Source organism: Gossypium hirsutum, chromosome A05 (genome assembly GCF_007990345.1).
Source record: "Gossypium hirsutum isolate 1008001.06 chromosome A05, Gossypium_hirsutum_v2.1, whole genome shotgun sequence".
Classification (NCBI taxonomy): domain Eukaryota; kingdom Viridiplantae; phylum Streptophyta; class Magnoliopsida; order Malvales; family Malvaceae; genus Gossypium; species Gossypium hirsutum.
In genome coordinates, this window is record NC_053428.1 from 37381455 (window position 1) to 37453543 (window position 72089).

The 72089-nt window shown below is 34.4% G+C and overlaps 5 protein-coding genes, 1 long non-coding RNA gene and 1 pseudogene across 7 annotated transcripts; 4 read left to right on the top strand and 3 right to left on the bottom strand.

Annotated features, from left to right (window-relative positions):
* Window positions 1–7677: 7677 nt before the first annotated feature.
* LOC107957443 (acyl-CoA-binding domain-containing protein 4) lies at window positions 7678–13876 on the top strand. Of its 2 annotated transcripts, none has more exons than XM_016892960.2 (14): window positions 7678–7950; window positions 9148–9279; window positions 9490–9567; window positions 9674–9793; window positions 9925–9991; window positions 10126–10187; window positions 10355–10494; window positions 10578–10704; window positions 11562–11676; window positions 11748–11836; window positions 12380–12463; window positions 12581–12901; window positions 13179–13238; window positions 13345–13876. In XM_016892960.2, the coding sequence occupies exons 2-14, from the start codon at window positions 9163–9165 to the stop codon at window positions 13510–13512; spliced, it is 1548 nt and encodes a 515-aa protein (XP_016748449.1). In that variant the 5' UTR covers window positions 7678–7950; window positions 9148–9162; the 3' UTR covers window positions 13513–13876. The 2 variants fall into 2 exon arrangements, with proteins under 2 accessions (XP_016748449.1, XP_016748450.1); XM_016892961.2 differs by having other exon boundaries at window positions 7949–8160.
* Window positions 13877–16723: 2847 nt separating this feature from the next.
* Window positions 16724–20291, bottom strand: LOC107957444 (NAC domain-containing protein 53). Its single transcript, XM_041112340.1, has 6 exons — window positions 19900–20291; window positions 19164–19441; window positions 18880–19074; window positions 17749–18354; window positions 17545–17659; window positions 16724–17430 (listed from the first exon to the last, which is right to left on the bottom strand). The coding sequence occupies exons 1-6, from the start codon at window positions 20060–20062 to the stop codon at window positions 17012–17014; spliced, it is 1776 nt and encodes a 591-aa protein (XP_040968274.1). The 5' UTR covers window positions 20063–20291; the 3' UTR covers window positions 16724–17011.
* A 3453-nt stretch (window positions 20292–23744) lies between these two features.
* LOC107957424 (uncharacterized) lies at window positions 23745–26390 on the top strand. The gene is made up of 3 exons (XR_005926606.1): window positions 23745–24062; window positions 24131–24232; window positions 25823–26390. It is a non-coding gene; the product is annotated as an uncharacterized lncRNA (long non-coding RNA).
* Window positions 26391–27063: 673 nt separating this feature from the next.
* Window positions 27064–31145, bottom strand: LOC107957423 (eukaryotic translation initiation factor 6-2). Its single transcript, XM_016892942.2, has 8 exons — window positions 31017–31145; window positions 30425–30481; window positions 30110–30206; window positions 29952–30037; window positions 29411–29455; window positions 28046–28176; window positions 27595–27705; window positions 27064–27513 (listed from the first exon to the last, which is right to left on the bottom strand). The coding sequence occupies exons 2-8, from the start codon at window positions 30432–30434 to the stop codon at window positions 27256–27258; spliced, it is 738 nt and encodes a 245-aa protein (XP_016748431.1). The 5' UTR covers window positions 30435–30481; window positions 31017–31145; the 3' UTR covers window positions 27064–27255.
* Window positions 31146–31947: 802 nt separating this feature from the next.
* Window positions 31948–34643, top strand: LOC107960606 (uncharacterized; annotated as a pseudogene).
* A 3223-nt stretch (window positions 34644–37866) lies between these two features.
* Window positions 37867–40323, top strand: LOC107957422 (bZIP transcription factor 60). The gene is made up of 3 exons (XM_016892941.2): window positions 37867–38415; window positions 38975–39198; window positions 39862–40323. The coding sequence occupies exons 1-3, from the start codon at window positions 38048–38050 to the stop codon at window positions 40113–40115; spliced, it is 846 nt and encodes a 281-aa protein (XP_016748430.1). The 5' UTR covers window positions 37867–38047; the 3' UTR covers window positions 40116–40323.
* A 104-nt stretch (window positions 40324–40427) lies between these two features.
* On the bottom strand, window positions 40428–44056 carry LOC107957421 (NAC domain containing protein 50). Its single transcript, XM_016892940.2, has 4 exons — window positions 43643–44056; window positions 42552–42829; window positions 41611–41844; window positions 40428–41247 (listed from the first exon to the last, which is right to left on the bottom strand). The coding sequence occupies exons 1-4, from the start codon at window positions 43878–43880 to the stop codon at window positions 40609–40611; spliced, it is 1389 nt and encodes a 462-aa protein (XP_016748429.1). The 5' UTR covers window positions 43881–44056; the 3' UTR covers window positions 40428–40608.
* Window positions 44057–72089: the final 28033 nt, after the last annotated feature.

Below are 72089 nucleotides of genomic sequence, written 5' to 3' on the forward strand. Positions count from 1 at the left end.
AGAAGGTGACCAAGACTTGTAAGGATTGGCGTAAAGAAATTACCATTTACCCTCTATGCTTATTGAATGTTAACCAGGATCTTCGCTGGGGCAACACATTGCTCATTGGTTTATGGGATAAAAATGGTTTTGAAAACAAGATTCCTTTTCTCCGAGTCTTGTCAGAATTAAAATGAGATGAGGCAGAATAAATTCAATCTCGATATGTTCAGTCGAATTTAAAGGATGTCCGCCACAGTTAGATGATGCAGGCTTATGACAGAGAGGTTTATCCTAAAGAATTCCATGAGGGGAACTTGATATTGTAGAAAATCATTCCTATACGAAGGATTTCAAAGGAAGAAATATGCCAAATTGAGAGGGACTTTATGTAGTAAAGAATGCCTATTCTGGAGGAGCATTAATATCGACCGAAATGGATGGCAAAGACCTGCCCAATCCGGTGAACTCAGATTCAGTCACAGTTAATAGTTTAAAAAAAACACAAAAAAGAAAAGGAAAAAAAAAAGAGAGGCAAAGGCGAAAACCCGCAAAGGGCGCCTTGAGACCAAAGGGGTTTTGAATTAAAAACCCGAAAAGGGCAATTCAAATTTCGACCAAAGATGAGGCATATGGTAGTCTTGCTATGTTGGAATCAACGAAGAGGAAGTACGTTACGTTGTGGGGCATCGACAAAGTATCATAGATCTCCTAAACACATGTCAAGCTCAAAATGGTCCTCAAGAAGTTAGTACAGAGAAGCTCAAACTGCGATATCTGGGGCACCTAGTTTTCTATTTTACCTATTTTGGATTTGATATATTTCATTATCTTATTCTTTTCAAGATACATCCCAATAAATTTCATTCTTAATTGCATTTGCTATCATTGGTTAACTTACTTGCTTCGAGCTATATTTCTGGTCCGTTGTTATGATCTTTTTCAAGTATTTTGCATTGAAATACTGATTAGTGGACTAATAATACTTTCATAAAAGGAGTTTCACATATTACTCTGGAAGCTTCTAAATAATACAAGAACCTGAAACGGGACTATTGTTTAAAACTTATCAAGCTTAAGGGTTGGAAATATTTAAGCCCAAATTGAAATTATCTCCTTAGGTTTTCTGTCAAAGACATTGGTTGAACAAAAAGGAAATTACATTGGTTTTATAATCCCGACAAAGAACGAGCAATGGGATTATTCTCGAGAAAAAAAATGGTATTCTGTATTCATGCAGATATCAGGCATATACATCTGTTCATTACACCCAGAAAAATGTTGTAATAGATCAAATTGATTGAAGATGATGCAAATCCTATACCTCTGAGTTGCAGCTGTATGGATAGAAGAAATCAAATGACTATTCCCCTAAAGTTACAGTGGGAAGCATAAACTTTACGTCCCAGAAGGTACAGTGGAAGAGACTTTGAAACTACAGTGGGGTAGGCCAATTGAGTAAAATAGGTTGTTTCTGTGGGTTTTCGTTGGAAATGCTAGTTGAGCAAAAAGGCAGCGTACTACGATAGTGATAAAACTTTGATGAATAACGAGTGATGATACTTTAAGCTTTTAAAAAAAGAATCATTCTCATGACATTCATATCATTCATAGCACATTTGGTTAGGAGTATTTGATTCGTTTTGGTCGTAGCATTCTAATCATTTGGGTATAAACATAGATATATTGAAACCGAGTCTATAGGGCATGTTCCCTAGAGGACAGTGTAGCGACATCGGTAAAAATTACAGATCTTATCTCTATGTATCGGCTATGGAGCAGATCAGAAATGGCGAGTCTTATCTTCATGTATCAGCTATAGAGTAGATTTAAGCCATCGGCCTTATCTCTCTGAGGCAGCAAGAGAGCAGGTTGAAGATACGAGCCTTAACCCCCTAAGCAGTAGGGTAATAGGCTGAAAAATTATAGATCTTATCTTCATGTATCGACTATGGAGCAGATTTTAGCCACTAGTCTTATCTTCCTGAAGTTGCAGGAAGCAGACTGAAAGTTACAGATCTTATCTCCATGTATCGACTATGGAGCAGATCAGAAATAGCGAGTCTTATCTCCATGTATTGGCTATGGAGTAGATTTTAGCCATAAGTCTTATCTTCCTGAAGTTACAGGAAGCAGACTGAAAAGTTATGGATCTTATCTCCATGTATCGGCTATGGAGCAGATCAGAAATGGCGAGTCTTATCTCCATGTATCGGTTATGGAGCAGATTTTAGCCACAAGTCTTATCTTCCTAAAGTTGCAAGAAGCAGACTGAAAAGTTATAGATCTTATCTCCATGTATCAGCTATAGAGCAGATCAGAAATGGCGAGTCATATCTCCATGTATCGGTTATAGAGCAGATTTTAGCCACTAGTCTTATCTTCTTGAAGTTGCAGGAAGCAGACTAAAAATTACAGATCTTATCTCCATGTATCGGCTATCGAGCAGATCAGAAATGGCGAGTCTTATCTCCATGTATCGACTATGGAGCAGATTTTAGCCACCAGCCTTATCTTTCTGAGGTAGCAAGAGAGCAGGTTGAAGATACAAGTCTTATCTTCATGAAGTTGCAAGAAGCAAAATGAAAATTTACAGATCTTATCTCCATGTATCTACTATGGAGCAAATCAGAAATGGCGAGTCTTATCTCCAATTATTGGCTTTGGAGCAGATTTTAGCCACTAGTCTTATCTTTCTGAAGTTGCAGGAAGCAGACTAAAAAGTTACAGATCTTATCTCCATGTATCGGTTATGGAGTAGTTCAGAAATGGCGAGTCTTATCTCCATGTATCGGCTATGGAGCAGACTGAGAAATACAGATCTCCCTTAAACAATAGTAGAGCAGATCGAAGACAGCGAGCCTTAACTCCCTAAGCAGTAAAGTAACAAGCTGAAAATTACAGATCTTATCTCCCTAAGCAGTAGTGAAGCAGATCGAAGACAGTAAGCCTTAACCCCTTAAGCAGTAGGGTAACAGACTGAAAATTACAGATCTTATTTCCTTAAGCAGTAGTGGAGCAGATCGAAAACGGTGAGCCTTATCCCCTTAAGCAGTGGGGAAACAAGCTGAAATTATAAATCTTACCTTCCTAAGCAGTAGGGAAACAAGCTGAAAATTACAGATCTTATCTCCCTAAGCAGTAGCGGAGCAGATTGGAAACGATGAGCCTTATCTCCCTGAGTAATAGTGGAGTAGGCTGAAAATTACAAATGTTACCTCCCTAAGCAGTAGTGGAGCAGACTGAAGATTAACAGATTTTATCCTCTTTAAGTTCCAGTGGAGTAAATCGAAGCTACAAGTCTCTTCCCCTTGAAACTTTAGTCGAAGATATAAGTCCCACCTTTCTGAAGTTGCAATTGAGGCTACCTGAAGAAAGGAGGCATCAAGAAGTCGAGACTCAGCAGGTCCAGGCAAAATTGGCCCTTTTATAGTCTTTGCTCCATTCTCGTTACACGACAATGAGCAAAGAGGGGCAGCTGTAATAGGCCAATTTTCGCCTGGGCCCGAAAAAATAATAACCGAAGCCAAAGGATGCAATCGGTTGAAAACAAGCCAAAAAGGGTCAAATTAAAAGACAATCATTAAATTGTGGCTAAATCAAAAAGATGGAGAAAGCCAATGGGCTATCAAATTTTGTTGACTTGGTAAACGGCTAAAAATAGAAAGATATTATTTTTATTTTATTTTATTATTAAATTAGTTAGGCTATTTTTAGTAAACCACATGTATATAAATAGGGGTATTTTGTTCTTTGAAAGGGAACGAATGACTGATCGATTACTTTTGGTATTCCTACTTCAATTTGGAATTGGATTATTCTCTCTTTTCCTATTTTCATTGGAATTGAATTATTTGCTTTTCTCTTTCAATTACGTGGGAGTTTTGTCTATTTCATTTCAATTTCTTTGTTTTTTTTCTAAATTCGTCCAATTGCATTTAGCCCTTCCGTTTTTTTATTGTTTTGCAATTAAGTTTTCATTATTATTAATTTTGGCCCTAAAATTTGTTTTGACTACATTTTGGTCTTCCTTGAAGTTGTGTGTTTTGGAGGGTGGGAATTATTTCCCTTTTGGTCCCTCATTGTTATTCGCACGTTCAAATTGGTCCATTTCCTTTTATTTATTTTTTATTTGCCCCAGAATTTTGCTTTAAGGTTCGATTTAATCCTTTTTTTTATTTTTGCTATTTTATTATCAAATTAACAAATTTAATATATTATCGCTATTATTATTATGTTTCTATTTATATTCATTTTGTTATTCTAATACTATTATTATTTATCTAATTTTTATTTATCTATTTATATTTCTACTATTATTATATTTCTATTTTTTATTTCTATTTATATACTAATATTATTTTCATTATTATTTTTCTTATATATTTTTTTACTCTTGTTATTAACATTCTATTTATTTATTTATTTATTTTACTTTTTTTGTTATTATCTATTTTAACTTTTTATACAACGCTCATTTCAAATTTTTACACATTATTTACTTTAATATTTTCATATATTATGTATTTCAAACTTTTTTTACACATTATATATTTTGAATTGTTTATATATTGTTTTTAAAGAGTTTTATATATTATTTTATCTTGAATAGAAAATAAATTTTTTTAAAAAATTATTTTATATACTTTAGATCACTTTTATAATCACCCGTGTTTCAAAGAACCCTCTCAACATAAGGAAATATTTCGTGTTTGGGAGTTCGAAGAATCGTGCCCTATCATGCTAGGTTTCGATTTTTCGTTCAATTAAAATGTGAAATATCCTTTTGAGATTTCATCCATGTTTTTTTAAAATTAAAACGAGGCAATATTTTGTGTTTGGAGGGTTTGGGAGGTCGTGCCCAATCGTGCTGGGCTTCGATTTTCCATTCGACTAAAATACAGAACATCCTTTTGAAATTTCATCCATGTTTTCTCAAATTAAAATGAGGCAATGTTTCGTATTTGGAAATTCATAAATCGTGCCCAATCGTGCTGGGTTTCGATTTACCGTTTGGGTCGGATAGCCAAATATCCTTTTTAAAAGTTTTAAGTGCATGTGTTTTGGAAATCCTGAGATGATATTGTGTCGAGGTTTCGAAATATTGTATCCAATCGTGCTGGACGTAATATTTTATTCCTTCTAAGCGAGAGAATCTCAATATCCAATTCAAGTTATCCAAACGTTTTTAAAGATTGTATTTTAAAATCTTTTCAAATTTTCAACATTAGGACATTAATCGATCAATACGGTACCAATTTTGGGCGTTGCGAGGGTGTTAATCCTTCCTCGCGCGTAACCGACTCCCGAATCCGTCTTCTAGTTTTTCGTAGACCAAAAAATATTGTTTTAATAAACCAAAATTTTTTATTAAAATGATCGACCACAGGGTGACCCTATCACACCTAAACAAAAAGGAGTGGTGGCGACTCCATACCTTGTTTAAAAGTCGATCCCCGTTTTTCAAAATAAAAATAGTTTCGACAAAAAGATTTCAAAATCCTCCCTCAATCCTACTACTAACTGATAAACTACCTACTCACACAGACTTTTAACTCCAACCAAACTCTCACTGCCGACAGAAGTAAAAATTAATACCAATGCTCGCACAGGGATTTAAACACAAGACCTCTAATACTATTACTCCCTTACCACTCAAACCAGCAAGCTCATTCTAATATGAATTAACGAAAAATTTAATATAAGCCCAAAGAACAAAGGTAGAGCTTAGATCCAAAAATAGCCAAAATTTACTAAAGGTAAAGTTTGAATTTAGAACCTCTCAATCACTCCTAGAACACTTAACCACTGAAGCAAATACACATTTATATCAAGTACTTACAAAAACATAAATAAAAAGATCAGGGCGTTACAAGTCATTTCTGCTAAAGCTTTCATCCATTTGTACTATTAAAACTTGATTTGACTAGAGAAATAATTAGACAATAACATGTGATGTGCCATGTATATTTCATGCTGACATACAAAGACCAAGCTTTAACAATAAAAATGAATGAAATTTTTAACATAAGGATTGGGACTAATTTGTGCATTTTTAATAAATGGGTAAAAGGTAATTTGACTAGATGCCTCCATGATACTTTTACCCTTATTAGTGTCATTAAAAATTTAAGGATCTAGTCAGCATCTTTATTTAAAAAGATAAATATCAAATTTATACATGAATCTTGGTCCAATGTGCAATTTAATACATGAACTTTAATTTGGTGCACATAAAACTTTAATTTGATGCAATTATACACATAAAACTTGAATTATGGTCCATATGTATACATGAAACTTTAATTTTGATTTATTTGTGCATATTTAAAGAAATGAATACATACATTTATTTTCATATTAGATAAATATAGTGTATGCAATATATCAATGCAAGATGATGTTAATTTGATAATGTTATCAATAATTTGTGAAAATTGAATTGAACTAAAATTTCATGTATAACATTGAACATCAAATCAAAGTTCATATATAAATTTGATATTTATCCCTTATTTAAAACATTTCAATTTGATTGAAAACAACAAATTAAGGACCAAATGTAACTAAAAATATTAGAGTTAAATTAACCAAAAAAAAATGTTAATGTTAAGGAATGAATTTAACATCAACCCTTTAAATTTTGTTACTTTTTAATTGAAAATGATTTTAAATTTATTTGTATATTTCTATAACGCTTAATATATCATTTGATTTTTAAGTCTAACATTTTTTTTCTAATATATGTTATTTGCGGTTTTTTATATCTATATTTGATAAAAAGTTATACATTTTTAATATAGAAGGTAACAATATTAATTTTTTAGTGATTATTTTGAGGGTTTTAGAATTAACGAAAATTCATAATTAACAAATATAAACAATAAACTTTCATCAAATTAACCTTAAAATCTAAAAAAAAATAGCAGTTTGTAATTAACAAATTAAGAATAAAATTAAACAAATTTGCAATTAATACTAAACTTATTTTGTTAATGAAACTATGAAAATTTGAACCTAATAATATTAATAATTAACTTTTATCAAATGAACACTATCACCTCAGTTGAACATTAAAAGAACTATTTAAAAGTTTTTATTTAAATCATTAGATTGTTAAGTTTTTTTATAGATAAAAGTTAGGCTAGCAAAATTTAAGCGACGATACGGTGGATCAGAACCCACCGACAAATAGAAGAACATGTCTTAGATCCAAATCCATCTAACAATCAGTGCTGAAGATCAAAGAAGAAAATTGTTTGGATTTTGATTTGTCAAATTCATGACATTCAAAGTTGTTTCATGGAAAAATTTGAATTGTAATAGAGAAGAGAAATGAGAGATTTTGATTGGTACAGATTGTGTGAACTAAGAAGGTCGTGCAACAACGATTTTAATAGCTCGGTGACTCAAATGATATCTTTTGAATAATTCAATGATTATTTTATAACTTTTTGAAGTTAAGTAGCCAAAACGTAAATTTACTAATAGTCAAGCGATATTAGGTGTAGTCTACCTAAAAATTTAAAATAATTATAAGTATCAAAATATATAATTTTTATCAAATACAAATATTATATTGAAAAAATATAAATATCAAACTGAACAAACATTAAATTAGGATACCAAATGATATATTAACATTTTATAAATTAATTTAAATATTTTTTTAGTGCGTACGGTAGTGACAACTGGGAAGCTTTAAAGAGACGATTTGAGCTTTACGCAGACAAAAAATACACGTAGGCACAAAAACGAAAAAGAAAAAAAAAACTCTTCACCTGGGACGTAGAGATTTAGATCTTAACGGCTGGTGTTCGATTCTTCGTCTTATGGCATAATCAACACCGTCTGATCTCTTCCCACATCCCCCTTCATCCTCCGATCTCATATTCCTGATCAGCTTCTCAGATCCAATTCTCCGAAATCAACGGTTCTTAACTCATTTCCCTTTAATTTTGCACAATTCAGGTAATTTTAATTTTGTTTCTTTCGTTTTGAGCATTTTACGCTCTAGATTTTTATTCGAATTTGAATGTTAATGATTTAGATCTCCGGTAGGAATGTGGAATTTGGTGAACTCTGTTTGTTTTCTGAGAAAAATGGAAGAAATTTGAATTTTGTTTGTTTCCAAGGAAATGGGAGTGTGTTGACTTGTTTAAGTCAGACAACTTTTATCAGGTTGATTTGAGTGGAGAGATATGAATTAATCTATTTGTTGATTTTCCTGCCTTTTCTCTGCTACCAAACAGCAGGATAGAATACTGAAATATCCAATAATAGCTGAATTTTAAAACGAGTATTTAATTTAGCCTGAATCTAGAATTGGCTATTGTTTTGCGTTTTATAGAGTTCATTTACAACAATTTTGTACATGTTTTTGCCTTTGAAAACTCTAGGTTGGTCGATTTCAAATAGTTTGACAAAATTCTGTGATTTAATGGATAGAATTCAGTTGAAGAATTATGAAGAATTATATTGATCAAATTGTTTTTGAACAAGCATAACTATCATAATTCAATGTTTTCTCTATTTGATTGATGCTTGTTAATAGATAATCGTCGCTGGAGTTTTGAAATACATGATCAAGTTTGACAAATGTAGTTATCCCAACTAGAATGTTTTCATCCGATGTTAACAAGTAGATACTGTTAGCTGTAGATGCTGTTAGCTATATGTGTAAGTTGTCTATAAAATTTGTATCTTTATATGGTGGATTTCTTTGCGTGTTCTTTAAGTTCATCTTTATTGGTCCTGTTTTGAGTAACTTGCTTCATCTGTCCTTTCAGTGACTCGTTTCTTTTTCAATTAAAAATGATACAAGTAGCATTCTCTATAAGTTTCTCCATATCCAAACTTTTTACTGGATTAAATGATGGTGCGTCTGATATTTAAAATCTCTGCTGTATCTCTCAAGTCTTAAGACTGAGGTTCTGTTTAGATCTTGAATTCCAAAGGGAAAGGGAAGTAGGTTTTAAAAATTCTCTAGAATTTTGATTCCGTTGCATTTTTCTGCTGTCACACCAAACATTTGTATAAAGGATTATAGTTTATAGATTTCTATCTTGCTCCTAAACTTCCACTCCACTGGCTTTTTATAAAAACTTATTTGTGACTTGTGTACCTCTTGATTGTATATGTTTTGCAACTGAATATCTTGATTGACAGACGAACAGCTGTGTTATGGGAGCAGAAGAGATTAAAAAGGACATGGATATCATTAGTTGGCCTTCAGATTTGGCATATGAGCAGTGGGTAGCACTCCCGGTTTCTGGCGCACGACCATCAGCTCGATACAAGGTATTTTTCTTTAAATTGTGTAGCTTGCACAAGATCATTTTGGTTGTGTCATTTTATGGATTCTCTCTTGTTTGGACTTTTTGATCATGTTTGTTAATCATTAATAAGGCTGCTATAATATTAATTTTTCTTTGAAGCACTTATCCATTTCTGCTTTTTCTATATTCTGTGGTAGACTGCTTACCATGTATTTTTGTCTTATCACTGTAGCATGCTGCCGCTGTAGCTGATGAGAAACTATATATCACTGGAGGCAGTCGTAATGGTCGATACCTGTCTGATATTCAGGTTTTCTTGCATGACCTTAGTTCATACATTTTTTTTTTTTGGTACAATTAGTTCATATATTTAGCTACTTTCTTATTTGTAATGTTCTCTTTGGCTTCTTTTTCAGGCATTTGATCTTAGAAGTTTGACATGGTCTAGTCTGAAACTGGAGATTGATCCTGATGCTGATACATCAGAAGACAGTGGCTTACAGGAAGTTCTTCCAGGCATTTCTGATCACAGTATGGTAGGACATAAGATGCACCATACCTACAGATATAATTCTTTTTCGCCTAACTAAACTCCTCTCACTTATGCAGTGATTCTATACAACTTTGAACAAGCTCCTGAAATAAATATTTAGTTATTTTGTTTCAGATTAAGTGGGAAAATAAACTTCTTCTTCTTGGTGGGCATTCTAAGAAATCTTCCGATGCAATGATAGGTTTGTATTTCTGAGGGTCATTTGGTACAATTACAGCAGTAAAAGTTTATGAATCCAATATTCTGTTTAATGGTTTATGACAAATGAACTTTTGTACATTTGGAAACTAATGATAGTTAATGCACTCCTTGTAGTGCATTTTATCAATCTGGAGACGCATGTCTGTGGTGTCATGGAGACCTCAGGAAAAATTCCGGTAACTCACTTTTTACAGCTTTTATTTAATATATTTTATAATTTCCCTTTTCTTTATGCTTGCTCATTTATTTTATTCTTTCCTCTGATCTATAGTTTTCAGTTATGCGTTCCTTGAGATGTATAGAGTTCATTTCTCTTATTGGTTTGTTGTGTTATATGTTCCAGGTAGCACGTGGGGGTCATTCTGTCACACTGGTGGGTTCTAAACTAATAGTGTTTGGTGGAGAAGACAGGAGCAGGAAATTGCTGAATGATGTACATGTTCTTGATTTACAGACAATGACTTGGAGTGTAGTCGAGGCAACGTAAGCATCTTTTCTGCTTTTAAATGCTGGTTATTACTCACAAGTTTAGAAGTAGCCTGCATCACTTCCTTGTATTTTGATAGGCAGACACCTCCAGCTCCAAGATTTGATCACTCAGCTGCAGTGCACTCAGAGCGTTACCTTTTGATTTTTGGCGGTTGTTCACATTCAGTATTCTTCAATGATCTTCATGTGTTGGACTTGTACACTGTAAGTTTTGGAATCATTTTTGTCTCTGTGTTTTTTCTTGTTTTTTTTTTTTGGTATGAGTTGAATGCCATTATTTGTCATATTTTATTTCTTTAGTAACTGCTCACATTTTCCATTATAAGCAGTGTGTGCCAAAGGCTTATCAAACAAGTTTATAACTAGCATGGCCTCCTAAAATCATAAAGTGTTGCCTTGACATAGCTGAAAATAGTAAATATGAGTGCTTAATTTCATGTGTGCTCATTTGTGCTTGTTGAAGTGTACTTTGCAAGGCACAAATAACTCTTCCAAGTTCTCCATAGAGCAGGGTCTAGCCTAAACTCGCCAGATTGTCTATGTAAAATGTACAACCAATGCTAAATTTTTTTTATTTACTACCACTATTTTGACCTTATGTTGCCCCAACTCTTCTTTTTTCTTGAAATATCCACGTCCAATTCCCTTGTTTGATGCATATCCTGACATATCGGGATATGATTTTTTGTGGACTCTCCAAATGTTAGAAATCTTGGATAAATTTAAACATACACATTTTAGACCCGTACATTTGTCCGATGCTCACATATGAGTAACAGAGTATCTTTTTTTTTTCATAAAAAGAAATTGGAGATTTTCTTACCATTTCATTTCATTCAAAATAATCAATTCCCTATAAAGCATAGTGTCTTCCTTGGCGATTAGTATGAATTCTGATTTGATCATTCTTTCCTTCCTAGAAAATCAGAACTGCAGAAGTTGGAGCAGACTTCATAATGATAATAAGCTAGAGATACAGTTATTCTAATATCATGGTACTTTTATGCTTAACTAGTCTGAATGGTATAATTGATTGGAGTTGGACTTGGACTGCCATGCAGATGGAGTGGTCCCAACCACAAGTTCAGGGTGATTTGGTGAGTCCTAGGGCTGGTCATGCCGGTATTTCCATTGATGAAATGTGGTATATTGTCGGTGGTGGAGATAACAACAATGGTTCGTATGATCTTTCATGCAGTGTTATTTATGTTGGGACTTCATGTGCTAATTCACTTTTTTCTTTTCAGGTTGCCCAGAGACTCTTGCCTTAAATATGTCCAAGTTAGTTTGGTCCACTCTGACCACTTTGAAGGAGAGGCATCCACTTGCTAGTGAGGTTACTACTCTGTGCCTTAATTTACATGTTTATGTGTGATTTCTAAACTTCTACTAGGAATTTTTTTTTTTGGTATTTGGCTGCGGATTTAGTTTTTTCCTTACTAACTTTTGGTGATAGTCCATAACACAGTCTGAAAGCTGAGGAAAGTTGAATCTCCATATCTAGCATGGGTTGTTTCATGATAACCATCAACTGGCTTGTTTTAAAGAAGCTCTATCAGACTGAAATATCATCTAATATATTGTTTTCATTATCATTGGCAAAGAAGCATATCATTGCAATTTACCAGTTTTTTACATCTTATGCTTCCAATTTCTAATCTAAATGATGACTTTGTTTATGACTGAATTTCCGTGGGAAACATTAAGTTATCGTTTTCATGAACATTGTCAAATAAGCATATGCAATTTATCCAAGATTTTGTCTTATGCTTCAATTTCTAATCTAAATGATTTGACTTTGTTCATAACTGAATTTTGGTAGTAAACGTTTTAGATTTTTTCTATAAGTGATCTGATCTAATTGTCAATTAAAATGCAGGGCCTAAGTATTTGCTCAGCTATAATTGATGGAGGGAAGTATTTGGTTGCATTTGGTGGATACAATGGGAAATATAATAATGAGGTACATTTTGACACAGTAGTTTACACGAAATCATTTTATTGTATGTGCTAATGCTGAATCTATCATTATGCATCACTTTACCTTTTCCCTGATATTTTAATGGTCATCTGTTAATAGGTTTTTGTTATGAAACTCAAACCAAGAGACTTATCTCATCCGAAGATTTTCCAGTCCCCAGCAGCAGCTGCAGCAGCGGCTTCTGTTACTGCTGCATATGCCTTGGCAAAGTCTGAAAAATTGGATTTTCCACAAATAATAGATCTGAACTTTAATGGAGTTGAAAACAATGTTCCTAAAAAGGATATCAACCTTGAAATTAATGCAATTAAAGAAGAGAAGGTGGTGTTGGAGTCGTCAATTGATGAAGCCAGGGCTGAAAATTCTAGGCTGAGAGAGAAGATTGATGAATTAAAAAGCAATCATACTGAATTGTCGAAGGTATGCTCTCGAAATGACTCAAAAAGGTCTTTTCTATATTGCTCTGGCTCTTCATATTTCTTGAAATACCAATGTCCGGCACTTTGTGTTCAGTGTATATATGGACATAGGTAGGGGGTATGACTAGATACATTTAAAAAAAAAGAAGGAAAAAAATTAAACATACACGCGTCAAATGCATACCTCTGTTTGACACTTACACCTGAGCCAGAGTAACATATATTATTAAGGATCAGTTTGAAGTTTTTGTTATATTTAATGTCATTCTGTTTAACAGGAACTCCAATCTGTCCAAAGTCAGCTGATATCGGAGAGATCAAGATGCTTTAAACTTGAGGTTTGCCGATTTTCATATTTACACATCATTTGATTTCATTGTAGGTTTTCTATTATTCTTTTTCAGCCTCACAGACTCAAGATCTAACTCATGGTTATGTATTCAGGCTCAAATTGCAGAACTACAGAAGATGTTGGAATCATTAGAGTCCATAGAAAACGAAGTGCAAATACTTAGGAGACAAAAGTCCGCACTGGAGCAGGAGATGGAGGTTTCATCTACCCAGCAACAAGGTTCAGGTGGTGTTTGGCGGTGGATAGCCGGGGGCACATAGAAGTTGCATATTTTTCATACCATCATTGCTACGGTATCTCCGAAGCAATGGCTAGGTAAGTTCCAATCCCACTGATATCAGAGAGTGCAATCTACTCGAATATCACTTAGATTGTACATGCGGTTTACATTTGTTTCGTTACTTTTCTTAATAAGTGTTTGTGAGCTTTCGAGTTTGACCATTAAAATTTTCTCGAAGCTATAGAATCTGAAGTTGTTAAAATTGTACTTTCCGTTGTCGGTTGTATCAGCTCTTCTTTTAATTTTCAAGTCTTTTTATTCCGTATCCTGTAAACCAGTATACTCACGCATGTTTTCATATTTGATTGATCATATTATACCAAATCTTGACATTTTCCCCTGCATATGTAACGAATCTTTTGCCCCTTTGTGATCATAAATTTACAAAATCAATGTTGTCTTATCCGGAAACAGATTTCAATAGCCTCAATATAATTTGAAGACAATAAATCCCTTTGCATTCTTTTGGCTTGATCTTACATGGATGATTGCCAGTAAACTGGCTTATTTTGACTTGTATTGTCATCTCCGTTATTAGACCCCGGCAATTCGTTAATCCCTATTCTTTTGTGTTTGTTTATTTTGTCATTGTATTTTATATTTATATAGTTTTTGGCACAATAATAATAAATAAAAAAGATTTGGGGATCCTGTATTTTTCTTATGTCACGTTTTAATTATTATTTTCACTGTATCTCGTGCTTTAATTGTTATAGTCTTTTTCATGAAAATCGTGCCATATAATATGTAGGACTTTAACAAGTGCTTCATTTCTTGAAATCCCATTGTTGAAAGGAACTTGAAAAAAAAAAAACCCAAAATATCACTTCACTTAACGTTTTGAAATCAACGTGAATTAATAGCAGGGCTGCAACTATGAACTCTTTTGATATCTAAATTTCGCATTAGTGCAAGAAATTTATCCATTTCTGCGTGTGTTTGTATTTCATTATTTGTCTTGTTCGTTTGCTTTATTATATGCAGATTTGTGACGATAATTATTTCTTTAAAATTGTTTATCGTATTTTACATACATTTGTCACATCCTAATTTTGCTTCAAATATTTCTTTTATTATATATAAATTTTGTTTAAAATATTTTATATTACATAAAATTTGATATATTAGTAACTTATATAATTACCAATCATGTCACTGAACTAGTGATAAATTTGTGTAAGTATCAAATTAATTGACATGGGATCCAAGATTCGATTATTATGTTTATGAACCTTTTTTCCATGAAAATTTAAGGATACCGATTCCAATAATTTTCCAAATTATAACAAACTGGAAAGAACGAGTCTATTTTACCCCTATTTCATTGAAAGTTATTGTTTAATTTCTCTCTGCGGCTATTATTATAAAATGTATTCCAATCTTCTTATACTTTTTTTAACCCATAGTCCTAATGTGTTCTACTATTTTATGAAAATTTGAAAATATTAAACGAAAATTTAAATTTAAATGGTTTATTATCCACTTGTTATAGCGATATCATCATCCAAAGTTGTATCCCATAGGAATAATTTTTGAAAAAATATTTGGTACATTGTCTATAGACAAAGTTGAGATGATGACAAATATCTTATCAAATATAATAAAATATTTAAAAAATAAACATATATATTAAACATATGGCAATTTTTTGATGTTTATTTATAGAATTAAAAATGTACATTATAAGCGTATCAAATACTACCCTATATTTTTCAGCTAAATTTGAATAACAATATTAATTAAATATTCAAATTTGTTTAATATTCTCTTGAAATTTTTCAATATTCTCTTTTTCTTTTTTTACCTCATAATTTTTGAAAATTCTAAAAAAAAAATAATTAGACACCCAATATTTTTCTAAAAGAAATTCTCATTATACTCCAAAAATTTTTTAAATATTTTAATTAAACCACTGAAACTTTACTTGGATCTACAACTGTTTGTTGACATATGAATTTATTAATTTAATTCTAAGAAACAAAATATAAGATTAAGGAAGATTAAAATATATGAATAAATATCATATCTAAATATGTGATTGGCATAAATAGTCAATAGAGCGAATGTAGATTACAAATCAAACTCAAATAGGAATGTATTAACAATCCACGACAGAATTTATTATAAATAAACTAAAATGTAATTTTTTTAAAAGAAAATCTAAACCTGAGTTTACAAACCATTCAAACAGCTAATAAACTTCAAAAAAATCAAATAATATCCAAAATTTTAAACTTTAGGAAAGCTATTATGGTCATCAAGGACAGGATAACCTTTTATTTTGGGCCACAATCAGAGGACAAATTCAATATTGGACAACTCATTTATGAGCTGTCATAAAAGGACAACTTTAAAATATTATAGGTATAAAAGTCATGTATGGGTGGCGGCTTTCTTGGATATATCATTCAGCTTTCCTAAAATGAAAGTTGTTGACATTCCTTGTCCTTTGGGAACATTTATAACTTTGATATTCGCATCTTACCATAATTTATCCTATGCAGTTAATTAATGGTAGTCACCTTTAAACAACTCCATACTAACATTCCTTTTTTAGGTAATCATGTCCAACAATCTCTCATCTCTTTTAAGTAATCATGTCCACACGTTCAAACAAACAAAAGTATAAGATTATGCTTGGTTAGTTGGAAAATTGAAGAAACAAAAGTATAAGATTATACTTGCTTGGTTGTTTGGAAAAGTGAAGAAATGGAAGAAATAATAGGAAAAAAAATTTGAAGTGTGATTGATTAGAAAGAAAAGTGAAAAGGATCCATCTTAATGGATAAAATTCAATCCTTCCCACTTTCAAATTAGAATGATGAAAAAAAGGAAAAATAAGAGAAATGTGTTTTGATCCAAAACTTATGCATTCTATTTTCATTTTTTCTATTTTTCCATGAACGGAAATAAAAAATAATTTTCTTTCCATTTTTCCATCTCCTACCAAGCACGCCAAAGAAAGAAAAATCATGTTTTCCATCCCCTCAATTTTCCACCCTTCCAATTTTCTTTTCACTCTACCAAATAAAGCCTTAAACACCCTCCAAATACATGAAAAACTTCAACAAAATTGAACCTATATCGAATAACATACCCACATGCCCATACTCGACACTCGCACCAAATCCAAGTAACATAATAATGAGCATCTTAGACATATACACTGAAAAAAAAGAGTAACTAGAGAATGAAGCAACCAAGCAATTGTTGTATAATAGCTTACAAACCCAGGATTTTATTGTGCATTATGATGTACCTTGCAACTTTATAGGGTGAACCATTCTTGAAGGACTGTAATGAGAAGATAAATCTATATAGCTTATGATTTCTGTTTCGGCAATCATCATAAAAAAAGAAAAGAAAGAAAAAGGAACAAAATAAATGATGAAACATTGCCTGGTCTACCATCCTAGTCAACCTATAGTGGTAACTAATATATTACCCAACATTTGTAATCAGTTCATGTGTGGAGTGAATCATAGCCCATACCTTGTGCAAAAGCAGGTCCCAATCTTTACACTCGCAGAAATAATTAGGACCGAAAATAACATCAAGAAGAACCACCCTCTTGCCAAAACAGGCCCCGTCTTGCCGGTTAGTAGGCTAGCCATCGGCAGAAAACTGGAAGAGTTTATATCACCTTGTGGCAAGCTAAAAGAAAGAACAATGTTGAGATTCCCATTTTTGCCATATGACCAGTCCAACCGGTTGCCAGAAGAAGTTGTGTCTGTTATTCTTATCATGCCAGCCATAACATGAACAGAACTGGAAGCATGTGACGCCGAATTTAGCTTGATCGCAGCGTCTTTTGGAGGGAACTCTGAGGCAAATGCAGGAGGAGCAGGGAGGCTACCCAACATGTGACTAGCCCGTTTCATAAATGGATACTTGGTACCTATATCATAAAGAATGCACCAAAAGTGAGCTCAAACAAATACAGATACGTCGAAATATAACTTCAATAAAATGGCATTAAGAACTAGGCAATTCCATTTTCCAAATATCTTACCAAGATCAAATTCTGTAGCCTCCAGCTCTTGCTTTGAAGAGGATGCATCACTATTGCCATGTTCTTCAACATGTTCACCAGCATTAAGATCTTGTTCAGTTCCTTCATTTGTATGCTGTTATCAAGAAATGAACTAATTAGAAAAAAGCAAAAATTCTCTGCATGTATTACAGAAACGAATGACGAAAGAAAAGAACTATGCACCGTTTCAGTAAGAGGTTCTTGGCCAGAAACAGGAATCTCACTTCCCACAATTTCATCATAATCAAAGGCCAAAGACTGATCATCAGCATCATCGAATGAAAGATACTCATTGATGTCAAAAAGTTCAGATTCTGGGTAAATCGGGTTTGAAAAATCATTAGCTTCCAAGAAAAGTTCATCATTGGTTGGAAGATAACTAGTAACATCCAGGTATGGGTCTCCAAGCACGTAGTTCGCAGAAGTGATGTTTTCAATTGGTTCGAGCACATATTCATCCTTAACTGGTTTTCCATTTGTAGCTATCAGATCTTGCTCAGGTGAATCAGCGACTACAAGCTCATGATGTGGCTTTGAATCACCTTCAGTGGCATGCATGCGAATAGGCTTCTGATAATCTTCTTTGAACTCCATTGAATGTTCACCACAGTTGCTTGATTCGCCATAATAGAAACTGGAAGGGAGGAATGCATTCTCATGCATACTGTTTGGTGGCTTTTGATCGTCTTCACTGAACTCCCTTGAATGTTCCACATGGTTGCTTGATTCCCCACAATAGCCGTTCAACGGAAGGATATTGTTTTCAGATGGATTGCCAATGTCAAGATTCTGTCAAGAAGCAACAATTTTCAGAACTCTAATCATTCATCTAGCAATAAAACCAACTCATCCGTAGCAAGAGTCTCCGATCAAGGACAAATGCAATTTATAACTGTATGAAAGATGTCTGAAAGATTTCATAAGCATGCCAAGCCTTAAGAGTGGATCTGGTTGGAGGGATTTACCCCCAGCAGTGATATGACTCCAAGAGCAAACATCATTAAATGTCAAATTGGTCACAAAGAAAGCCTAGACAAAGTTAGGCTTCAAGACACCCAACCCAATCAAAACAGAAAAACACAACTCACACCAGCACAAACTAAGCAGTACTTTTCTTAAAAATCAGACTTTTCTCATTCACCAAAAGATGAACAATATTTGAGAATATAAAATAAAGGCATTAAACAAGTCATTATTATTTTCTATTAAATTGCAAGTCATCACGCCAAAAAGTCACTCAAACTTCAATACATAACATAAAACACAGAAAAAGTCAAGCTTCCAAGCACAAAACAAGCCAAAAACATTACACACCTGATCAATATCATTCACTTCAACAAAAGCATCTTCGTTGGCAGCCTCTTCATAGGCAGATGCATCTTGTTGACCAGGCACAAAAACTGCCTCATCATCCTCCCATTCTTCTTCAATAAAAGGTGCCCCATACTGCTCCCCATTCTTTGGCCCAGACCCGCTCTTCTGAAACACCCTACACAATACAAAAGCATCCTTCCAGCCCCAATAACCCAACATTAATCCCCGAACAAATATCAAAGCTCAAAACAAAAAAATACTAGAACATATATTACAATCTTTACCTGTTGAATTCCACCTTTCTCCAATGTCTCATCAGTAAGACGGTACTCGTGCATTACCCAGTTAGTCCTTTCGCCACGTGGGGCACGACCTTTATGGTAAACAAGAGTTTTCTTCATGCCAACCACTCTTTCCCTAAAGCGAATTGCACGGTCCTTTCCAGTTGTCTTCCAGTAGCCTCTCTCAGTTGCCCTATTGGTCCTCGACCCATTTCCATATTTCTTGTCCAGTGCACTGAAAAAGTACCACTCCAAGTCCCTGCTCTTCAGCTTTGACTTATCTATTAAGAAGAAAATCTTGATTTACAACTTTAAAAAAAAAAACTCACCCTAAATTCTAGTTATACATAGAAGATAAATTTAAACTAGATATAGTCGGAAAGTTTTTTTAAAAAACCCAATTTCAAGAATTGAAGAAAAAACCCTAAAAAGGCTTTAAAGCGTTTATCTTCAAAAGCTTTAAAGCAAATATGTAAAATTTAACCTAAATTAGTAAGTTCAATTTATAATTAACCAAGTACCGATATCCCAATTTATAAAACTTAAAATCAAAAGAGCTAAAACAAGCATCTTCAACAATCAAACCTGAAGACCAAAATTAATAGAAAACCCAATTTCAAAACTTAAAATTTAGGTCAAGGCTTGAAAAAAAAAAACCAAAATTCAAGAATGAAACAAAAAATTTGACCAAGCCAAACAAAAGAAAATCAAACCGAAAGGGGAAAAAAAAAGAAAATACCAGGGAGATCCCAAGGCTCGGATCTATAAATATCGATAACAGAAATGGCATCAAAGGAAGGCCTGTTCAAGATTTTCCGTTTTAGATAGTAACGAACGAGTTCTTCATCGGTGGGGTGGAACCGGAAGCCGGGAGCTAACGAGGTTGCTGAGTCACGACCCATCGAGTCACCAACAGTGAATGGAACAAACAAAAATCCAGGATTTTTGAAGAATTGGGTTTTTCTTTTGTTTTTTTGAAAGGGAACTTTTTTGGTGTTAGAAGGAAGCTGTTTTTTTCTCTTGTTTTTTTTTAATTGAAGTGAGACGAAGGCTTTACTTAGCCGTGTTAGTTTGTAGAAAGCTCAGATCTTTCAAGAAAAGGAGTAGGGAAGTATGATAAAATCACCAAATGTTTTAATTAAATATTCACTGACAGTGCAACACGTGGACTTTAAAGGGATGATAAACGTAATCCCATCCGTCAGTTGTTTTGAGACGTTTAAAAAAAAAAATCTAAAATGACAATACCATACATTGTGTTTTTTTTTTCTTTTGAGAGGATTAAAAACTTATGAAATGACAAAATAATAATAATTCATATTTTGATTAAGCCTGTTAATATGATGTGCCTTTAAATATAATATATAATAAATAATTAAAAGTTAAAGTTTAAAATTAATTAATAATAACCTATGCAACATTTATGGTATTAAATGGAAAAAAGTAAAATATATTGGTGTTAGAAGTCAATAACATTACTAGTATTAGATTATATCACACTCATGTAGGTGAATGAAAATATTTTATATTAAAAAAATATTTATAAAATTATTTTAAGAAATTATTATTGTTAAATTTGTAAGAGATTTTTATATAATTTTATTGATTTGTGTTCGATTCACAATAATTTTTTTAATTATTTTATTTTAAGATTATATTAGAGTATGAAAAGATAAAAAATTATTATAATAATATTAATTATCCTTCAAAATAAGAGTATTTTAATATAGATATATAATTGATGAAAATGTACATAATAAAATGAAAATATATAAAAAATAAAAATAAAAATAAAAGTTTAGTTGAGTGATAAATTTATTGTTTTATTAATTTAGTTATTATGAGTTTAAATTTTATTATATACATTTTTTTATTATTTTTAAAATTAAAAAATAAATTATACACAAATGAAATAATTTATTTAAAATATGAAAAATATTTTTGTTATTTTTTTAAATTTAATTAATTTTCTATTAATTTTAACACCAAATTAATATTATAATAAGAATTATTAAGTGAAAATGTAGGGTTTGAAGTTAGGTGCATGAACGTGAGTTCCAAGGAGTGTGCAGATGGGCACATAACTCTTCAAACCTCACTAAAACATTCCGTTATTTGTTTCCTTATGAGGTATTGGAATGATAAAGTTACTCGAGTGGGATACAAATGAGTGTCACCGACTCAAAACCACGTGGAACGGCTCCTGAATGTAACTGGCTAACGGCTGAAGCTTCTAGATTTTATTTTATTACCTACGTAACATCCATTACTGGTAAGGATCGTAATTAGTAAACTTATTCAAAACTCAGAATGTCTGATTAATTTGGTAATGTATTAGGAGTTAAATTATAATTTGTTTATTTAAATTATGAGTAAATTAATTTTTTATTAGTTAAAGAGTTAATTAGTTCATATTAATAATTAATTTAAGCAACAAAATAATAATATAATTACATATGATATATCATGTGTTTCCTATTTTAATATATGTAGATTAATTTTTAGGAGTAAAAATTGATAAAAAATTTAAAAGAAAAATAAATTTATTTTTTAATTTAATACACAGGTAAATTTATCTATTTTTTCAATAAATAAAACAAAATGTAATTTAACTTTTAATACAAGAATCTTTATAATACTTTTACAATTTAAGGTTCAAAATGGGAATTAACTCTTGAAAAACATTTTAAAAAATTATCAAATAATGTTCTAAAAATATAAAAACAAAAACAATTGAATCAAACCCACTCAAATATAATCTCAAAATGCTTATTTAATCTTTGATTTGGATAATCAAAATATAAACGAAAAAAGAAAAACTGTACGTTGCTGTAAAAGAAAAAGGTACTTTGGAAAATTTAAAAGAAAAAAGAAATAACTTAGATAGTAATCAAATCCCAAAATATTTACAGCGTGTTTGGTTCGCCGTATTACCCAATCCATTACGCCCCGATTACGCGCGTATTACATTACGCCCCTAATCCGGCGTTTGGTTCGCTGTATTAGCCATTACGCGCGTATTACATTACGCCCCTAATCCCCAAATTCCCGTGTTTTACAATCCGTTCCCAAATCGTTGTATTAGCCATTACGCCCGGCCTCCCTCCCCATCTCTCTGTTTTACCCTCCCTCCCTACCCGACCCTCTCCTCTTCCGTCCTAATCATTTTCTCCTCCCATTTCCCACTGATTCCGTTGATTAATCTGTCGTCATCGTTTCTTCTCGTCTCGGCATCAAATTTCCCTTCCCCATTTCCTCCCAACACTATCTGCTCCGCACACCAAAACCCTCTCTTTTTCTCTTCAATATATTCACAAAATTGGAAATTCTAGCAGCAGCAGCAGCAGCCAAAACAGTAACCAGCAGCAGCCCCTCTTTCTTCTCTTTCTTTCGATTTCACACTTCTCATAAATGGAACATTTCAATCAGAAAATGGAAAAGAGAAATCAGTTGCATGAGAAGGAAAATTACTAAGGTTGTTGGTTTGCATATTTAACTGGGTTAATCTTAGAAATCTTGAGGGAGAAAACTTGTGACATAATGCAGACTATTAGTTAGAACAGGAACTATGTTTGGTGATACCCTCTGAGAGTAGTAATTTTTGGTAATAGAGAGGATGGTTAAGCAGTACAACTTTCGATTATGACTACAGGAGGGTCTGACTAGGACATTCATTAAACATTGGCTTAGGACTAATAACTATTTGTGTGCAAGAAGGTAGAAATATTTGTTAGTAAGACTTCTTAAAAATTGGATGTAGGGTTAATAGTATTAAGAAAACTGTATTAGTTGTATGTTTGGTGCCGCCCTGGTCTGTGAATGGTGATTTGCTCTTTAGGTGGGGATTTTGATGATTACCTGATTTTGGTTTATGCCTGTTTTTGCAAGCAGCATTTTGGCATCTATGTTGAAGCTAGTAGCCAAAAGAATGGAGGCTTTATGCTTGGTAGCAGTTTTGAGTAGTATTGAAAATTTTAGAAGGGGACAAAGATAAACACATACACACACATCGTGTAGGTGCAAACCTAAGAAGAAGAATGAAGTTCCTCTAGCAAGTATCTTAGCCAAATAAGTCCACAGAAGAATGAGCCATAGCTGTGTAGCCTTATTTGGTACTTGGTCTTGCAACAAGGGCCTTCTTCTTAATCTTCCATGATAAAGATAGTTGTAGAGATATCTATCAATATCTTGAGGGTGGCAGTGAGTGTTATAAATTGATGACTATTTAGGTTGATCTGATGTATTTGAGAAGTATGTCGTAAATAAAAGTAATATGCTATGTTTACAACTGATGGGAAATTTTGAAGTTCAGTGATGTAATGAGGTCGGAAATTTCCATGTCAAGATAACCATGTAGCATTTCCAACTTTTTCTATAACGTATCAGCAACTAGGGCTGTTATTCTTTTATTTTAGTCATAACCTTGGTGTTTGTTATGGTCATTGTAATGTCATTGCAAAGGCCGATGCATAATTTGGCTCCTTTTAGAGTTTCTGATTGTACCGGATGCACATCTGCCTTTGGAACCTCGAGTCAAAATAAAATGTTATGATCTTTTCTTGCCCTAGATTATTGAAACCTGTCCGGATAACGTGATTAACACCTACTTTTTAGATGCTTTAAGCTTGAACATGCTTTATTGTTCTTTCATAAAACCGCAAATTTGTTGCTCATGTCTCAGCAATAGATATGAAAAAATTTGGGACTTGTTTATGTGTAATTTCTTTTTCCTTTGAAAACTGTAAGTATAACTCTTAAAATTGCTTCTGTACCTCTATGTTTGAATCATTGAAATTGCATTTGCTAATTTTTGAACTCATTGATATTCTCTTCAGTGGCTCTCTAAAAACATTGGTAAGAAGGTGGATAAGTCAGTTCTCTCTAATGGATCTGCAATGACAGGTACACCGTTTCTTGTTCCAGGTTACTATTAATACTCATTGGGCTAATTTTTGTTTTCATTTGTGCAGATAAGAGTACATCAGCACCATCAGGTGTTCCGACTGCTTCTCTTAAAGTCCTTCGTCCAGATACATCTCAGATGGTGATTTATGATCCAAGGCAGCATCATGGTACAAGCTTTTGCTTGAGTAAAAATATATGCCTGTGATTTTTTCAATGGTATTCTATTTTTTTTAGCAACTTCATTGGGCCACGAATGGATGGAGTATCTCATTTTGTCATCTTGTTTAATTATGGTGTTGACTTGTTCATATACATTGGTCATTAACAGTATTGAACTTGAAACTAAAGATATCCTTTGCGTAGACTTATGCAGTCATTTATGCATGAAATAGGCATATGATTCTGTAGAAAAATTAGACCTCATTGCCTCAATAATCGTGTGGTTGTTTCCAATAGTTTTTTAGTTTCCTTTGCTACTTTAGGTTGTTGTCTTTGTTTTAATTAAAGTCTTATCTATTTGCTTTGGTCATTAGCGAGATTGCAATAGAAGCTTTCAAGAAGTCCTTTTTAGAGAATTATGTGGTCATCTGTGTATGAATATTCAAGCACTGCTTTGATGTGATTAACAAATTTACTCTTCTGATTCTTTCTAGTGAACATCTGATGTAATTTGACTTGGAAATGAAATTAACCAAAACTATTGTTATTCATGTAAGTGATACGGGAAATGAGAGCAATTAAAATGCTCCGTAGGTTTTGTTTGTCTGATCGAGCTCTTCATTCTTAGGTGAGGTCATATGGCTGATTCTGGGATTTATCTTATTAGATGGTCTTTGATGCACACTGGTGAATACGAAGGATTATGAGATGTGCATGCGCCCGAGTAATTTATAAATCAAGCCTAAATCATTGATCTATAAATAGCAAAGCAGTTTTACTTAAAACTGTCATATATGTCCAGGAATATGCCTATTCATCTTTGTATAACTACCGTCGTGAATCTTGGAAATGGCAAACCAAATATGAGTATTAAGAGAAAAGAAATATAAAATGTATTAGAATGGTAAACGATAAAGAGAAAAGCTCAAGTTAGCCAAAGGGCCAGGCATTGAAAAGGAAAAGGAACCATAGAGATTCTCCAATTTTCAAAGTCAAGGGTGTTGGCTTAGAACGGGTCAAACATAAACATGTATCTCCTATGCTACTATTATGCGTTTAGAAGTGGTGACCCCTAACTAGCTTATAACTTTGTTGAAAACAGTATTGTATTAACTTCAAGAGAAATGATGCTGGGTGATCGTGTGGTGCAGTGTAGTTATATTTCCGTTTTCAATATATTAACTTCAATAGAAACGGTGCTGGTTGATCATGTGATGCGGTGCAGTTATACTCCTTGGTGTAACTTTTAAGGAATTATAGCTGTTAGGATTTTACGTTGTTTCTTTTTTCCATTCCCTTTTTTGTGTAATTTCCTCATCGAGATAGAAGAGGGAAGGTTTTGAGAGAGGCTGGGGTCGGATGTTTAAAATCTATATCTGATATGTACAACGAATTATTTTATTTTGCTGTTCTTTTGGGCTTGATAATGGTTTTAAAGGTCACCAGCTTTTAGCAGTTCTGCTCATTTACCTTCCGGCAATTGACATGACTTAGAGTGGCAAATGTTATGCTTTTACCTCTTATAACATTGAATTGTATGCTTGTTGAATCATATTGAAATGCTAGATACTTAACTGACTAAACTTGTTTGAATGTAGGAACTACAGTTCCATCAAACACCACTACTGCAATTCTTGCTGCTCCCAATTTGTCGAATCCCATGGCTACAGTTGTTGGTGCTGCTTCAAACCCATTAACCTATAATTTGTAGTTGAATTTGAATTATGATCCAAAATGCAACATATCAATGATGAAATACGGCGATGCATCTGCTTGAATTTCTCTGTCTAGTTGGCCTTTTAAGTCCCTTCTGATTTGGTATCCTTGGAAAATTATTTGTTTTGCACTCTTGGCATTTTAATATCATATTAGAATAACTAGTTTATAACTTTGGAGTAATGATTCATTGTAATTTTACCCATTTTTATATATTTCTTTAATTTTTAATTCATCACAAGGTTCATGCCATAGGGGCAAAGCTAAAATCAAAAAATAAAAAAGAACCTCATTGAGGAAGAAAATTCAGAGAATAAGGTAAGAAAACCAAAAAATATAGCAACTGAGAGAATATACAGAGCTATGTTTCTCCGACTCTTCATTTTGCTTGAAGTATCCCTTTTTTATACCCCTGTCAGAGTATTCATTTTTCTTAAAGTATTTGGTTTCAACACCCATGCCCGACGATGAAAGAACCTCTTTGAGAAAGTTATACAATAGATTTATTATATAAATTATTTTAAATTATATAAATTCATATAAGAAAATTTATTATCAATAATTTTATGAAATTATATCTTATTAAATTATATGTAATAATAATTATTTTAAATTATACAAATTCATATAAGATAATTTATTAGTTATAATTATTTTAAATTTTATTAAATCATATATTTTAATTAAAATATATTTAATATTAATCATTTCAAATTATCTTTTATAGTATCATATATTATGATTTGAGTAAATTCATATAAGAATATTAATTATTAATAATTTTATTAAATTATATATTTTAATTATAATATATTTAATATATTTAATAATAATTATGTTTAAATATGATTAAATTATTTATTTTTGATAATAAATAATCTTATTAAAATTTAAATAACAATAACAATAATCATTTACCAAAACAAATTTATGCTAAGGGTATTCTGGTCATTTTAGTTTTCTCCATTATGCTATTACACCTCTATTACATTCAACCAAACACAGTTTTACTATTACGCCTCTATTCCATTACATTCAACCAAACAGTTGATTTGCTATTACACCTCTATTCCATTACACCTCTAATCCAATACACCTCTAATCCAATACAGCGAACCAAAAGTGATGTTAAACTTTTTTCAGAAAATTACATTCCAGACGAACATGCATCGTTAGGACAAAAATACTTGAAAAAAAATGAACAGTCAGATAAAGATTTACACATTCATTAGTGTTGTAATTTTAACATGACATAAAATACGACAGAGCCAGCATTGTCTTGACGATGAGCAACAACCAACCAAACACCAACGAATTAAACATAAGTGTCTATCAACGATTTCCTCATCTCATCTACGATAGCAGTAGGTTGTGCTTCTCTCAGCTTAAAGACACTCTCAATGACAGAAAGTTCAGTTGCTGTAGTATCCGACCCGCAGAAGGCAGTCCAGTCATTTACAGTCATTCCTGCAGCTATTACTTCACTCCCACGGTTGATGGTGCCAGCCACCAATGGAACCTGAAGAAGCGTCGAAAGCTCATCCAAGTCTTCAATGGATGTGTGAGGATGAACCTGCAACAGTAAAGAAGGTAAATCGCGAAACAAAAATTGACAATGTAAGAGGTAATCATTGGTGAAGAGATTCTATCTCACCAAGCCACCTCGGTTTGAAAAAGCACAGTAGCTTCCAACAAGAATATTTCCAGCAATTGTTTGCCTGAAAACTTCTACACCAAGAACATCAGCAATTATCTCCTCAGTTTCCTGATCGAAGTTGCAGATAAAGATTATGATAAGCTCATTGTAAAATCTCAAGGAAAAGAATATTAGATCACCCATGACATGGAAAGAATCATGTAACTTATGGAAAATCGATCAACACTCTTCAAAACCCAAAAAGATCCATGATGTTTTACTGAGTATCTACTTTCGGAGATATCATTTCTAGCCAAGAATTCTAGGCAAAGTAAAGAACTACTGAACTGTAATTTAGTCCTACTCATTTGAAATGAAATAGAAAATAAAGACCCCTTATTACTGCACTTAGATACTGAAAATTTGGAATGATCTTAATCAACTACTTCAATGATATATGGGAATTTACCCGATCTAGATCTGTATGCGTCAGAGCAACATGGTCATTGCAAGCTATACAGTTCCCAAGAGCAGATAGTCTCTCCTCTATGCGCTGAACAACAACTTGATCCGGTAGACTATTTCGCAAGTGTTGAAGTTCTTCAATAAGAAAGAATAAAATAAAAATCCATCACTGATATTAGAAACCAAGATTATAAACTTTTAATTGGTGAAGTAGAACAAATATACAATATGAGCCTACAAAGACAAAGGAATGAGATTAAAAGCCAGATATAAATGCAAAACCAAACCAACTTGGACTTTGAAAATCAAATTCGAGGACAAGATATATCTAATCCAAGGTATTCAAATAAATTACACCAGATTTCAAGCCACTTGAATACCTTGAATTCGATATATCTTAGAGCAGAGATAATCTTGTTTTGCACTTGAAAATAACATCGTAACTAAAATAATAATCATAAACATCAAGCACCTAATGGCTCCATATATTGACAAGTCAAAATGTGTAAAAGTTATATTCTATATTGCTTGGACTAGGGTGTGTACCTAACAGAGAATGTTCGCTTTTTATTTTTAAGTTTTTCCATGTATTTGAAGGGTCCTTAGGAGATCATGTCCAAATATGTGCCAAACAAAGGTGTGAGGTGTCGACATAGGTGCTTCAAGAAAAATGGTCAGGGTAATATCGGTTCTAGCCACCCCTCCCCACAGCACTGATATCTTGCATATTAATTTTAACCTAGAGATTCCATGCCCCTATCTTGGTAAAGTTAACACATCAAATGGACTTCAGAAGGAGAATCTGTTAATTAGTGCAATCCACAGGATGCACAATTTCCCAAATACAGTTTTCAGATACTTTTGAATTATATGAGCCAAACCTCATTTTCGCCAACTAAATCCAGTTTGATCATAAGTTTCATTTATTGTCATTTCTCAGGCCTACACGTTAACTTCCCACTCCAATCTATGAACACTGCCTACTTCTCTCCCTACAGTTTCAGCTGCATAAGCAACACCTTGTGCAGTTCAGTGAAAGGTTTGACTGACAACGATCCTTCTTTCCCCAAGAGGATTTCAGGGAGGTGTAGGTGGCCCCATTTCCATTCTACTTGTATTAGATTAACTCCTTCCCTGTTTAAATCTCTTCTTGTAGAAACAAAGACGATCACAAAGAACTACAAAAACTCTAAAAACATAGAAAACTTAAAACAAAACAGCCTTCAGCTGCATATGGATGAAGATTTCTAAATAGCTCGGATTTGAATATAATAAGGAAGCTTCACGTAAAAGCAATGAGTTAAGAATCAAAATTACACATGCACTATTGCCAATGTTTAGATCCCACTGAGAGAACTCAAAAAATTACCTTGATCTGTGGTGGTGTGAGGGACAAGAAGCCCATTCTTATTTCCTGTCAAAACAAATCAAGCTCACATTAACCAAATCCAAAGGCATCTAACAACAATGAATAAAACTTGGACAAGACCGGTCAATTGAACCAAGAACAGTAGGATATCTGGTTTGTTGACTATATAAAAGTAGGGTAATACTCAAGCCAAGAAAGAACCAACCATTTAAAAAAACGAGACTGAACCAGTAAAAACCCAGCTTTATAAATATATTTTTCTTCTTGTTTTCAAAACTTTATTCCTAATCAATGAGATTTGAACCATTAACCTCTTGATTTTATAATAAAGATCTTACCAATTACCATTAAGCCAAATGTACTTTGTGTTAATTATAAACCATATTTAATATTTATTTACATTAAAATAGTATCTAGACATAAAAATATAAAACCAGTTAGTTAAACTGGTTGGAGTGGAAACAGAAGGTTGGACCGGTTTGCCTTCTATTCTGTTTTTCTTGACAATGTCAGATAAGATGAGTCTTAAAAAAATTCTTACCAGCACAGAGCCGTCCTATTATTCTAGTGCCGCCAAGAGAGGTCTTAATGACAGGAATGACATCCGCTAACTCAGACTCAAAAGCACTGCAAGGTGCCAATATAACCTTAATACATTAGTTTAAACAGGGAAAAAAGGGCTATAGAAGACAAGCTCACCTGTAGAAGTTTTCAGACCCTCCAATTGCAACCAAGCAATAAGCATTGGTCAGCTTGGAAAACACTCCAACTTCACATGAATTTTCAAACTGTAGCCCTGTATAAACCACAGGTATGAGACTAGTGATTGTAGAAGATATGTTTACTCCATAGTGATGGGAACCACCAAAACCATATAAGTGATAAATTTTAAAGATTTATCGATACTAATGTACAGAGATGCAAGCCATGTAATGTTATGAATAACTTAGTCATATCAACAGAAGAATAAAATATTTATACATACTGAAGGCTGAAAAAAAGAATGAAACTTACTAGTTGCCATTATAAAGCGAAAAAAATGGATCAATGATGAAACCAGAGGAAGAAACTCTGCATTGAAAAAGATAGATCAAACTAAGTTTAACCTATAAAGAAAATATCAACCAGACAAATAAAGAATCATACAATTCCCAAATTAAATAAATATATATGTAATTATTTACATATATATATTCATCCAATTCTCGTGCATAATAACATATTGCACTAAGGAACGCTTAAAGATAACTACCCTTATACTACTTGTTGTTCATCACGAATTATATTTGAATATTTCTCAAGCATTTATAGTAACCAAACTCCTAAATTTCTACTCAACTTCAACTACAAACAAAGGTCAATAGAAACCAAAGAAGAGGCCCCACAACAAGGTTCAAAAAATTGGAAATGAAATTATAAAATGCCATCACAAACAGAAAGATAACAGCATAAACAAGCTCAAGTTCACCACCTTAACCTTTCTGCTAATACAAGGAAAAACCCAGAAAATTTATGAAAATCAGAAAATCTTACATATATTATTGAACCGTAGAAACCCAGATAACAAAAGCAAGCAGAAGTCTTAACAAATGAATAAAAAGTTTACCAAATAAACGTTTGGTGCTTCCTTGGTTGGAGTTTGAGAGGCCGGCGTTCAGAGGAAGAGGAGAAACAAGTCAGGTTTTGTATGGGTTAATGAACCTTTTATGTAGCGGCTTAAAAGGTCAATCAAACGCGCTCGCCCAAACGACGTCGTGGTTTGTAACAGTGTGCTTTGACTAGGGTTAAGAGAAAAACTATTGAGAAAAATATTTTGGATTGGTTTTCTCTTGAATTTGGTTTAATTTTAGTGGGTTTAATAATTAGAGAATGTGGTGGTGTAATAGTAATTAGCTTGGAAAAATAGTTTTTATCTCTGAAGTCAGCCCGGCTCGGTCGGAATAAAATTTAAATTTAATTATAAAAATATATTTTATTATTTTTTAACAATGAAATAAGAGTATGTTTGGTTGGGTGTATTGGCATAGCCAATACACCCCTAATCGGTGGGCCCACTTAATCCCACGTTTGGTTGGGTGTATTGCCCTAATACGGGCCTATTACGTTACGTACGCAATCCTCATTTTCTCTGCTTCAACGCTGATTTCCAATCCCTTCCAAAAGAAAGGATTAGCTAATCGGTGTCTGTTTTACCCTTCCCAGCAGAAATCGTTCTCCCCACCCTCTCCCTCTCCCTCTCCCTCTCCCTCCCAACATCAACAGAAGTTGCCACCGAACCAAACCTCCACCCGCTCAGATCTTTCGCCGACTTTCATCTTGGCATCTTTCACCAACATCAACAGAAGCGGCAAGTGCTTCTTCTCTTTTTTTACTTAATTTGGATTTTTAATTTTCTTCCTCATGATTGTTTTGTTGACAAAAAACAGATTTGTGTTCTTCAACTATGGTGGGTTTTGTCTGTTGAAATTAGGGTTTTTTTGGGGATAAATTATCAATTCTCCTGCATTATCATTCTATCTTGTATATTGTAGGCTTAATTTGCATTAGACTCTTCCTATATAAAACTCAATGTGTCGGTTTCGTTTGTTGATCTTTTTGTTTTCCTTTTCCATCTTCAGCAATTTGGGCAGCCACAGTGGTTGACTATCAAAGGGCACTCACATTTTGTTAAAAGGGTGAGCATTTTTCTAGTTTCCTAAACTCTCCACATACGGTTCTATTGATGTAAGCTAATTAAAAGTATAATCCAATTCAATGAAATCAGGTTAGTGAAATGCTGGAGACTAAAGGTTGTCAATTTAAACTTGGTTGTGAAGTACAATCTGTTTTGCCTGCTGATAATGGTGAGTGCTTGCCTCGAAAATCATCCATCTTTCAATATTTACCAGGAAAATATGACTTTTTCATATCAGATTTTACAGACCCCTGAGGATAGTTGTGTATAAATGGATTGACAGGTACCACCATGGTCTGTGGAGATGGTTTTCAAGAAACTTACAATGGATGCATAATGGCTGTTGATGCTCCCACTGCCCTAAAATTATTAGGAAATCAAGCAACATTTGAAGAAACAAGAGTACTGGGTGCTTTCCAATATGCTACCAGGTACTAAAATTTGTACTCCCTCGTTGATCTGTTTGCCTTCGAACGTCTCAAAATTAATATGCAAGTATAATCTAATCTATTTTGCACGTTCTTTAGTTTATTTAAAGTGAGCTACTAAAATTCATGAAATCTAATCAATTGTTTCTGTTGGCAGTGATATTTTCCTTCACCGGGATAGTACTTTAATGCCACAAAACAAATCAGCTTGGAGTGCATTGAATTTTCTCAATAGTAGCAAAAATAATGCATTCTTAACATACTGGCTCAATGCATTACAGGTATGTCAAAAAATTAAGTTTGCTAATATTGTCTAACATCTAGGGAAGCATAGAAGATTCTTGTCAGATACCATTTATTTCATCAGAATTACTAAAATACTTGGTTGTTTATCCAGTTATAACTTGAGTAATGCTGAGTGGTTCTTATTCTTTTTACAGTATATTGGGAAAACAAGTGAGCCATTTTTTGTGACTGTCAATCCAGACCATACCCGAAGAATACCTTGCTTAAGTGGTCGACTGGCCATGCAATTCCCTCTGTTGCTGCATCAAAAGCTTCACTTGAGCTTGGTCAGATTCAGGGGAAGAGAGGAATCTGGTTCTGTGGTGAGATCCTCATGAAATTAGTTAACATTTTGGACCAAAATTTTGGGGAGAAGTAAATTATCAAGGGATGAAACTAGCTCTTTTAGTTCTCTTCCACTAGCTATAGATTTGTGAAGTATTATTGCTACTGTTATGGTGCTGTGCTTTTATATTTCTTGTGTTCTAAAACCTTCATTAGCTGTCATTATAAGATAATAAAACACGATGTCAACTGCCTCTCGTCTGAGTATCTGTTTTACAATTATTTCAGGCTATGACTTCAATCAGGATGAACTAAAGGTACCTCTACCTAGTAATTTCTGCTTATTTTCAACTCTTAACAAGCAAGATAAATTCCTTTAGTTTAGGCTGCAATAAAAGTACAAGAATCCACAAAGCATGTTTCTAAGGTGCTCTTTTTTCTCAGGCTGGTATGGATGCTGCACATGGTATCTTGGGAAAGCATTCTTCTGTTCTGCACAGTCCAAAGAATATGTCACCCTCTTTCATGGAAACAACGGCACGCCTCTTTGTTACTAAATTCTTTCAACAATATATATCTATTGGCTGCGTAACGTGAGTTCTTAAATATAATCACTCAATGTTAGTTCACTGCATGTTTTTCTACTTGAATTTGACACAATTGACCATGTGGCTATCATCAGTTTCTTAGAGGAAGGAGGCAGAATTTTCACTTTCAAAGGAAACATGGAAAAGTGTCCTCTTAAAACAGTTCTGAAAGTGCATAATCCTCAGTTTTACTGGAGGGTACACACCACACATTACTTAATTCTTAATTCAGTTGGATTACTTGTTAATATTAAACTCTATTGTCACCTTTGCTTATGAGCATTATATGTGCTTTCCCTCCAGATCATGAAAGAAGCTGATATAGGCCTTGCAGATGCATATATCCATGGAGATTTTTCTTTTCTTGATGAAACTGAAGGCCTTCTTAATCTTTTCCGGGTAAGAAAATGTTATCGAGATCTGTTCCTATACATACAATAGAAATTAGGTTTGTTATGATTTATCATAATCTTCATTGATAACTTTGCAGATTCTTGTTGCCAATAAAGAGAACTCAGCTGCCTCAGGATCGAATAAAAGAAGGTTCATTATAAGCTTGAAGAAGAATCTAGATTGCAATACTGGTAGAATCCATAAATAAAACCGGTTTATTAAGCATGGACATTTATTTGGTTGCAGGACTTGGTGGTCACCTGCTCTGTTAACAGCTAGTATATCATCTGCAAAGTATTTTGTGAAGCATCTCTTAAGACAAAATACTATTACACAAGCTCGTAGGAACATTTCTCGTGTTGTTTGTGCAGCTATGCCATCAAGAAGAAGGACGAAATCGAGAGAGTTGCCAAGGCCAATCGTTGAGGAATTGGTAGGACTTTGCATAAACCATGGCAGTGGACACTTCTGTTTTTTATTCAGTACTTTATAAGTTACCTATTTTGTGTTCCGAACATAATATGAATGTTCCGTTATTTAAGTTGAGATGTTATTGAAGAAAGCATATCCTGTTTTGGTTATATATGTTGTACTTATTTTGCCATGGTTTGAAGCTGTTGAGTTCATCTTTGCTGCAAACAAAGAGATGAGAGTGCTTGATGTGGTTGTTTTGACCACATTAAATCGCCCTGCCTGTTGCTGATAATTAGTACTTAAAAAAGAGACAATTAAAGGAAGAAATCAAATTGAGTTTTTCCAATTATTGAGCAGATGAAATTATACAAGTCTTTCAAAAATATTGTTTTGAATTTCTAACCCAGCCAATAGAAGCAAAGAAAAAAATATTAATTGGAGCAATTGTACAAACTTCTATTTGAAGTTAAATACAAAGGCCGTAACACTATTGAAATCAAGCCTTTCAACCTGCATTAACAATGGAAGAGACTGCAGTTCATCAACGTCAAATTTTATATGTTTTATGAACATGATTCTCTCTATCTACAGATAAAGAAAATTTTTTTTGGAACTTTATACTACAAAAGTCGATTTAATAATCCCCGTTCTAATACTGCTTATGTTGTTTGGCTTGTTTCAGTTGGAAATATAATTTATTAGTTATAATTATTTTAAATTTTATTAAATCATATATTTTAATTAAAATATATTTAATATTAATTATTTCAAATTTTCTTTTATAGTATCATATATTATGATTTGAGTAAATTCATATAAGAATATTAATTATTAAGAATTTTATTAAATTATATATTTTAATTATAATATATTTAATAATAATTATGTTACTTTATATTTTACAGTATCATATATTATGATTTGAGTAAATTCATATAAGAATATTAATTATTAAGAATTTTATTAAATTATATATTTTAATTATAATATATTTAATAATAATTATGTTACTTTATATTTTACAGTATCATATATTATGATTTGAGTAAATTCATATAAGAATATTAATTATTAAGAATTTTATTAAATTATATATTTTAATTATAATATATTTAATAATAATTATGTTTAAATATGATTAAATTATTTATTATTGATATTAATAATCTTATTAAAATTTAAATAACAATAACAATAATAATTTACCAAAACAAATTTCTGCTAATTATAAGAATTTTATTAAATTATATATTATTAATTAAAATATATTTAATAATAATTATGTTTAAATATGATTAAAATATTTATTACTGATAATAATAATCTTATTAAAATTTAAATAACAATAACAATAATCATTTACCAAAACAATTTTATGCTAAGGGTATTCTAGTCATTTTAGTTTTTTCCATTATGCTATTACACCTCTATTCCATTCAACCAAACACAAGATTACTATTACGCCTCTATTCCATTACATTCAACCAAACAGTGGATTAGCTATTACACCTCTAATCCAATACACCTCTAATCCCAATACACCTCTAATTCAATACACCTCTAATCCAATACAGCGAACCAAACGCACCCTAAGTTTTTTTAAGTGAATCGAGCAGGTTTTTCGAATCGAATCACAGCTCGACTATTTATCGCCTTACGTCTTTTCTGCTTTTAATTGTCCAGGCATATTTACATTTATAGTGTACTTATAGGTGTATCATATTTGTAATAATGAAATTAAATAAAAATAAAATTGATAATTGGTATGTCATACCATTAAAATAATAATTCATAAACTTTTTTTAATTATATTTATATTTGCAATTTTTTAAGTAAAACAACAATGAATTGAAAGGGTTAAACATTTATTCAAATTGAATTATAAAAATATTTTCTAGTAATTTATTTTTAATAAGATCCAAGCTCGTAATAGTTGGTGTCAGAACAAGTTTCAGTTAAAGTATAGAGTTGAGATAGTTAATAAGATAAATGGTTAGTATGTTCCACCAGAGACTCATGAGAGTGCTAAGAAATGTGGTAGTAATTCAAGGGATATGTTATTGACGATGGATGATAAAGTTGTCGCAATGATGATGTAAGTGTTGGGCCCGAAAATACCCATAGGATCGTGAATTGGGATTTTAAAATTCTTCGTTGAATTTTTTTAAATGATGAGGAAATAGAAGAAAAGTTTGTACAATTCGATTTACAGTAGTTCGATCCCAATTGCTTACCTCCACTACTTTGATATACCTCAACGAATTATTTCTCAATTCATTAGACTTGAATTAATACCTTTCAATGGGAAGTTATAACCTTTACAACCCTATCTTTTTCACAAGGCTAAAATAGAATCTCCCATTAGCTTTTGTGACTAAATTAGAACCCTCTAGCTTTGACAAGACTTAACAATAACCCTTTTACAAATTACTTAAGGTTTTATGCCTTAAAAATCGTAAGTTTCTTTTTGCAAGTACAAGAAATTATGTAAACAACAATGACCTCTCAAAAGTGTTTGTTTACAAATGCGAAGCTCTTTCAAAGAATTGAAATAAGAATGATAAATATATTTGATAACAAGCACCTAAAGAGACATACAATAGAAAATGAAGAAATAAAGAATTTGATGCTTTTCTCTTTATTACAATGCTTGGATGGTCTTATGTATTCAAGTGTTCTTGACTTGAATATATACCATTTGACTTATTTTTGGACGTTTGGAGCTGTTGGAGAGAGTTTCTAGCCATTGAAAATATTTATTTCGAGCATTTAATACAAATTGCAGCACTGTATCGCAGCTAAAAGTCTCAATACACAAATGGCTTGTCTTGAGACACTTTGCTTTATGTCTCAAGACAAGGCTCCCCTTAAGCTTACATTTACTTCAATATTGGTTGGACCTTTTGTCTTGAGACAAAGTTCCTTTGAAGCATTTTTAGCTTCAATGTTTGTCTGTCCCAAAACAAAATTAGGAACCTTAAAAAATGTGGCTTAAAATTATCAACACAAAATTTAATTAATGAAAACAATTAAATTAATATTAATTGATATTTTATAATATATCATAGCTAGCCCCATCTATTAATGAAACATGTATTTTTAGAAAGACATTTTATTTAAAATTTAAAATAATAAATGAAATATTTTTTTAGGGATAGTTATTTTATAAAGAAAATGTATTTATTTAGTTTTAGTGTAATTAATGTTTCAATTCCTTGACTTAATAAAAAAAAATCTGATTTTTAATTCTCAATAGGCCTGGCCCGCCCAAGTCCCTACAAGCCTCGGAATGGAGATAGTGAATTAGGGCTAAAGGTTTTTTCTATGGGTCTTACCCGAACCGAATCCGATCCATCTAGTCATGGAATTAATTAATATTTTCCTTATAAACAATTCAGCAAAATCGCAGCCTTCGTCTCCAAGGAAACAAAGTTCAAAAGGTGTTTGTTTGTATATTCTGATCGGTTCAATTTCATGTGTCACTCACTTTCCTTTCCCATCTTAAACATGCTCCCTCCTCTGTAAATCCTATTAGACGTCAATTTCCCCTTTCATAAATCTTTGGGTTTTCATGGAGGAAATCAATTGGGATACCCTTCTGCTCGAGGTTGACTTACCCGATTTCGGGAATATCTTAGATAATGAACCGGTAACGGAACCTCCTCCTCAACCTTGTTCAACCCAGAATCCCGATGAAGAACCGGCGGTGTCTTCGTGGATCGGGGCGATCGAGAAGGTTTTGATGGAGGATGATAATTTTGATCCTAGGGTTGAGACTCAACCTGTCTCCGATGATGATTTCTTGGCCGATTTACTGGTTGATTCACCTCCTAGTAGCGGCGGCGATGTGGCTGGCGTCGACGGTGCTGATTTGCACAAACAGAGCCAGACCCACACCGACGTCGATAAAGACGATCCCATTATTAAGAAACAGAGAAGGTATAAATTGATATTCCCAATTTATCGTCTTTATCTGTTGTTCTTTGAAACTTCATTTTGTTTCAATTTTATTAGTTGCATGTCCAATTTGAAGTAGAGGTGTAATGACTTACCTGAGGAACTCAAGCTCAATCTAGTTTTACTTTTAAAGCTTGATTGATCTTCCCAATTTATCATCTTTCTCTATTGTTCATTAAAATTGTATTTTATTTCGAACTCATTAGTTGCATGTCTATTTTGAAGTAGAGTGTAACCGCTTGCCTCAGAAACTCAAGCTTCATTCGAGCTCAATCAAGTTTTAATTTTAATGCTTGATTCAAGATGAAAGTTGAATTGCTCAAGCTTATTTGGTTAAGCTTGTTTATCCTGTAAAAAGTAAGGTTGATTTTCACGCTTGACTTCAAACTCGACTTAAGATACTTAAATTCAACTCACATGATCTCACGAGCTTGACTCAGTAATGATCCAACCTGGTTCCGAGTGTTTTTCAATTTTCATACAAACCCATGTATTTAGAGTGTAACCTGCAATTGATGTATCTGAATGTTTTCTTTTTCAGGCAGTTGAGAAACAGAGATGCAGCTGTGAGATCAAGGGAGAGGAAGAAGATGTATGTCAAGGATCTTGAGATGAAGAGTAGGTATTTAGAAGGGGAATGTAGACGACTGAGCCGTGTGCTTCAGTGCTTCATTGCTGAGAATCAAGCTCTTCGTCTTACGTTGCATAAGGGTTGTGCATTTGATGCATCCTCGGCCAAGCAGGAGTCTGCCGTGCTCTTGTTGGGTATGAAATGGTTCTATATGTCATCTGTCCTTGCTTTCACTGTCTTTGGTTTAATATTATATGGGCAAGAAAGTAGACTTCTTATCTTCACAAATGGACCATGTTACTCGTATCAAGCCTAAATGACCTATATGATGGGTGCTCGACATGCTTTTGTTCATTTTCTCCTAAGTTTTCCGTTTATATTACGATAGTATGAATGTGGGCTGCATGTCTTCTTTAGTAGGCTATTTTATTGGACTTGGGTTTGAACGTCTAAAATTATGCGTTCAACATGTGTATGTTCATTTTTTTTTCCTAAATTTTTCATGCATTTGAAATGGTCATATTACTGTATCTATGTTCCGATATGCATTAGATGTGGTTAATTCAACAATGATATTGTGTCGGAGCACCTCTTTACAAACAGATACTTGTTCATGGCCTTTGCAAGTGTGTTTCTACTTCATTTTTCCTCTTTTGTATGAACTCTTACTGAAGTATGGATTTCAAGAGGAGGGCTGTTGTGTGGCTTATTATGATTCTTATCCAATGAAGATGAACGTCTTCCTCTGGCCTCGGAGAAACTCAATGCTTTTTGTACACTGTTGCTACTTTGATAGCTTATTCTTTTAAGCCTATTGAGCAGGGTTTTTTTTATTTATCATCGTTTGCTTTTTGTAGAATCCCTGCTGTTGGGTTCCCTGCTTTGGTTCCTGGGCATCATGTGCCTCTTCACCCTGCCAATACTGCCCAAGTCAGTTCTGGAGGCAGTTCCAATGGCAAACGAGGAAACACAAGGTCCCGAAAGAGTGGCTCCAAGAGGGGCAGGGAGTAACCGGGTCGGACCATCTTTTGTGAAGAGTAGGAGATGCAAGGCGTCTAGGGGAAAGATGAAAGAAATTTCATGTTTTATGGGAATTTTAATTCCATTTTAGGTTTAATGTGATGGGGGTGTGGCTGTCGTGTTATTTAATGATCCTTGTAGTTTGAATAAAAATCACTCTTTGATCTTTGTTTTTGGCATGTAACTCTTTTAGTGTACATTTAGTTTGTTCGGAGTACTAGAAATTTAGTAGTTTTAGTTTTTGTAAATTCTTGCAGTTACATTTTAATAGAAAGTCCGGTCTAGACCCGTTTAAAGTCGAGGTTTGGTTCCTTTACGAGATATGTTCCTACTCGAGTCAAAATCATGCATAGTTTCTCTCTCTCACCAGCAATCCTCTCTATTTATTTTACAACGGAAAAAATCTGGAAACATTTTAAAATGTCCATTAACCGAGGATTAAATAAGGAGGAAAGCTACAACATTGTTCATCAACAAACCGAATGTTAATGTCATCTGAAGTTTACAATCGTGCCGGTGAACAATAATACATGCATAATTAAGGAAAGGAAATCAAGGAACCGGAAAGAACCTAGGCTCCTGTACTACACGTCTCGGTTACTCTTCTTTAGATCCTCGTTTTCCTTGCTAAGAAAATCTATTTTCGATTGTAGAATGTCGATCATAGTTTGAGCACTCATCATTTCGAGCTTCAATGTCTCCCTCTCAATGGAGGTATTGTGGATCTCCTTTTGCAAATCGTTGATAAGTTTCATGCAGCTAGGAGGCACCATGGAATTTAGAATAGTCGTCGCATTGTATTTTGGCGTAGGAGGAACATGAAGATTCTCTTTGGGTTCCATAGATTCCATTAACGAAAATTCCAGGAGTGCAGAAACTGCCATTGTTGTTGCGGATGATGGTGGTGGTGGTGTGGTGGTGGTGGTTGTTGTCGTCGACGACCAACGATCTTGAGTCATTCTAGTTGAATTCTCGGTAACATTTCTAGTTGAATTCTCGGTAACATTTGCATGGTTTGGACCAAAATCGTTATGCCGCCTTCTCTTGTGCCCAAATAGAGATAGGGGTGCTTCTCGATTAGGCATGCATAGCGGCGGGCAATCATCTGATCTCTCGATCTTGCATGGAGGTAACAAAGTACAGTCATCAGTTCTCTCATTCGGTGACTCTCTCGGAACATCAGCACTAGGCGGAGCATCCTCGTCTGGATGTTCAATGTCCTCCTGTCATAAAAGAGAGTTTAGAAGCAATTCTTCGATCAAGGCTTAAGAATACGAGGCATACTACATTCAATTAATATAACACTAGCATTAATGATTAAACCATGGAGATAACTAAATCAATAAGAGTGTCGAAACTATCTTATGTTACTCGGACTCTAGTTTGCCAGATTTCGGTGTGTGTTTGACACATCAAATAAGTGTAGAATTATACAATTATGTGTTCAGAGTTTAGGTTTTGGGTTTAGAATGCGATGTCATCAAAGTGAGGATCTAAAGAGAAGTTCAGCATTTCAAAAAATATGAGCATCCATGATAAAGTTCGATATTATAATAATGCAGTAGCAAGAAAGATAAAGCATGAACCTGCTCAGAACTGATCCTTAGGACGCCATTGCTTTCAGTTGCTGCATTCTCGGTAGCTGCCACATCATTTGTGGCTATCGAATCATTACCAGCTGCAACATCATCCTCAGTGTCTAATCCTGGAACCAAAGCGGCTGAACCATCATCCCACTCCGCCTCAATGAAAGGTGCATACCGGTTTCCATTTGGTGGTCCAATATTATTCTTATGAATTACTCTACATAGCACGTAGCCCTAATCCACCAAAAAGGGGGGGGGAGGACAATTCTTATTAGTTTCTGATAGTACCATTGCAAAGTTCGGTTGTAGAGGAAACTGTAGCACTCGTAAACATAAGGTTTCAAAATACTAATAAGTAATAACCCTACAGAATACAAGTTTGAATTCATCTTAACTCATGCTACGTAGACTCTTATGTTACTTGGGCTCAAGTGTGAGTATTGGATGCCGGTGCGTATGCTGACACTAAGGGTCCTTAGAGGGTTATATCTTCATGCCTATCTCCGGGCATACATGCAACATGCAATGTCAGACATAGTACTTGAAGAAACATCATAACACATGACAACAGGAATCACATTTACTATTCTTTTCCTAAATTTTCTCAGAAGCCAGATTGCGATTAAACAAAGACAACAGACATACAAACAATTCAAACTTTTCTCGTCATTTCTCACAACTCGTTTTCTCCCCATGCAAAAAAATGCATCTCAAGTAAGTCCGTTCTTCGGCATAATCAGATTAATGAAGCATAATCCATTACCTAAGGCACAACATTTAGTATTTCATGTTAAAATTCTATATCTTTTGCTGTCCTAAATATAGCTAAAATGAGAAGCAATCATTAACGTACGTGATAACTTAATCTGTAACATCAATACTCGAAGCCATACATAATAAATCATCATTCACTATCAATATTAATTTAAACAGTCTCATACCTGCAATGCTCCAATCCTTTCCAATTCCTCTTCAATGAGCCGGTACTCATGCATAACCCAATTGGTTCGCAATCCATCAGGAGCTTTCCCGCTATGAAAGACTAATGTCTTCTTCATTCCAATAAGCTGCGAATTATGACGGACCTCTCGGTCCTTCCCCGTGGCCTTCCAATACCCTTGGCCTGTAGCCCTATTCATTCTCCCCCCATTGCCATACTTCTTGTCCAATAAACTAAAGAAATACCATTCCTGGTCTCTGGTTTTCAATTTTGACTTGTCTGAAAAAAGCCACCAACAAGAAACTTCAGCACCATAGCTTAAAAGGAACTAAAGCTGTCATGGCCCACCGACTGCTTGGATACTCTCATTTCCCTGCATCGCGCCCACAAGCTGGTTTTAGCCTAGAGAGGCATAGTTTTGGGTGACAAAGCCTTGAGAAGCCGGTAGGCATCCAAGGGAATAACACCGTCCTGTGAGTACAATGCTGTGTGATGTGGTGCAGGAAAGTGAAATACCCGATCGGCCGGGGGTCGGAACAAAAGCAAAACCAAAAAACCTCAACAGAACAGTGTAATAATGATAGCAAAGTTCTCACAAAAATAACCAAAATAAATAAAGATAATAAAATTCACAAAGACTATATGGACTGAAAGAAGAAAGTGAATATAAAAATCCCATTTCTTGGAATAAATTGATAGCCAAAGATACTGCATTAAGCTATTAAAGAAATACAGAAAAACAAAAAACCCCAATTCTTTTTTCTTTGGCTCAGCAAAAAAACCCCATCCATAGATTCTTAAACTTTTAATAGAAAACCGTTCTAAAATCACGAGTTCGAATAATACTGCATTTAGCCAAGTAGAGAAAACTCAAAAATGGAAATGAATTGAAAACCAAATATTTCATTATAATTTCAAATTTTCAGCTCAGAATCCTCCCCCAAAGAAAAGAAATGCTTTCGAAAAAGAAAACTTTACCAATAATGGAAAATAAAATTGACGACAACAGTGGAAAATAAAATTGAAGATAACTTGTAAAATTTTAGCAGCCAATCTAAAAAATATATAGTTAGAACAAATAAAAAGCTCAACCTGAAAGGTTCCAAGGTTCATGCTTGTAAATATCAACTTCGGCAATAGCATCAAACCTGGCAGGCTTGTTCGTAACTTTTCTTTTCAAATAATAGCTAACCAATTCTTCATCAGTTGGATGGAATCGAAACCCAGGTGCTAAGGCCGTCGCTGAACTGCCAGTCTTTGCCGCCGTCGCCGTCGCCGTCGCCACCGCGGTCGGTCCTGGATCTGCAACTAAAGAAGTTTCACGACCCATAGAGAGATAGTTGTTTGGGGAAACGGAAAATACAAAAAACAGTGTGTTTTCGTGGGCGATACGAAATGAAAGGAAATGAATTGAAGAAACATATATCGAGTATTTTTGATTGATGATGAAGAAACCAGGTTCCTTCGTTTACAAGAAATTTCACACTTTATTTTATTTTAGCAGACCTGACAGCTGAGTAAAATAATTTACTATTATTTATTATTTTCTGGTAAAAAATTAAAGGTTAAATTCTTTTATCAGTCCCTGTACTTTGCAAAGTTATAGATTTAATCTTTATACTTTAATTTGATATTTTTAGTCCTGTATTTTTCATAATTTAAAATTTCAGTATTCACCAAACAATGATTGTTAAATCCATCAATTTAAGTTTTGCTATTTCAATAAGTTGATGTAGTAAATATATTATTGTATGTGTAATGTCATGTTAACTTCTTATTTTTACATATTACTTATTAAAAATTTAATTAATGGATTAACGGCGCATTTGCGACAAAACTGAAGTTTTAAAGTTCAAAAGTATAGAGCCTTAGAATGATCCAATTGAAGAAAATGGATTAGATCTACAACTCTACACATAGTTCATGACTATTAATTGAATTGCATGTATTATGATCAAAATTTCAAATTTCTAAAAGTACAAAAATTAGAATTGACGACTTCAAAAAGTAAAGGGACTAAATCCATAATTTTTGCAATGTATAGATATTAATAGAAGAGTTTAACGAAAACTAAAATTATAAAATATGAAATATAATTTAAATTTTTAACATATTAAATTTTATATAAAAAGATGAAAATAACAAACCAAAACACGCAATAAACCCTATATAATACCTTATATTTTATATAATATAAATTATTAACCTATTAAATTTATAAAATATAAAATAATTCAAATATAAGTATAATACAATAAAGATTAAAAATGCATAAAAGGATACCTTCAAAAACTAAATAATATAAGATATAGTTAAAAACTAAAAAAATTTTGAAAAATTATTAGTGGATATAATAATTTCAGAAAAGGATAAAATTTGTTAAAAGAAACTAAACATGATTTATTGAAAAAAAAAAAGAGAAATAGAGTTCGAACTTTAAAAAAAATGTTTAATTGAGTTCGAGTTTGTCAGTATTTGGATTTGGCTCGATTATATCTTTAGTTGAGTGCAATAGTAAAGTATATTACATTTTTAAAATAAGATATATGTTTAAACAATGATATTATTGAAAGAAACAACCACGAACTTTAAATATAGGCAGTAAATAAACATGAAAAAAAGAAAGAAGATGAAGATAGTTATGGAACTTCTGGAAAATTAGACAAGAATCTTAATTGAATAAAATTTCTTAGTTATTTTCTTAAAAATTAAATAACTTGGTCGTTACTTTTAAAAGTTTACTATTAATTAGGAATTTCAGTTAATTTTTTATTGCATTTAACTTGAAAGAATAGAAAGGTTTATATAAAATTATAATTCCAGAATGACAAATTAGATTTTTTCTCATCATTTTCAGCTTTTTTCTTTTTAAAAAAATTTAAATCCAACTAAAAATGCTAAAAGTGAAAGGAAAAAATCTGATTTATCATTTTACAATTAGAAAATGATAAGGATGACATGAAATCACAATTTCATACAATCATTTCTCCTTAAAAGATTAAGGTTATGAAACTTGAAGAAGCTTATGAAACTTTAAACAACATGATAGGATTTGATTGTATCAATTTTGGACAATTGCAAAAGAATCTTAATTGAAAATTTTTTAATTATTAAAACTACCTATAGTTTCTCCTCAACTCATAAATAGAAGGATAATGCACATCAGCACACTTGAACCCATATCTTGCTAGATTGACAATAATACTTATGACTGTTTTATCGCAAACTTATTACCAAGTTTTTCAAATAGTTAAGTCTCTCTCTATATATATGATAAAATATTTGGTAAATTGTCAGAGAATTTTTAGACTTCACAAATAAGATTAGGGATTGACAAATATTCAATAAAAGTATAATAAAATATTAAAAAAATAAACATATGATATTTGTTGCAGGCCCATTTACCCGATGGCCCGCTACCCAAAACCAACCCAAATAAATACCCAAAACCAACCCAAATAAAACACCCAAGGCCCACCTAAACCTAAACCACCAGCCTAAAACGAGCCCAATTCCCCCTAAAAACCCAGCTAGGGTTTCAGAAAAACGAAACCCTAGCCAAACCTAGCGCCGCATCCCCCCCTCTGCCGTCTGCCATGTCCCATCGCCACCCACCGTGCCTAGCCTCATCAACACCTGCAAAATGGCAGAGAAAGTCGGAGCACACAATAGATAATACAAAGAACAACTAAAATACAATGTAAATGGGATATAAAAGCAAAACAATATCTCTGTAAATCTGGGGGGGACACTACACTTTCAAATCGAAAAAAGAAAAAAACAAATCAAAAGGTTGACTCCGATTGATTCTTCTCTGTTCTTGTTTCTTATTTACTTTATTCTTCATCTATTGTTTATTTTTTTTTCTGTTTATATTTTTTGCATTCGTTCAACAAAGAAAAAGAAGTTAAAAGGGAGAGGATAAATACCTTACCACTTCGACGGGCTGGTGTCGGAACCCCACCCTCGCCGTCGTTGGATTCAAACCGAAAGGGGCATCTCATCCCTCTTCCTTTTGGTCCTGTGGCTGAGAAGGCTTAGCCTTCGGGGACGCTTCAAAAAGAGAAGGCAAATGGGCCGTTCTCGCGTAACTCCGGCCACTGGCCTTGGAGGCGGAGACGGTGGCCTGGGTTTAAGGGCTGTGGCAGGGAGAGAGAACCAGAGGGTGTCTCTGTTTTTTTAAAAAATGATGTAGGTTTTAGTTTTTTTTTCTTTCCTTTTATTTTTATAAGACCCGAAAACCCGTCCTTAATGGGTCTAAGATCCGCGCGTTCAGGCTCGGAGGGACTATTTGCACATCCGGTCCCTCCGCTCATGCAATATGGCGCGATCTGGTCCCATTCAAATTTTTAAATTTGGCTATTTGCTTTTTATGCGTTTCGATTTAGTCCAGTGCGGAGCACATGCGCATAAGGTTGGGGAAAATTGCTCAATCGATCCCCCTTCTTCTGCGCGCATCGCAAATCGATCTTGTGGCCTTATCTTATTTTGATTTCTCCCCTGGTATTTTGTTTTGTTTTCAGTTTAATCCTATCATTTTATTTATTATTGAGTTTATTATTATTATTATTATTATCATTATTATTGCATTTTATTTATTTATTTGTACCATTTTTTATATATATATACATACATTAACATACGTTTTTACATATATGTATATACTTATGTTCTTTATGCTTTATAATTTTTATATATATATACATAGATATGCGTATTTGTTTTTTATGTATATATAGATATATATACCTTCATATAATTTATAATTTAAATATATAGATGCACATACATAAATATTTCATTTTTGTAATTCATATTGTTATCATTGTTATATTTGATATTTATTTATTCATTTATTGAAGCGTTTATTATTTTTATGGAATGCTTTAGATTTTTTATTCGTCTATTATTTCATGTATCTTTGATTTGTTTATTACGTATTTTACTTGGTGCTCATTTTAGTTGTGCTTGTATTATCTCATTTACATTGTCATCATTATCATTATTTTGCTTTTATTTTTTACTCAAATTTATCAAAAATGAAAATTTTAAAAATAAGTAATATTCGGTATTTTGGATCTTCGAGAGAATCGAGCGCTAACGTACTGGATTCCGACTTTCTTCGTTGAATTTAAATAATCGGGATTACTCTTTTTTAAAATGATAAAAAGCTCGTTATCGAGAATTCAATATGTTGTGTCCTAACGCATTGGATGTGACATGTTGTTTCCTCGAGACGAGGATTTTTCGAAATAAATACCATATTCAATGTTTAATATTTTGGAAAAATTGTGCCCTAACGTATTGGGTTGCGATTTCTTCATTTGATTTAAACAACTGAATATTCTTTTAAACTTTATTACACGAATCTTTTCAAACTTAAGTTTTAAATGATCTCGGAAATAAAAAAGATCGTGTCTTAACTCACTGGACATGATCCCCTTTTTAATCCAAGATAATTAAATATCTTAAATAAGTAAATTTTGACATTCATTCGCATATCGGGAATTCGAGACATTGTGTCCTAACTTACTGGATATGATGCTTTCTTTCTCGATTAACGTGGAACGTGCCCCTCTTTTCCCAAAATTTTCAACACTTTAATACAAGGATCGTATTTTTAAAATTCTTTTAAATTCTCAATTTTCGACATTAAGACATTAAGTAATCAACTAGGTACCAATTTTGGGCGTATCGAGGGTGCTAATCCTTCCTCGTGCGTAACCGACTCCCGAACCCGTTTTCTAAATTTCGTGGACCAAAACCGTTGTTTTAATAAAATCAAACCGTTTATTATAACAACCATTTTCGAGGTAATCCAATCACACCTCATAAAAAAGGGATTGGTGGCGACTCCCATTTTTGTTTTCATTTTCCAAAACCCAAGTCGACCCCGTTTTTCATCAAAAAAAGGTGTCAACAGCTTGGCGACTCCACTGGGGACGAAACACGAGAGTCAAGCCATGAGTTGATTACTTTTTGTCCTTTTGTCAAAAAATCAAAAACTTAGTTTAAATATACGATCCTTTCATTGTATTTTTATCTTCGTCATTGTGATTCATAATTGCTGTGTTTAAGTTCAGATTTATTTTTGCACATTGCATTGCATGACCGTTGGTCACACCCTTTTTAAGTGGGAGTGAGAAGCTACGCCTTCGTGAGGTTTTCACCTCCGCATGGGATAGTGAATCGCTTTCGGGATACATCCGTACCTATGTCTTCGTGAGATTTTCATCTCCGCATGGCCATAGGGAAATGTATTCCCCTGAACCGAACTTGGTCCGTATGAGCCTATAATGGGTGAGGATCGAGGAATCTGCTGGTTCAGGTACCCTACTTTAGAGCCAAACCACATGTAATGAGCCATAGGAACAGACCTAAGTAGAGCTACTCCAATTTTTAGTGCTTACCTAAATGAGTGTTGTATTTATTTGTCGCTTATTTTAAATCTTATTCTGTGTTTAATGCTAATTTACTTTGTTTGTGATTGCATGGCATCTTCATTCTAAAAGAGGTGTCGATTTACATTCAGTTTCTCAGTAGAAAGCTTATCATAGAAAAGGGGTTTGTTGATAAAGTAGAGGATAATGCGGCTGTGCGAATATGGGCTGAAACGACACAACGGGAGAAAGGCGATAGTCTTACCGAAGGGTACGTGTCAGAATTGTGGGATTTTACCCGTATCAGTGTAATCCAGAATGACCTTCGAGAAATGAAAGAAGTTTGGGATCAATGGGATGTCGAGGCCAAGCAGCTGTTCTATTGTAACTACGGTGACCTACCTTATCTGCTTAGTGTCAAAGTGGACAAGTATTTATTCCGAGCCCTTGCTCAGTTTTGGAATCCTGCCTACAGTTGTTTCACTTTTGGGAAGGTAGATTTGATGCCTACTGTGGAGGAGTATACGACCTTGCTTCGGTGCCCAAAGATTCAAGTCGACAAGGCTTATTCCAGAGCTGCTTGTGTCCCTCCGTTGTTAAAGAAATTAATGAACATCACTGGGATGAGCGAGCAGTGGGTCGCTGCCCGGATCCAACAGAAGGGCGACAGTAAATGTGTTCCTTGGAAAAGTTTGCGAGATTTGGTGCTTGTACATCCAGACTTAAAGAAAAGGGTCGATGTCTTCGCTTTAGGTATCTATGGACTAGTGGTTTTCCCCAAGGCTTTAGGACACATAGACGAGGTTGTATCTGATTTGTTTGATCGGCTTAGTAAAGGGGTGACACCGGTTCCGGCAATACTCGCTGAAACTTTTAGATCCCTGAATGCGTGTCGAAAAGCAGGGGAGGGAAGGTTTATTGGATGCGCGCAGCTCTTATTGGCATGGTTCCATAGCCACTTCTGGAAGGTCGAAAAGGTCTCCTATCGGGTATTCTCTGATAACTACTCCCCTCTAGGAGAATTGGTGGCCACGCCAAGACGGGATGATATTTCAGAAGGAAAATGGATAGAGATACTCCAGAATCTCCAGGATGAAGATATTGAATGGAGGGCTCCTTGGTTAATTCCTGATGAGATATTGTACCGATGTGGAGATTTTGACTGGGTTCCGCTGCTCGGGATATGGGGAGCTATCGGATATGCTCCTCTACTCGTATCAAGACAGTATAGATCACGACAATTCATACCAGCAACGCAAGGGTTGGCTTATAGTGATTTTTCCTATAGGGAGGACAATTACAAGAAGAAGGTTCGAGAAATATCTAGTGCCTGGAACCAGACTCGTCGAATGAAGATCTTAGCCGTGGGTCCGACAATTACCCCCGAGTATGGTCAGTGGCGTGATCAAAGGATCAACGACAACATCCCGGCGTCAAATTCAGAAACTGCTCGATCTTTAGAAGAACGCTTACAAGTTTTGCCTTCTGAGATGGAAATCATCAAACAAGAATTTGAAAAAAGGAGTTTAGAATTGGGGAAGAAGATAGAACAACTAGAGGAAGAAAAAATACAGTTAGGACTGGATGTGGACATTCAAAGATTAGAGGCCGATAAATTGAGAAAAGGAAAGAACAAAGCAGAAGAAGATTTAGACAGCCTGAAGACAGATTACAAGAAGTTGCGCAGGTCGGTAAGAACTGCTGGCTTGGGTAAAACGCCAGAACAGTGGCGACAAGAAATTCAGGAGGAAAAGACGAGAGCTAATCAATGGGAAAAGAAATTTCAGGATACTCGGGCTCGAGAAGTCGCCTTGGGAAAGAGTCTACTAGTTTGCCAAGATGAGAAGACGGAGTTGAAGGTCCGGATAACTGAACTAGAAAGATCGCTTCACCAATACTGTAATCGTAATGCTACGGTTGAATTAAGGGCGAGCTTAGACAAAATTGAAGACTTAAAAAGACAAATAGGGGAGCTAGAGAATGCATTGCAGAATAGTGAAAACCGGATAGAGCTTCTGGAAGAAAATAATGAGCAGTGGCAAAGACAATTCCGTCGGTCTCAAGAGCAGATTAGAAAAAGAGATTATATTATGGGAGAGGCGGTGGCTCAAGTGCGCGAAGTAGCTGATCATCTGCAGACTCTAGCGGTTCAGGCTGATCTATTAAGTTTGAAGTATGAGTCAGAGTCGGACAGGGGCCGAGAATTAGCTTGGCTTCTTAGAAAGGTTAAGGCTTTGAGTGTGAGGGCAAAGCCGTATATGTAGTCTATTTTATGTAAAGAAGCTCTTTATCTAGTAAAGTTTTCTAATGAAGTTGAATTAGAATCAGTGCCTCTTTTTCTTTGCATTCTTTTCATGCATTGCATCACATCATATGCATTAGTAAAAAAACCTAATCGAATAAAATCATTTCAGTTAACCTGGAAAACCAACAAAGTTACGGCACCCGAGCTAAGGCAAAAATTATGGACCAAAGGTTGGAGAAGCTAGAGCGACTTCAAAAAGAAATGCAAGACCAGTTGCAGGCGCAAATGAAAGAGCAAATAGAAAAGATTCAGCGTGACATGGTGCAAAAGATAGAGGAGTCCCAAAATGATCTGGTGGCTAAGATGACGCAATTATTGAAGGGAGTAGATAAGGGTAAAGGTCCTGTGATTGTTAGTGAAGAAGAAAACAATGGTGAACCACTTTATCCTCCAGGTTTCACGCCTCCGCATGCGCAAGTACAGACTGAGCTGCATTCGCGGAGACCCTCTGTGTCGGTTAGACCCCAGCAGTTCCAAGGCGATGCTTCAATCCCAATGAATTTTCAACCCGGAGCGGGCTTTAATCCCGGTGATAGCCCGAATAATATTGCGGTCCCAGATCTTGACGAGATGGTTGAAAAGGACAAGGCGAAGGAGGAATTTCCAAAACAATTTGAGGAGAAATGGAAATGGATAGAAGAGAAGTTTAGGGCAATAGAAAGCATCGAAAGCTATGGAACAGATGCAAAGGATCTGAGCTTGGTTCCGGACTTGGTGCTCCCTTACAAATTTAAGATGCCGGAATTCGAGAAATACAACGGGACTAGTTGCCCCGGATCCCATATTACTATGTTTTGTAGAAGAATGACGGGGCATATTAATAATGATCAATTATTAATACATTGCTTTCAGGAAAGTCTTACGGGAGCGGCGTCAAAGTGGTACAATCAGCTGAGCCGAGCTAAAATTGCTACTTGGAGGGATTTAGCACAGGCTTTCTTGAGACAATACAATCATGTCTCAGAAATGATGCCTGACAGGATAACTCTGCAAAATTTAGAGAAGAAATCAAACGAAAGCTTCAGACAATATGCGCAGAGGTGGCGAGAGGTGGCGGTTCAGGTGCAACCACCGCTTTTGGAAAAGGAGATGACGACGCTTTTTATTAATACTTTGAAAGCCCCGTTCATCACTCACATGTTAGGAAGCGCTTCAAGAAATTTCTCAGATATAATCATGAATGGTGAAATGATTGAGCATGCCATTAAAAGTGGAAAAATAGATGGAGGAGAAAATAATAGGAGGGCACCCCCGAGGAAAAGAGAAAATGAAGTGAATAATGTGAATACTTACGGTAGGTCAATTACCGTGAATCAGCCAAAGAAAGTGGTTGCTAATCAACAGGGATCATCAAGACAAGAGTCGGGAGCTAGGCAAACTACTGAAAAACCCCAATTCACGCCAATCCCGATGTCATACAAGGAGTTGTATCAGACTTTATTCGATGCACATGTTGTTGCTCCTCGTTACTTGAGTCCTCTACAACCCCCGTATCCAAAATGGTATGATACGAACGCGCAATGTGATTATCATGCGGGAATTTCTGGGCACTCGATAGAAAATTGTACGGCCTTCAAGAAGGTAGTAGAAGGACTTATCAATTTAGGTGTTGTCAAACTTGACGACTCACCTAACGCAAAGAATCCGTTACCTAATCACGCAGATAAGGGGGTGAATATAGTTAGTGAAGGTACGGGAGAAGAAGTCAAGACTGACATTGCTGAAGTAAAAACTCCATTGAAACGGGTCTGGAAAGAAATGGCGAAAAGAGGGTTGGTTATTTCAGATTCTGAGAAAGGGCATGAGATGGGAAATTATTGTGAATTTCACCATGAAATAGGGCATGAAATCCAAGAATGTGAAGGATTCAAGGCCTTGGTTCAAAGCATGATGGATAACAAGGAGATGAGGTTTTATGAAGATGTGAAAGAAATGAGGAGCATATGCGCGACAGAGTTGGGAACAAAGGCTCCAAAAATAAATCATCCTGTGGTCATTATCTCACGCCCTAAGGGTAATGAGGGTAGGGCTCAGGTAACACCAAAAATTGTAATCCAGAAACCATCAAATTTCTCGTATAAAGATAACAAAATGGTGCCGTGGAATTACGGGTGTAATGTGACCATTTTGGGAAAAGAAGCAGAAAGAAATCAGGAAATAGGTTCTTACGCGCGCAATGGAAAAGGATATGACGCTCAAGCAGAGTCGCCCAGGGAAGAGGATTGGAAGAAAGAGCAGAGGAAAGGGAAAGCAGTAGAAGTTGAGCCATTGGTAAATGAACCAATAAAAGAAGAGGAGGCAAAGGAGTTTTTGAAGTTTTTGAAACACAGCGAATACAGTGTTGTGGAGCAACTGCACAAACAGCCAGCCCGTATTTCGGTATTAGCTTTACTCTTAAACTCAGAAGTACATCGGAATGCACTCTTAAAGGTGCTAAACGAAACATATGTGGCTGACGATATTTCGGTAAACAAGTTGGATCGGTTGATCAACAATATTGGTGCTGACAATTTTATCTTCTTCAATGATGATGAAATACCATCCGGAGGAAGAGGTTCTACTAAAGCCCTGCACGTTACTGTCCGATGCAAAGGGTACACACTCCCGGGGGCCTTGGTTGATAATGGATCTGCACTAAATGTATTGCCTTTGTCTACTCTTAGTCGATTACCAATAGACAGTTCGCACATGAAAGCATGCCAGAGCATAGTAAGGGCATTTGATGGAACGAAAAAGGAAGTTATGGGGAGAATTGAGGTGCCATTAAGGATTGGCCCAGTCACTTATGAGGTGGATTTCTTGGTAATGGATATTAAACCCTCCTACAACTGTCTATTGGGGAGACCGTGGATACACTCAGCAGGGGCAGTACCTTCATCATTACATCAGAAGGTGAAGTTGGTATCGGAGGATCGTTTGGTAACAATAGATGCAGAGGAGGATATTATCGCAATGATGACTAGCGATGCACCTTATGTGGACATCAATGATGAGGCACTAGAATGTTCTTTTCGGTCGTTAGAATTCGTGAACGCGATGTTTATTGCGGAGGGAAATAGAATTCCAGTACCGAAAGTATCCAGGACCACTGAGATGGGATTGCGATTGATGGTAGGAAGAGGAGCCTTACCCGGGAAAGGATTGGGAAAATATCTTCAGGGAAGGATTGAGGCACCAATGCCGAAGGAAAAGTTTGATAGATTTGGTTTAGGGTACAGGCCAGACGTGAAACAGAAGAAGAAAGAAGTAGAGAAGAGACAAGAGAGAAGAAGGGCGCGTTTGAATGGACATGAAGCTAAGTGTGAGCCTTTAACCTTTCCCCACATATCTACATCTTTTGTGTCGGGAGGATTTATTCATTCTGAATGTGGAGTGTCCGGTAGCGGCATGGGAGGAATGTTGGAAGATGTTTATACCAACGCCATAGAAGCAACGGAAAGGAGGGCTTTGTTGGAGATCTGCCCTTATGAGCCTGGAAGCGAGCTAAACAATTGGACTGCTGAAGAAATCCCTGTAGTCTTTAGGGCTTATTCAGAGTAATGCTCAAAACATTCCTGTTGTTTGTTGGCCTAGAAACGATATGAAATCTTTTGTGAAATAGACATTGGGCCTAAATATCATTATTTTAATGAAATACGTGTCTACGTTCATCTCAATCAGTCATTTTTTTTCCTTTTATATTTTTCATTCGGTTGATTGTCTTACAAATAATTCTTTCATTTGCAATTCTTTTGCACAAACATATTCGTAAATTTATATTCCTGGTATATTCTTTGACATGCTCTCAAGGTCTTCAGATATCAATGACATGAGTGACGCTGCCTCAAACGCGGAGCCTATTTTTGAGCAAGAAGTGTGTTCAGAGGAATCCTGCGACTTTGAAAATGACGAAGATTATGATGCATCTCCGGACTTGTTAAGAATGGTGGAACAAGAGGATAAGCATATCCTACCTCATAGGGAATCATTAGAAATAGTGAGCCTAGAGGATGGAAAGGAGGTGAAGATTGGAACTGAAATCACCGCAAAGACAAGGCAAGACCTCATTAATTTGCTCCGAGAATTCAAGGATGTTTTCGCGTGGTCGTACCAAGATATGCCTGGGCTAAGTACTAACATTGTGGTGCATCGTCTGCCCATAAAGGAGGATTGTAAACCCGTTCAACAGAAGCTCAGGAGAATGAGACCTGACATTGTGTTGAAAATAAGAGAAGAAGTCAAAAGACAATTCGACGCTGGATTCTTACAAGAGGTCAAGTATTCGGATTGGGTAGCCAACATCGTCCCTGTTCCCAAAAAAGATGGAAAGGTACGAATGTGTGTGGATTATAGGGATTTGAACAAGGCTAGTCCAAAGGACAACTTTCCACTGCCTCACATTGATACTTTGGTAGATAACACGGCAGGCTATTCATTGTTTTCTTTCATGGACGGTTTCTCTGGATACAATCAAATAAAGATGCATCATGGAGACATGAGAAAAACCACATTCATTACCTTATGGGGAACATTCTGTTACAAGGTAATGCCCTTCGGATTGAAGAATGCGGGAGCAACGTATCAAAGAGCTATGGTGACTTTGTTTCACGACATGATGCACAAGGAGATCGAAGTCTATGTTGACGATATAATCGCGAAGTCTAGAACGGAAGAAGAGCATGTTCAAGTCTTGAAAAGGTTATTTTTGAGATTAAAGAAATTCCAGCTCAAGCTTAACCCGGCCAAATGCACGTTTGGAGCCAGATCAGGGAAGTTATTAGGCTTCATGGTTAGCAAAAAGGGGATCGAGGTTGACCCAGACAAAGTAAAGGCAATACGAGATTTACCTCCCCCGCGCACTCAGAAGGAGGTTCGAGGTTTCCTAGGGAGGCTGAATTACATTGCTCGGTTCATCTCACAACTGACAGAGAAATGTGATCCAGTATTCCGGCTCTTAAAGAAACATAATCCGGGTGAATGGGATGAAGAGTGTCAGAAGGCTTTCGATAAGATAAAGCAGTACTTGGCTAATACCCCAGTCTTATCACCTCCAAGTCCAGATAGGCCATTGATATTGTATCTAACAGTGTTGGAGAATTCCATGGGATGCGTATTGGGCCAACATGATGAGACGGGAAAGAAAGAAAGGGCAATATATTATCTCAGTAAGAAATTTACCGATTGCGAAATGAGGTACTCATCAATTGAGAAGTTGTGTTGTGCTCTAATCTGGGCGACCCGAAGACTGAGGCAGTATATGTTGTATCACACGACTTGGCTGATTTCAAAGTTAGATCCTTTAAAGTATATGATGGAATCGACTGCTTTGAACGGGAGAATGGCTAGATGGCAGATCTTGCTCTCAGAATTTGATATAGTATATGTCGGTCAGAAGGCCATAAAGGGAAGTGCAATAGCCGATTTCCTAGCTAGTAGAGCCTTGGAGGACTATGAATCTTTGAACTTCGATTTTCCAAACGAGGACTTGATGTATGTGGCAAATACTGAAGAAAATCCTCAAATGGACCATGTATGGAAGCTAAATTTTGATGGAGCTTCAAATGCTACGGGTAATGGAGTTGGGGCAGTTTTGGTATCCCCAAGTGGAGATCATTATCCTGTTGCTAGCAAGTTGGACTTCGATTGTACAAATAACATGGCGGAATATGAAGCATGTATTATGGGCATTCGTGTAGCCATTGAACGGAACATCAAAGTACTGAGAGTATACGGGGATTCAGCGTTGGTGATATACCAACTCAAAGGGGAGTGGGAGACTAGAGACCCTAAGCTAATCGGTTATAGAAAACTAGTTCTTGAATTGGCTGAGGAGTTTGACGATATCACCTTCTATTACCTCCCACGGGAGGAAAACCAAATGGCTGATGCATTAGCTACTCTAGCTTCGATGATTCAGGTGAATAGACTTGAGGCAATGAGGCCTGTTCAGATGAGTATCTCTGAGACCCCGGCTAATTGCTGCAATATTGAGGAGGAGGGAAAAGATGATTGTCCTTGGTATCAGAGTATCCTACAATACGTGAAGAATCGGGAATACCCTGATCAAGCGACAGAGAATGACAAAAGGACCCTGAGAAGGATAGCCATTGAATATGTCTTAGATGGAGAAGTGTTATATAAAAGAAGGAAGGATCAAGTACTGTTAAGATGTGTGGATGCTGTGGAAGCCAAGAAAATTTTGGAAGAAGTCCATGAGGGTATTTGTGGGACGCACGCCAATGGTTTCACGATGGCCAGACAGATCATGAGATTTGGGTACTATTGGCCCACCATGGAAGGAGATTGTATTGATCATGCCAGGAAGTGCCACAAATGCCAAATTTACGGAGACAAAATACACGCGCCCCCTTCACCTCTTCACGTCATGACCTCTCCTTGGCCGTTTTCCATGTGGGGTATGGATGTTATTGGGCCAATATCACCAAAGGCTTCTAATGGGCATCGCTTCATCTTCGTAGTAATTGATTACTTTACTAAGTGGGTGGAGGCTGCTTCATATGCAAATGTCACGAAAGCAGTAGTCAGCAAATTCTTGAAGAAGGAGATCATTTGTCGATATGGAATGCCTGAGAGGATCATATCCGACAATGCGATGAACTTGAATAATAGCACAATAGCTGAAGTTTGTAGCAAATTTAAAATTAAGCATCATAACTCATCGCCGTATCGTCCCAAAATGAATGGTGCAGTGGAGGCGGCCAATAAGAACATTAAAAGGATTGTGGGGAAAATGACTGAAACCTACAAGGATTGGCATGAGAAATTATCATTTGCTCTCCTTGCCTATCGAACATCTGTTAGAACTTTTACTGGGGCAACGCCTTTTTCTCTGGTTTATGGAATGGAGGCAGTATTACCCATTGAAGTTGAAATCCCTTCTCTACGGGTGTTATCGGAGCTACAGTTGGATGAAGCCGATTGGATCCAATCTCGGTACGATCAGTTGAACCTAATAGAAGAAAAGAGGCTAAGAGCTATTCACCATGGGCAAATGTACCAGAAACGAATGATGCGAGCCTATAATAAAAAGGTTCGCCCCCAAGAATTTCGTGAAGGGGACTTGGTACTAAAAAAGATTCTTCCTATGCAAAAAGATTTTAGAGGAAAATGGATGCCAAATTGGGAAGGCCCTTATGTTGTAAAGAAGGCCTTTTCCGGTGGAGCTTTGATCCTATGCGAGATGGATGGCAAAAGTCTACCAAATCCTGTAAACGCAGATTCCGTCAAGAAATACTTCACTTGAAAGAAAGCGGAACCAAAGTGAAAACCCGTGAAGGGCGCTTTGCTTCCTAAAAAAAAAAAAAAAGGGACTTTGGAGAGGCTAAGGTGAAAACCCGTAAAGGGCACTTTGAGACCAAAGAGGGCTTGAGTCGAAAACCCGAAAAGGGCGACTCAAGTATTGGGCAGGATTGGAACATCAGGACTGGAGCGGATCAAATTTTGATCGGGGGGGATATGATGATCTTCCTTTACTTGAACCAACAAGAAAGGATATGCAACGTCTTGAAGCAATTGCAGATCTCCTGAACACCTGTCAAACTCAGAAGGGTCTTCGGAAAGTTTGTACAGAGAAACTCAATCTGCGATAACTGGGGCACCTAGTTCTTATGTGTATTCTTGAAAATACATTCTTTCTTCCTTTCTTTTTGTGAAAATCCACATTCTCAATCCACTTCTTTGTTACCTTTCTTTCGCCATCTTTGATGTTTTATTTGAGTTATGATCAGAACCAACTTTATTCTTATCTATTATTATGACCTTTTTGCAAACATGTTGCATTGGAATAATGATTAATGGACTAATAAAACGTTCACAACGGAGGTTTTGCATATTACTCTGAAAAGTTCTAAATAATATAGGAACCTGAAACAGGACTATTGTTTAGAACGCGCCAATTTTAAAGGTTGGAGGTATCTAAGAAGGAAGAGTCTAAGTTAAAGACTATCTTTTCAGATGTTGTTGTCTAAACATTGATTGAACAAAATGACAAGATGTCGTGTCGGTGGCAAAGCTTCAATGAACCAAAAAACGATGTTTACCAGGCAAGAAGAAAAGGTCTTCTAGGGGAAGAAAATTTTGCATTTGTGCATGAGCATTTGGTATGACACCTTGGGGATGAGGTAAAGGACCAAAGAGTTTCACATTCAATGTCATTGAATTGCGATAGGAGAAGATTGAGAAAAGCCATACCTTTCCACCCTTGGGTTACAATGGGAGATTGATGGTACAAATTTTATGTCCCAGTGGATTGAACTTTGACGTGCACAGTGGGGGGCAATCAGATTAAGTGTTTCTTTGGATATGCTAACCGAGCAAGAAGGCGGTGTAGCGCGTCAGTGATAAAGCCTTAATAAGCTTTTGTGTGATGATAACCTAAGCATTAAGGAATCGTTTTCATGACATTTTGCATGTCATTCATACACATCTAGTTAGGAGCATTTGTTTCATTTTGATAATATCATCTTAATCATTAAGCATAATTAGGTTCATTATAAAAGGTCTTATTCCCCTGAGATTACGGTGGAACAGACCAAAGAATTGCAGATCTTATCTCCCTGAGATTACAGCGGAGCAGATTGAATATAGTAATCCTATCTCCCTGAAGTTACAGTGGAGCAGATTAAAGGATCTTATCTCTCTGAAGTTACAGTAGAGCGGATCGCACCAGGTCTTATTTCCCTGAGATTACAGTGGAACAGACTAAAGAATGTCAGATCTTATCTCCCTGAGGTTACAGTGGAGCAGATTGAGGCCAGAAATCTTATCTCCCTGAGATTACAGCGGAGCAGATTGAAGACACTATCCTATCTCCCTGAAGTTACAGTGGAGCGGATTCAAATAAAGGATCTTATCTCCCTGAAGTTACAGCAGAGTAGATCGCATCAAGTCTTATTTCCCTGAAGATGCAGTGGAATAGACTGAAAATAACAAGTCATGCCCCCTAAAGTTGTAGCGGGCGGACAGTAGATAGCAATTCTTATCATGTCTAATCTTATTCCCCTAAAGTTGTAGTGGAATAGACGGAAGCGAAGTCACAAACCTTGTCTCTCTGAAGTTGCAGTAAAGCAGGTTGAAGCCACGAATCTTATCCCTTGAAGTGAAGGGGGCAAGTTGAAGATATGAGTCCGATCTCCCCGAAGTTGCAGTGAAGCTGGTCAAAATGATGGGCCTTACCCCCTGGAGGTACAGCAGAATGGATTGAAGCAACAAGACACAGTGGACTAGAGTGAAGCTGCTAGAAGAAAAGCACCACGACGAGTCCAAAACAGGCGACCGGGCAAAATTGGCCTTTCTTGGTATTTGCTCTATTCTCGTTACACGACAATGAGCAAAGAGGGGCAGCTGTTGCAGGCCCATTTACCCGGTGGCCCGCTACCCAAAACCAACCCAAATAAATACCCAAAACCAACCCAAATAAAACACCCAAGGCCCACCTAAACCTAAACCACCAGCCTAAAACGAGCCCAATTCCCCCTAAAAACCCAGCTAGGGTTTCAGAAAAACGAAACCCTAGCCAAACCTAGCGCTGCATCCCCCCTCTGCCGTCTGCCATGTCCCATCGCCACCCACCGTGCCTAGCCTCATCAACACCTGCAAAATGGCAGAGAAAGTCGGAGCACACAATAGATAATACAAAGAACAACTAAAATACAATGTAAATGGGATATAAAAGCAAAACAATATCTCTGTAAATCTGGGGGGACACTACACTTTCAAATCGAAAAAAGAAAAAACAAATCAAAAGGTTGACTCCGATTGATTCTTCTCTGTTCTTGTTTCTTATTTACTTTATTCTTCATCTATTGTTTATTTTTTTTTTCTGTTTATATTTTTTGCATTCGTTCAACAAAGAAAAAGAAGTTAAAAGGGAGAGGATAAATACCTTACCACTTCGACGGGCTGGTGTCGGAACCCCACCCTCGCCGTCGTTGGATTCAAACCGAAAGGGGCATCTCATCCCTCTTCCTTTTGGTCCTGTGGCTGAGAAGGCTTAGCCTTCGGGGACGCTTCAAAAAGAGAAGGCAAATGGGCCGTTCTCGCGTAACTCCGGCCACTGGCCTTGGAGGCAGAGACGGTGGCCTGGGTTTAAGGGCTGTGGCAGGGAGAGAGAACCAGAGGGTGTCTCTGTTTTTTTAAAAAATGATGTAGGTTTTAGTTTTTTTTCTTTCCTTTTATTTTTATAAGACCCGAAAACCCGTCCTTAATGGGTCTAAGATCCGCGCGTTCAGGCTCGGAGGGACTATTTGCACATCCGGTCCCTCCGCTCATGCAATATGGCGCGATCTGGTCCCATTCAAATTTTTAAATTTGGCTATTTGCTTTTTATGCGTTTCGATTTAGTCCAGTGCGGAGCACATGCGCATAAGGTTGGGGAAAATTGCTCAATCGATCCCCCTTCTTCTGCGCGCATCGCAAATCGATCTTGTGGCCTTATCTTATTTTGATTTCTCCCCTGGTATTTTGTTTTGTTTTCAGTTTAATCCTATCATTTTATTTATTATTGAGTTTATTATTATTATTATTATTATCATTATTATTGCATTTTATTTATTTATTTGTACCATTTTTTATATATATATACATACATTAACATACGTTTTACATATATGTATATACTTATGTTCTTTATGCTTTATAATTTTTATATATATATACATAGATATGCGTATTTGTTTTTTATGTATATATAGATATATATACCTTCATATAATTTATAATTTAAATATATAGATGCACATACATAAATATTTCATTTTTGTAATTCATATTGTTATCATTGTTATATTTGATATTTATTTATTCATTTATTGAAGCGTTTATTATTTTTATGGAATGCTTTAGATTTTTTATTCGTCTATTATTTCATGTATCTTTGATTTGTTTATTACGTATTTTACTTGGTGCTCATTTTAGTTGTGCTTGTATTATCTCATTTACATTGTCATCATTATCATTATTTTGCTTTTATTTTTTACTCAAATTTATCAAAAATGAAAATTTTAAAAATAAGTAATATTCGGTATTTTGGATCTTCGAGAGAATCGAGCGCTAACGTACTGGATTCCGACTTTCTTCGTTGAATTTAAATAATCGGGATTACTCTTTTTTAAAATGATAAAAAGCTCGTTATCGAGAATTCAATATGTTGTGTCCTAACGCATTGGATGTGACATGTTGTTTCCTCGAGACGAGGATTTTTCGAAATAAATACCATATTCAATGTTTAATATTTTGGAAAAATTGTGCCCTAACGTATTGGGTTGCGATTTCTTCATTTGATTTAAACAACTGAATATTCTTTTAAACTTTATTACACGAATCTTTTCAAACTTAAGTTTTAAATGATCTCGGAAATAAAAAAGATCGTGTCTTAACTCACTGGACATGATCCCCTTTTTAATCCAAGATAATTAAATATCTTAAATAAGTAAATTTTGACATTCATTCGCATATCGGGAATTCGAGACATTGTGTCCTAACTTACTGGATATGATGCTTTCTTTCTCGATTAACGTGGAACGTGCCCCTCTTTTCCCAAAATTTTCAACACTTTAATACAAGGATCGTATTTTTAAAATTCTTTTAAATTCTCAATTTTCGACATTAAGACATTAAGTAATCAACTAGGTACCAATTTTGGGCGTATCGAGGGTGCTAATCCTTCCTCGTGCGTAACCGACTCCCGAACCCGTTTTCTAAATTTCGTGGACCAAAACCGTTGTTTTAATAAAATCAAACCGTTTATTATAACAACCATTTTCGAGGTAATCCAATCACACCTCATAAAAAAGGGATTGGTGGCGACTCCCATTTTTGTTTTCATTTTCCAAAACCCAAGTCGACCCCGTTTTTCATCAAAAAAAGGTGTCAACAATATTTTTTAAAAACTGTTTGCAGTAAAAAAAAAAGTAAAATATCATTGTACCAAAAATTATCTCTATATATAATAGTTATTATAATATAAAAGTAACAAAAAATGCGGATTACTATATCAGATAGTGCATATAAAAATAACTAATTACTACGCAAAACATAACATTACATAAAACAATATAAAAATACAAACATCTCAAAATCTATAATATAAATTATAAACCTATCAAAATTTATATAAATAAAAATAATATAACAAGGCACATAGACTGTATATGTGATAAGTGGTATTCTCTCATTTTTTTCATTTATTTAATTCAATTTTATTTGAAAAGGCACAAATGGTAAAAATCAATTTCTTTTAATTTCATAATAAATTTTTATGATATTTATTCGTAAATTTAATGTTTTATTATGCTGACAAAAATAATATTTTGGAAAAACAGTTATTTAATGAATTTAGTAAATAATTTTCCTTTTTCCTAAAGATAATTTCCACTTACGTTTAAAAAACACAATTCATTAAAATCTAAGAGATTAGCATTAATAAGAATAATTTTAAAATTTAAGAAGTAATTGAATTTTAACAGCCCAATTCCCTGTTAATTTATATAAAAATAATGATAGATAAGAGTCATTTTCCTTGCTTTATACACGAATCCAAGAAAGCCCTACATCCTTCATCCAAATCCAATTTGTACTTTGCTTTTCCATTAAGTCAAGTTATCAGTAACACCTTAAAAAATTATTAACAGTATTTAATTATTTTTTAAAATGAATTTGGATAAATTCTATAAATACTCACACAACTATTAGCATATTCCTGTTTTTATCACCTATGTTTAAAATTTTCTGTTTTAGTCACTAATGTTATTAAAATTTAATATTTTAATTACTCATCCGTTAAATCATTAATGAAGTGTTGATGTGCCTGTTTTTCATTAACATAATAACAAATTTAACCCTCCTGTATTTACGAATTCTATCGATTTGGTCTTAATTTTTAAAAAAATTAACAAATTTAACCCTCAACTTAACACATTATGTCAATTCAGTCTTGATTCTTAAAAATTAAAAAAATAAAATACTATTAAAACATTTATTTTTCGATAAAAACACATTAAAAATAATTAAAATATTTATAAAGAATTGAATATCTGTTTTTCTCAATTTCTAGCAAGACATTTATTTATTAAAACAATAACTTTATAAATAAACTAATTTAAGAGGAAAAAAAAACATGAAGAAGACTTAACCATGTTCAACTTTTTCTTATTTTCAACATTAACAAACACTATCTTTAGGTTGTGTCAAAAACTATAGCTTGAGATCAAAAAGGGTAAGAATAGATGTTTTAAAATTGTAGCCCAAAACGAGTTTGCTACATTTGAGGTTGTGCATGAGGGTGACATGATTGTGGATATATAGTTGAAGATGAGATCTCGGAGAACCAGTAGGTGGAAGCCCATGTCGGCAGCTCCACGACCCATTCCTAGTTTGATGACATGACAATGGAGAATATGAAAGTTGAGGATTTCGGAGTAATGATTATTGATGTTGGTGGTTGTGTGCAAAGCTAATACCCAATACTCGCCAAATTTGACAAGGATTAACAAATAGTGCCAAACATATAATAAATAAATTATTATTTATAAAATATAAATATAAATTTGGTTTAAGTCTTTTGTGGGTTTTTAAAACAATTATTTTAATTATAAAATTATTATTTTAATAAATAAATTTTATGTTAGAGAAAGAGAAAAATAAGTATTTATTTATTTATAATTTTGTATGTATTTTTATAAAATTTTGTTAATTTTTAACAAAAAAACTTTTAATAATTATTTTTATTTCTTAAATTTTTAAAATTTTTATTTTCTAATTTTAAAGTCAAGATTGAATTGACATAATGTGTAAAGTTTAGGGTTAAGTTTGTTGAATTTTTTAAAATTAAAAGCAAACTAATAGAATCTGTAAACATTGGAGGCCTATATTTGTTATTATGCTAATGATAAAATGGTTACATTAGCACTTTATTAATGATTTAATGGATGAGTGGCCAAAATATTAAATTTGGATAATGTTAGTGACCAATAAAAAAATTTAAACTTGGGTGACCAAAATAGAAACATGCTAATAGTTGGGTGACTATTTATATAATTTACCAATATCTGGTCAATGATAAAATTTTTATAATTTTTTTGGTCAATTCTCTTATGGATTTAAAGTTATCTCATAATTTTAAACACATTTTGTATGTAATAATAATAATAATAATAATTTCAATGCTATAATAAATTTTTTGGAGGGTTAATGTAACACCCCATACTCGACTTGATCGCTAGGTCCGAGCTACAAGATGTCACATTTGTTATCGGAGCAACTATGATCAAATACATTTAATTTATACCATTGTGCATTTAATTACGAGCAATACATGCATATAATATGATATATAATTATTTTCGGGTTTTATATGAGCTTGTGAAATCTCTATTGCAATCCCGAGATCGAATTAAGACAAAATTGTAAAGAATTCAAAATGTTGAGTTGACCTCGTGAAGTCGGGGGTTCCTTGTCGTGATGCAACATACTGATTTGATCTCGTCGTGACATTAAGGGATCGACATCGTGACTTGACCCTTGTTTTACAACAATGTCCAATTTAGTACCTATTCGACTGATCAATATAATTCAAATAAACTCAATACCAATCTTCAAAACCATTGATACCATTACCGGCACACTTTTTCAACCTATCTCATCATATATATATACATTACTTAAATTTACATGTTAACTTAGGTACTTGTGCCATTCAACATTCATTTACCAATTTAGCAAATGCATTTGACACATAAACCTCAAAATGCCAATCTTTCATACAATTCATCAAGGTACCATGTTTGATCACCTCTCCCCTACTCTTACGAACGAGGGAGAGAAATCAACAATTAAAGTGTTGGGAAATATGTTCATATTGTAGTAAACATGTAATTGTTTTCTATGTATTTGAACGATGAATAAATAAATTTCACATTTTGTTGTTATGTCTTTTGTATTTCTGTCTTTCATGTTTTGCAATAAAAGAAGCAATATGGCTTTGAAAGTTTTAACTGATATTGAAGTCATTCCTGGTATGGAAAAAGCTATAAAAACTATATTGTGATAACAGTACTGCAATAGCTAATACTAAGGAAATGAGAAGTCACAAGAGAATGAAACACATTGATCGGAAGTAAGTCACAAGAGAACGAAACACATTGATCGGAAGTATCACTTGATACGAGAGGCAGTAGTCGAAAGAATTGTAGATGTGATGAAAATGGCTTCTGAAAATAACCTTGCTGATCCGTTTACTAAGACACTTGTAACTAGGAGTTTTAAAAAACATGTCGAGGATATGATAATACGAAACATGACACATTTACTTCACTAGGGCAAGTGGGAGATTGTTTGGAAATGAGCCCATATTGTAGTAAACATGTAACTCTTTTCTATTTATTTAAACGATGAATAAATAAATAAAGTTAATTTCACATTTTACTATTATGTCTTTTGTATTTCTATCTTTTATATTTTGCATGCATAGCGAAATTGTGACAAACAAATATTAGCTCATTGATTGTCTAAGTTCAAACTGAAGATAAGTGGCATTGCAAGAAAGTTTACATTACGATAAAGATAACTTACTTTAGTAGATAATCTAAATAAGTTCTTAATCCCGTAAGAATCGAAGTGAGCATTTGATTCAAATACTGAGAAGGATTATTATTGTAATACCCCTAACCCATATCTGTCGCCGAAACAGAGTATTACCGGAATTTACAGAATATATAACAAACATTTCATATAATTTATCATTATATCAGAATTTATTCATAATCAATCATATGGTCCCTTTTATGAGCCGTTGAAGCCCAAAATAAACATTACAAATAAGTCGGGAATAAACCGGGTACTCAGAGAATTTTTTGCAAAATCCCAAAAATTTTCGAAGGTGTAGGGGACACATACCCATGTGGTCAGGCTGTGTGGCTCACACGGTCGAGAGACACGCCCGTGTCTCAGGCTGTGTAGACATTCGAAATAGGGACACACGACCGTATCCCAGCCCGTGTCCAAATTAGGGTGGTTACTGACTTGGGTCACACGGCCAAGCCATATGCCCGTGTGCTAGGCTGTGTGATCATTTTAATTTACATTAATTAGGTGCAAGGGCTATACGGCCAAGTCACACACCTGTGTCTTTGCTCGTTTGAAAATACCTAAGCATTCTGTTTTAAAATTTTAAAGATATATGGGACACACGGCTGATCTACACGCCCGTGCGCATGGCTGTGTGTCATACACGGTTGAGACACATGCCCGTGTCTCTACCCGTGTGGATAAAATAAGGCCATTTCCAAGCTTTATTTCTCACCCAAACTTGTCTTTCACCTACAATAACATTTAAAAACATTCTCAATCCAATATAAATCATTCAAATCAAGCCAAAATAATTTTTATGTAAGACATATCAACACATATGTTTAAGTATCTATACTTACCAAAATATCATATGTACATATAGGCATGTTCTATTAATTTTACTATCATAATCAATATGCCTATATGATTTTCATTAATCATCCATTTCAAACACACATTAAGCATATTAAGACCATTTTATTTATCAAAACATACCATTTACAAGCCATACCAATAGCTAATCCCAACCAAACACATATATGCCATCCTTGACCACTTTAGCCTATACGTGCCATTATACTTAAAAGAATTTTTTATTATTTATACCGAAACGAGCTGTAGGATATGTGATGTTGTAATATCTCGAATTAGGGCCTATCAGAATAGTGGTTTCGTGACCACAAATTTGATATAGAAATAATTATTTTATAATTATTTTGAGGTTTATGATATGATTGCATGATTGTGTGAAAATTTCGTGACGAAATTCTATGCATAAAGTGCTTAAGTTGAAATTAGGGACTAAATCGAATAATTTGCAAAACTTGCATTCTAGAAGTTTTTAGTATGAAATTGCTTTGGAATATTAATGAGGAGGTATTAAATAGAAATTTGACCAATTTCTAAGTTTATGGACAAAAAAATTAGACATGGATGGAATTTTTGAAAGTTTAGTAAGGAAGGGCATTTTGGTCATTTGGATATTAAATGAAATAAAATGGGAAAAATAACACAAAAATGATCATCTTCTCCATAAGTTGCTGCCAAATTTTTCTCTCCACCATAGCTAGGATTTCAACACTTTTAAGCCTTGATTGTAAGTGATTTCTATGCCCGTTTTTAATGATTTTTATGTTTTTGGAATCTCGATAGCTCGATTTAGCTTATGCTAGCAATAAGTTAACCTAGGGTTCATATTTGGAAAAATACCCATAGGTAAAATTTGTGTATTTTGGTATTTTATGATAGAATCTAAGGTTTTAAATTATGCTAGACAACTTGTGCTACTCGGTTTTAAGTGAAAACGAGTAAAAAGGCTTAATCGGTAAAAATACCTAATATTAATAAGTACATGTTAGAGTGTGAATTTGATGTTGCTATAGAAGGGAAAAATGATCAGCATGTCATAAAACATAAGAATAAGGGATGAAGTTTAATTCCCGAGCCTAGGGGCAAAAGTGTAAATATGTAAAAGTTTAGGGGCAAAATGGTAATTTTGCTAAAGTTCGTACTAGGGGCTGTTTTGATGAATGTATGTATTAAATAAATTAATTTGGTATTATAGATCAAGAGAAACAAGATTCAAGTCGTGATCGAGGGAAAAACAAAGTTTACGAGGAATAGGCTCGATTGCTAATATTTTGTATCGAGGTAAGTTCATGTGTAAATAAGGTAACATAATTTTATTTTAAGTGATTTAATGATATTTTTATGATATGATATTTATTATAATGAAATATTGTGCTTTGTGAATTATTATTTGGTAATATGCAAATTATGTGAACAACTTGATAAGTATGAGATGTTAGCAAGTATCGGTTTTTACATTTTGAAGAAGGTGATCAAAATGTAAAATTGAGAAGAATCATGTTTGAACCTTGGGAATAGATTAGGGTACAAGTGACATGTCACTAGGATGGTTGAGTTCCGAACTCGTTGAGTTGAGGCCGAGTTCGTGAGATGTAACTAGGCATCCGAGCTCGTTGAGTTGAGTTCGAGTTCATTTATGGATGCGAACGCCCGAGCTCATTGAGTTGAGTCCGAGTTAATTTATGGGCGGGTTACATGGTAGCTTGGCTACATAGATTTCAAAAGCTATTGAGCTTGTTCAGTTATGAGTATAGCACTTACGTGCACACTATCTGCATTTTCGAAATTATATTCCGATGTGTTCAACGGGAGAATCCTAAGAGAATATGGAGAATACTTAAAACGAAAGTGATTCGATGATGAATGTATTGAAGAAGTGAAAATGGACAGGTATGAGTTTAATTCTTGGTGGAGAACTTGTTGAGACAGAATTGTGGTAAGATAATAAGTATTCTTATGTTATGTGTGTCTTAATGATGTTTATGTTGGATTGCATGATCATGTTACTTATTATTTGCATGTGAACTTACTAAGCATTTATGCTTACTCCCTCCTTTTCAGTCATTGTAGTTTTGACAAGCCGGCTTGAGAATCGGGATAGGTCGAAGGCTCGCTCACACTATCCGAAGACCTAAATTGGTAAAATGGCTTGTATATTTTGAGTGTGGCATGTATAACAATTTACTCACTTTATGTAAATGATCATATGATATGGTTATGGTTTGGTAAGAAAAGGGTTTGTAAATGATTAGCTATTGGAATGGCTAATCAAGTTTATATATGATAACATGTATGCTTTATGTCTAAACTAAACCATGAAAATACTTGGAAAGGTAAAATTGGCCACAAAACAGAATCAGACAGCAGCAGTGACATGAATTTGAAAAATCACTAAAAATAGTAGAAATGGAATTAAAGGATGAATAAGTTATGAAATCTAATCTTGATGATTCTATTTTCATATGGATGGAACAAAACAAGTAAATGAGTTATATTTTATGAGATATTTAAGTTTTTGTGGAACAGGGTTAGAGTGGTCTCTGAATCCCCTGTTCTGAATTTAAAAATTCACCATAAATTTTATAAAAATAATTAGAAGTCATGTTTTATATGTATAGATTCCTTATTGAGTCTAGTTTTATGAGAAATAAACAGAAAAAACATTGAAACTCTGTACAGGGAGATATCTGATTCGTAATACACAAGGGTAAGAGTAGTTAAACCCTGAAACAGGGGAGACTTTAATCAATAAAATGTACTAATTAGCTTGACAAAAAATTCTATAAAAAAAATTAGTAGATAGATATATGAGTCTAGTTTTAGATAAAATTTACGGATCTTAATTTTAAGTTTCGGAACTCGAGATATGAATTTTTAAGCCACTGTGATGCAGTTAGCTAGCTTGTCTAGAAATTCTAAAATAAATTGTTTAAGCTGTTTAATTAATGAATTAAGTTTAGTAACACCTCGTACTCGACTCCGGCGACGGTCTCGGGTACGAGGGAGTTATAGATGTAGCTACGACCAACTTCCAACCTTTATGAGCCTCCAAGTACTATGAAATAGAAGAAATAAAACAAAGTAAGCAATTAATGCTTAGTAAGTTCGCATAACAGGAAATTAACTTACCATTTGTTTACATTTAAGGTAATCATACAAAGCATACTCAAGCAATTTTGACCAAATGCCCTAACACATATCCTCAACAAGCACGTTAGTTATGTGATTCACATGAATATCATGAAACATTTATGAGCTCATCAATATTCAATTTCCATATACATATACTTTTCACATCAAATATCCATGAAACATGAACACTTCATGTCTTTGTATTTCAAGTATATACTCATAAAATTTCGTCTCAATTTCATAATATTTCATATCATAACTTTGCCAGTTGAATCATTTAAAGTATCGATGGATACACCGGTAGTACACACAAAGTGTTCATACTATATTCTGTCAATTCATATTCAGGAATGCCTATTGAGCATTTAAACGGGAAGCTCTTCCAAGCCAAAAAATAAAAAGCTCATGTGAGCTTGTAACGGGAAGCTTATCCGGGCTTAATAACAGGAAGCTCATAAGAGCTTAAATAAAAAATTTCATGCGAGCTTAACGAGTAACTCCAAAGAGCTATTGTCAGGAAGCTCACGAAAGAGCTTTTAGTCAGGAAGCTCCGGATAGCAATATATCAGGATACTCATAAGAGCTGTGGTTGTCCGCAACACATGTAGGATCACCACCGATCAGAATGCTTATAAGAGCAATAAATAGAAAATTTGGAAGAGCCATGTATCAGAAGGCTCAAGAGAGCTTATATCGAAATGCTCATGTGAGCTACAACGAGACGCTCACGTGAGTTATGGTGTGTTTGCAACATAAGTAGAACTACAACCACTCCTGGAACCCTGTATCCATCTAATTTCATTTGTTCAAACGAGATTTATTTCATGTCGGACATTGTTAGATATGTAATTTATTTTCATACTTAACAATTATACAAATCACATACATATAAATCAAGCATATCACATAAATATATAATTTAGTTACACGAACTTACCTCGACAATGTTTGTGTTTGTATGGTACTAATCCGATACTTTTTCTTTACCTCGATCTAGCTCCGTATTTGATTAGCTTAATTTGATACAATTCATATTCAATTCAAGTCCATGTACACCCTAGGCAAATTTATCATTTTGCTCCTATACTTTTAATTGATTATGATTTTATCCCTAGGCTCGGAAAATGAGATTCATGCAATTTAATCCTTATTTCAAGCCTAGCAAATTTTTACATATCAGAATAGCAGCTCATGTATTTCATAAAATTTAGAATTTTTTCATAAATTTTATAACTTTTCAATTTAGTCCCTAAATCAAAATTTCATCAAAATTCACTTTACAAAAGTT

Bases quoted from the DNA above. Each gene is read 5' to 3' on its own strand.
- LOC107957443 (XM_016892960.2), top strand. From the start codon at position 9,163: ATGGGAGCAGAAGAGATTAAAAAGGACATGGATATCATTAGTTGGCCT. The intron at 9,280-9,489 runs GTATTTTTCTTT...TTATCACTGTAG, and splicing joins GACCATCAGCTCGATACAAG to CATGCTGCCGCTGTAGCTGA. The intron at 10,188-10,354 runs GTAACTCACTTT...TATATGTTCCAG, and splicing joins AGACCTCAGGAAAAATTCCG to GTAGCACGTGGGGGTCATTC.
- LOC107957444 (XM_041112340.1), bottom strand. From the start codon at position 20,062: ATGGGTCGTGACTCAGCAACCTCGTTAGCTCCCGGCTTCCGGTTCCAC. The intron at 18,355-18,879 runs GTGTGTAATGTT...GCTTCTTGACAG, and splicing joins AAGTGAATGATATTGATCAG to AATCTTGACATTGGCAATCC. The intron at 17,660-17,748 runs GTGCATAGTTCT...TCTTGATAACAG, and splicing joins AAGAACCTCTTACTGAAACG to CATACAAATGAAGGAACTGA.
- LOC107957423 (XM_016892942.2), bottom strand. The intron at 29,456-29,951 runs GTAAGAATTTTT...TTGTTTTGACAG, and splicing joins AATAGGACGGCTCTGTGCTG to GAAATAAGAATGGGCTTCTT. The intron at 27,514-27,594 runs GTGAGATAGAAT...TTACTGTTGCAG, and splicing joins TTTCAAACCGAGGTGGCTTG to GTTCATCCTCACACATCCAT.
- LOC107957422 (XM_016892941.2), top strand. From the start codon at position 38,048: ATGGAGGAAATCAATTGGGATACCCTTCTGCTCGAGGTTGACTTACCC. The intron at 38,416-38,974 runs GTATAAATTGAT...TTTCTTTTTCAG, and splicing joins ATTATTAAGAAACAGAGAAG to GCAGTTGAGAAACAGAGATG. The intron at 39,199-39,861 runs GTATGAAATGGT...TGCTTTTTGTAG, and splicing joins GTCTGCCGTGCTCTTGTTGG to AATCCCTGCTGTTGGGTTCC.
- LOC107957421 (XM_016892940.2), bottom strand. From the start codon at position 43,880: ATGGGTCGTGAAACTTCTTTAGTTGCAGATCCAGGACCGACCGCGGTG. The intron at 42,830-43,642 runs GTTGAGCTTTTT...GGCTTTTTTCAG, and splicing joins TGAACCTTGGAACCTTTCAG to ACAAGTCAAAATTGAAAACC. The intron at 41,248-41,610 runs GTTCATGCTTTA...CTTTTATGACAG, and splicing joins TAAGGATCAGTTCTGAGCAG to GAGGACATTGAACATCCAGA.